This window comes from Silene latifolia, chromosome 9, assembly GCF_048544455.1.
Source record: "Silene latifolia isolate original U9 population chromosome 9, ASM4854445v1, whole genome shotgun sequence".
Lineage (NCBI taxonomy): Eukaryota > Viridiplantae > Streptophyta > Magnoliopsida > Caryophyllales > Caryophyllaceae > Silene > Silene latifolia.
The window spans coordinates 5664620-5736708 of record NC_133534.1 but is presented as its reverse complement, the minus strand read 5'-3'; the positions used below and the strand labels follow the sequence as shown (position 1 = coordinate 5736708).

General features: G+C 36.9%; 4 protein-coding genes across 12 annotated transcripts; 2 read left to right on the top strand and 2 right to left on the bottom strand.

The window, feature by feature from the left end:
- Positions 1-19679: 19679 nt before the first annotated feature.
- On the bottom strand, positions 19680-23353 carry LOC141602371 (uncharacterized). The gene is made up of 5 exons (XM_074422668.1): positions 22871-23353; positions 21612-21669; positions 21253-21336; positions 20983-21124; positions 19680-20125 (listed from the first exon to the last, which is right to left on the bottom strand). The coding sequence occupies exons 1-5, from the start codon at positions 23268-23270 to the stop codon at positions 19847-19849; spliced, it is 963 nt and encodes a 320-aa protein (XP_074278769.1). The 5' UTR covers positions 23271-23353; the 3' UTR covers positions 19680-19846.
- Positions 23354-26917: 3564 nt separating this feature from the next.
- On the top strand, positions 26918-31759 carry LOC141598860 (uncharacterized). 4 transcript variants are annotated; one of them, XR_012523647.1, is made up of 5 exons: positions 26918-27329; positions 27777-28325; positions 28801-30867; positions 31558-31628; positions 31726-31759. XR_012523647.1 is itself a non-coding variant. In XM_074418674.1 (5 exons), the coding sequence occupies exons 2-5, from the start codon at positions 27893-27895 to the stop codon at positions 31561-31563; spliced, it is 2373 nt and encodes a 790-aa protein (XP_074274775.1). In that variant the 5' UTR covers positions 26945-27329; positions 27777-27892; the 3' UTR covers positions 31564-31759. The 4 variants fall into 4 exon arrangements, 1 of the variants encoding a protein (XP_074274775.1); XR_012523648.1 differs by having other exon boundaries at positions 26945-27329; positions 28801-30629; positions 30726-30867; positions 31558-31759; XM_074418674.1 differs by having other exon boundaries at positions 26945-27329; positions 28801-30629; positions 30763-30867; positions 31558-31759.
- A 2187-nt stretch (positions 31760-33946) lies between these two features.
- Positions 33947-38983, top strand: LOC141598859 (putative U-box domain-containing protein 42). Its single transcript, XM_074418672.1, has 4 exons — positions 33947-34280; positions 35044-36372; positions 36685-36994; positions 37297-38983. Exons 1-4 carry the CDS (start codon positions 34251-34253, stop codon positions 38880-38882), a joined length of 3255 nt encoding a protein of 1084 aa, XP_074274773.1. The 5' UTR covers positions 33947-34250; the 3' UTR covers positions 38883-38983.
- Positions 38984-39452: 469 nt separating this feature from the next.
- LOC141598857 (transcription factor bHLH49-like) lies at positions 39453-44421 on the bottom strand. 6 transcript variants are annotated; one of them, XM_074418667.1, is made up of 10 exons: positions 44182-44421; positions 43283-43419; positions 42265-43177; positions 41684-41902; positions 41540-41605; positions 41383-41451; positions 40883-40954; positions 40591-40782; positions 40039-40126; positions 39453-39928 (listed from the first exon to the last, which is right to left on the bottom strand). In XM_074418667.1, exons 3-10 carry the CDS (start codon positions 43081-43083, stop codon positions 39891-39893), a joined length of 1563 nt encoding a protein of 520 aa, XP_074274768.1. In that variant the 5' UTR covers positions 43084-43177; positions 43283-43419; positions 44182-44421; the 3' UTR covers positions 39453-39890. The 6 variants fall into 6 exon arrangements, with proteins under 6 accessions (XP_074274768.1, XP_074274771.1, XP_074274769.1 ...); XM_074418670.1 differs by having other exon boundaries at positions 44203-44414; XM_074418668.1 differs by lacking the exon at positions 43283-43419 and having other exon boundaries at positions 44182-44414.
- Between the last annotated feature and the right edge of the window lie 27668 nt (positions 44422-72089).

The following is a 72089-nucleotide window of genomic DNA, read 5'->3' as shown; positions in this document are numbered from 1 at the left end:
ATTGGACTGTAATTTTAACAGGCAAAAGTGTGATTGCAAAAGACAATTTCTCGAGTTTTCAAAATGTAATTCTAATAGAAACAAGTATAATTGTAAGAAAGAAAAGTGTAATTTTAACAACCAAAGGGTTGATTGTAACAGAAAAACTGGAACTTTATAAACTATAATTGTAATAGTAGAAAGTATAATTCTAACAGGCAAAAGTGTAATTATAACTACGGAAAGTCTAATTTTAAGAAATATATAATTTGAACAAATATATGGGTTACTTTAAGTTGTTATGAAAACAATTGATAATTATTACGCTATTGTCAGATAATATTGAGCACAATGGAAAACAAAAGCCGAACGAAGAAGAATTTTGCAAAGATGTTGAAGCTAAGTTCACCCCGTATGTTGGTCAGGAATTCCTGGAAATAGAGGAAGCAGTGACATTTTATAGAATTTATGCTGTTGCTTGTGGTTTTGATGTGCGTAAGTACACAACTAAGAGATGGCGTGGAGGCGAGATCAAATCTAAACTGTTGGTTTGCAACCGGGAGGGGTTCAAACAGAAGGGACAATTGGAGTGTAGTGGCGGCCAGGACTCAGGTAGGAGACACAAAGTCAGGCGTGTTGGTTGCAAAGCGAGGATTAGGCTGTTCTTGATGAAGGGGGAATTACGAATTGACAGATTCCACAGTGGGCACAACCATGAACTCGTATCAGCCAGAGATAGAGAGTTCCAAAAGTTGGCATGCAACATAACAGACTATCACAAAATGATAATCCTTTATAATTCAAGGGTGAGTTCATTAAAATTACACTTGTCTTGATTGAAATTACACTTGTTTATGTTATAATTTCACAGTAATTTGTTAGAATTACACTTTTGTCAACTAAAATGACACTTCTTGCGTCTACAATTACATATTTTCTTGTTAAAAGAACACTTTTATTTTTTTGAACTTATACATTTGTATCTGTTTTCTCTATCAAAGAAGAGATAGAGAGTTTCAAAAGTTGTCATGCAACATAACAGACTATCACAAAATGATAATCCTTTATAATTCAAGGCTGAGTTGATTGGAATTACACTTTTCTTGATTAAAATTACACTTTATTTTGTTAGAATTACACTTTTGTCATCTAAAATTACACTTTTTGCGTCTACAATTACATTTTCTATTGTTAAAACAACAATTTTCTTTTTTTGAACTGATATATTTGTATCTCTGTTTTAATTATGTTTTTGATGAATGATATCTGTAAATCTAAAAGATTGTCATTAATCAACAACAAGATAGGAGCTACGAAGACGTACAAAATTCTGAAGGAACATGTTAATGGGTTTGAAAACATCGGTGCTAGTTTGAATTCTTTTAAGAACTTTCACAGGGATGTGAAATGCTACATTCATGAACGGGACGGTCAGATGTTCGTGGACCACTTTAAGGAATTGGCTGTGACTAGACCAGGTTCTTCTTTGACTATGATGTTGATTCTGACGGTAGCCTTAGTAAAGCTATATGGGCGGACGGGATCGCTAGAAGGAACTACTCGCTTTTGGGGATGCGGTGTCATTCGATCCGACGTATTCCACCAATAAGTATGACATGTCATTCACACCTTTCACGGGGGTTGATAATCATAAACGGTCAGTCACTTTCCGTGGAGCGCTTGTTGCTCATGAAGATGCAGACTCGTTTAAATGGGTGTTCACCCGTTTCCTGGGTGCGATGGGTGGCAAAGAGCCTAAGTACATTATCACCGATCGGGATCTTTGGTATTCTTAAAGCGGTGCCATTGGTGTTCAAGACAGCGCGCCACCGCTATTGTATGTGGCATATCATGAACAAGGTTCCAAGCAAGTATGGAATGGCGAGAGATGATTATTCAGTGTTTCTAAAGAAATTGAATGCCATAATCTGGGATGAAGACATTGAACCGGCAGAGTTCGATGCAAAATGGGAAGAAATTGGCGGGGAACACAATGTTAATAACATTGATCGTTCCAAGAAATGTTCGCTAAAAGGAGGCAGTGGGTTATGGCTCATTGTAGGGACCTAGATATGGGAGGTGTTATGAGGACAACCCAAAGATCAGAGAGCGAAAATAGTTTTTTTAAGAGATTTGAGAGTAAGTCGAACATTAGTTGAGTTTACGATGCGTTTTGACAACAGCGATGGACCAAAGAAAGACACACACAAAGCAGTTGACAACCGTAATGCATACGCTTTCCCGAAATATCAACTCATCTAGCTATTGAAGTGCACGGGGCGGAAGTGTACAGTCATAAAGTATTCGAGGAATTTAAAGAAGAGGCCAAGTGGTCAATTGGTACTTGTAAAAGTAGAGGATTCACCGAGTGTGGCTCTTTAGAAGTGACCACATGTAAGAGATGCAAGCGGGGAGAGAAATTATGAGGTCACATACGCCTGGTATCATTCTCAGTAGCATTTGTTTACTAAAATTATACTTTTATCCGTTAAAATTATACTTTTGTTGATTAGATTTACACCTAGGGTTGTTAGAATTATACGTTGGGTTGTTAAAATAATACGTTGGGTTGCTACGATTATACTTTAATCGTTAGAATAACACTTTTATTGATTAGTATTACACTTTGGGTAGTTAAAATTACAAATTGATTAAAGTTATACTTTTATCCGTTAGAATCACAATTTTATTGTTTAAAATGCTACTTTTTGTGTTTTACTACAGTCACACTTTCGTCTGACTGATTTAACTAACCGATTACTTTATAATGTTGAACTAGATACACTGAAAGCCACTTGTAGCTGCAGAATGCTTGAGAGGAAAGGCATCATTTGCCGGCATGTCATATGGATTTACTCATCAAACGGAGTGAAGATTATTCCAGAAGAATGTATTGTTAAAAGATGGTGTAAAGATGCAAGGTTGTCTAAAATGTTCGATAGTAATGGTGAAGCAACTGAGGACATTGATATAATAGATGGAAAACAGATTGCGATGTCAGTAATGTGGTCGGAGATTCATCAGACAGTTGGGTTGCTCATGGGCAAATTGAAGAATGATGTCGAGAACTTCTCGTGTCTAATTAGACAGTTTAAGGAGAAACTCTCACCATTAGGATCACCATTGAATAAACGTCAACAGTTGGAGAAAATTCTTGGATGTTCTCCTACTGAGGAGATAACCATTTTGCCGCCCAAGAAATCCAAGAACAAAGGGAGCGGAAAGAGAATGTTGTCGAAGAAGGAAAAAGCAGTTGCTTTGGCAAGGAAGCCAAAACGTATGTGTAAAAACTGCAAGCGATTAGCTAACCATGACAAAAGGAACTGCCCTAACCCATTCGCAGAGCACCCGCCAGACTCGCAATCGTCAGAAACCTCGTCGGAAGAAGAAGAAGATGGAGAAGACGAAGAAGAAGGAGAAGAAGACGAAGAAGATGAAGAAGCAGCCATCTTAGAATAATCAACTTAAGACGTAATAAGTAGTGCAATTTTTTTGGGGATGTCTACACAAAATACGAGGTACAACATGATGTTTCGTATTGTGTTTAGACATCAAATCGCCAGAAGACAACTGGTCGTCGTTGGTATTACAATGTATTTTGATGAAGTTATTTAGTTAGAATTACATTTTTCTATTTTAAAGTTACACTTTTGTTATTTACTGAACACTTTTTTGCCTTAGAATGACACTTTTCTCTGCTGCAATTAGACAATTTGTTAGTTAAAATCACACTTTATTCAGTTAGAATTACAATTTTCTCTACTAAAACTACACTTTTGTAAGTGTAAATATGTTCTTCAAAGTATGCAATTTTAAGTTAAAAAATGTAACGCTTGACTATCATGACAAATTATGTTCTTCAAAGTACACATTATTATCGCAACATCTTTCGAGATAGGTAAAACAACATTACTATCTTTTCATAAATAAAACTACTAAAATGACACTTTTGTCTTTTAAAATTACATTTATATTTTATGTAATGTAAGGTAAATCATCAACGATATGGCCTGTTAGAATTACACTTCAAAGGTTACAATTACAATTTTGTGTATTACAGTCACACTTTCTTCTGACTGATTTAGCTAACATATTACTCTATATTGTTGAAGTAGATACATTTCAAGACAGTTGTGGCTGCGTCTTGCTTGAGAGGAAAAGACATTCTTTTATAGAATGTCGTAAGATTATTTACACAAAAAATAACTGTCTACATTAAGTTTGCTAACAGCTGCAAATAGTACAAAATATGAAATAAGTGTTTACATAGCCAAGGGAATATTCCAACAAAAACAGAACTACTAAATTAAGGTTGTTATTTTTTCACATTGGGACGGGGCTGTCTACGCTTCTGTTGTAATACCTTCCACAGTTTGTCCTTCGTGCTAACAAAAGCTTTGACCTTCTCGAGCACACCTTCGCGCAAAATGTTCATGTCTGCCAGAACGAGGGTAGCTACCACCGGATCACCAAATAGTGCCGTGATTTCTTCTTCTCGAGATCTTCATGCTGAAAAGGAAGACCCTCGTATAAGAGCATCGCCATCATGGTGAAATGACCCGACTGGGTTGGTTGAGAGTTGGTGACATCCCGCCGAAAGGTATCCGGCGCAACACATAATTAGGAATTTCCCGTGCCCTAGTGTTCTTCTTTTCCTTATCCCGTGATTCTAAATAATCACTCACCGCGCTAGACCGCAAATGTACATAATTACCCTATAAAAACTGATTGAACAAAAAAGATAGCATTCGAAGAAAGCGATCGAAAATAACTTACAATTAAACGCGCCGCTTTGCCAAATCGCGACTTCTTCAAGTCGAGAATGCCTTTGCCCGTCCAAAGAAGTCGATCGTATTTGATTTGTGATTGATACAAACGCATGCAAAATGGTCGTTAATGCGAACGGACAAATAGCAAGTCTGTTTTCAAGTTAACGGTGCGGTCGTTGTCGACGATGAAGGTGTCCCGGATCCGTACAGTCGTCATAGTTGCTTTGTCGATTGTGTGCCTGGTTGCTCAAACGTCCCGAGCATACGCAATAAGAAATCCTTGAAAAGGCAATAGTGAACATGAGTACTGTGTTTACATTGTCACCCAAAATTACACTATTGTCCCTTAAAATTACACTTCGATTTAGAATGACACTTTTGTGGATTAAAAGAACTAAAGTGAAACATTCACATTAAAACGCTGTAACTAAGAAAAGTGACATTCTAAGCAACAAAGGTGTAATACAAGTGGACATAAATATTATGCAATGATAAATGGAATTACCATGTGACGTATACCAAAGAATGACATCCTCATTTGGTCGCCATATTCCTCCTTCTCCAAATGGTTCATCAAAATCGACCAAAGACTCGATCACATCTAACGACATCGAGTTTTCAGCATCAAGGACATAATGTCTTTTCTCCGAAGCATTGCGTGACGGTGTACCGGATCACTGTTCACCGCACTCCGTAATATTAAAGAAGTCGTTAATTAAAGTTAAATAAATGTCATCAACAATTTGAGTATCCTTGAATAAAGAAGGCGTTAATTAAGCCAGCGTGATGACCGTTCATCATAAGTGTGGTCATCTAACAAGCAATAGTCGGCTACATGCTTCCTCCTCGCTTTTAATATCCTTGATTAACGCCTGATTGCCCCGGAGCATCTTCGACACCACATTTGTGTTCAGACCACCTCTACCACGATCGAGAGAGCACCAACCCGTCCCCCTTTCCACGGGGATGGCTCTTGACGGCTGATAGCGCTTGACCAGATGGAATGCGCATGGCAACCGGCGTCACCTCCAGAACGGGCTTTTCAAATTCATTCTGCGAGCACGTTTTGTGGACTCCGGCCCTATGTCATCATCTGTTTTCCTCTTAACAAAGATTCAACTTTCTTGTCAACGGATGTCCAAAGCAATGCGTTTTGAAAAAACCAACCCTGGTCGATATCTTCTCGATCATCGTTAATGTCACGAGAGGACGAGTGTTGCGCAATCTCAAGACGGTACAAACTCATAGCATCCTCTTTCCCGAGGTCACATTGAAAAGGGCTTCCGCGGTAGAACATCATATGTAGCATCATGAAAACACCACAAATCATTTCTCGAATACCCTTGACCTTGCCAAATGAACTCAATGTTGACAATCTTGAACCCGCCGACCTTTGCCCCTTAGACAGCTTTTTAGACACCAAATACTTCCCCATTATATTTGCCTGGACACAAAAAACTTAGTTGAGTTAACGTAGTACGACCCACTACAATTCGTTGACTTTTAAGATATCAAAGAAAAGAAAAGTGTGATTGTAGCAAAGACAAAGTGTTATTTTAACTAACATAAGTGTGATTGTAGCAGAGGAAAATGTAATTCTAACAAAATAAAGGGTCAAAAGTGGGATTTGTAGCAGAATAAAGTGTTATTTTAGCTTACAAAAGTGTAATTCTAACAAAATACAAAGTGTTATTTTAACAGATCACATTGTAATTTTAGCAAAGAAAAGTGTGATTTTAGCTGAGAAAAGTGTAATTCTAACAAGATAAAGTGTTATTTTAACATACTACATTGTAATTTTAGCAAAGAAAAGTGTAATTCTAACAAAAGGGTAATCAAAAGTGGGATTTCTCCAACCAAAAATGGATAAACTGTAATTTTAACAAAGAAAGAGTAATTGTAGATATCGGCCACTTACGGAAATACGCGCTATCCCTCCGTAAGGGAGCGTTTCTATTGGGTCATCGTACTTGCGGTTGTCGAGGTAGTCAATCTGCTTCGGTGAGAAAGTTGATGTACACGCAATTGTAGTGATCACCGTCGCGGATAAAACGGGAGAAAGATCTGCACCATGTGTTGCTAAGATCAGAACAATTAAAACTTAAAAACCATTAGACAAGATTACATGTTTTGTTACCTACCATGTCCGTATCAAGCGGAATGGTGCACGACACATTTCAGCCCATGAATCCCAAACCACCAAAAATGTCTTCGTCTTTGTTCAACACTTTCCCAAGCTTTTGAGCGTCCCAAATCATAATTGCAGGGACCGTAATTTGAAAAGTGTTAAATGCGTGAATGATAATTAAAAGAACTATTTTATACAAATAAAGTGAACCTTTAACCAAAAAAAGTGTTAGAATTAACTCAGAAGGGAGATGTTAAAAGTATAATTTAAACAATCAAAAGTGTAATTCTAACGGCAAAAAGTATCATTTTAACGGACAAATGTGCAATTTTAACATACAAAACCAACGTTTTAACTTTAAAAAGTATAATTCTAACGGACAAATGTGTAATTTTAACACACAAAGGTAACATTTTAACTTACAGTGTGACTTAGTCCAAAGAAAGAACGGGATATGTCCGAAGGTTTCATGATGTGGTTGAGTAGCAAGCACCAACCATCAATAACACTGGTCATGATTTGCTGCCCAGGGTTCAAAGTTGCAATATCTTCCCGGGTAATGAAATACCACTCGCTGAATTGGACCAATTGTTCCCTACAACGAAAAATGAAATTAGCCAACAAATATATATATAATTAGCAATGTTAAGAGGCTCTTGTAAAGAATAATACACTTACAACTCGTTAAACACGCCTGATCGATTGAACGCATAGTCAATCACATATTTCCCCTTCATCGAACATTGGCACTAGGAGCTCCCCGATCAATGCTAGGTTTTTCGTCGCAAAGCACAAATCAGGATTAGGTGCCCCACAATCAAGAGAACATCCAAGGTTCTCATTGACGTGATCCATGCATGGTAAGGGCTCACTCGAGTGAAGTAAAAAGGATGGTAGCTCGATCACTGTGAGGGACGTGACGGGACCGGATAGGAATGTCAACGTTCTCTCGCCTCGAAGAACGTCGGTGATACCTCTCTTCTCTCGATAGTCCTTCCGAAGACTTCCTAAGAACATCCTCAATCGCCGCATCTGTAATAAAAATAGTGTTATTTCATCATCGGTAAGTAAGTGTAATCGTAGCGAGAAAGAAAGTATAATTCAAAGAGACAAAATTATAATTCAAACAAAATTGAGTGTTATTTTATCACAAATAAGTGTAATTTTAACTACAAATAGTCTAATTCTAGAAGACAAAAGTGTAATTGTAAGCTACAAAAGTATATTTTTAACTTAAAAAAGTGTAGTTTTTAGTAGAGAAAATTGTAATTCTAACTGAATAAAGTGTGATTTTAACTAACAAATTGTCTAATTGCAGAGAAAAAGTGTCATTCTAAGGCAAAAAAGTGTTACTGTAAATAACAAAAGTGTAACTTTAAGATAGAAAAATGTAATTCTAACTAAATAACTTCATCCACGGCATTACCTCCGTGATCCTTCAGTGCAGCCCCATCCACTACCTTCTCTACCGCTGTCTGAGAACTTATATCCAAATTTGGCTCCTCATTATTCCAACCCTCCTCATTTACAAATCGGCAGACAGATATTGGGTGCTCCTCGATAAATAAGCGTTTACTTCCGCAGAAGAATATACAAAGGCTTGTCCATTCTACGTCCATAAATTCCTTTGCCTCGCAACGCATATACATATTCAGTCGCTCGTTTTCCTTTAACACCCGCTCGTCGGTGGTTTCGCCTCCGCCGTTTCCCCGCACCCTCTGATAATGTTGTTCGGCTGCGCGCTCGCATCGCATATCTCAAAGAGAGAGAACATCAACCGAGTGGCAGGGGGAACTTCGAGTTCGAACTTCCGCCAAAGCATTATCCGCCTTCTCGCCTCCCCGATCGTGCCCTCTAAATTCCAAAGATTTAGAGTCCACTTGTACAAAGATCGTGTAGTGTTGCGAAAACCACAATTGAACTTGAACATTGGAGACTAGGTTCAAGATTACCCTTCCCAATCTTGTCATCATCCTTTTCCGCCTCGGCGTTCGTAGCTTCACTCACATACACACCCGCTCCCGTAGCGTCGGAGGCCACATTCACCAATTCTCTTACGTCTCCAATTCCTTGGTCTTCTCGTCAGCGACCTTTCACTCGGCGGTCCGCGTTTCAATAATATCCGCAAACAAATCAGCTTGAGTGACGGGTGGAACAGCGTCGGTGGGCCCATCGTCCTCATTTTTTTTGTCCGCTATCTCATTATCCCGCCACATGCCCGTCGAGATCCATCGTCCGCTCTTCTACGGCCTCATTTTTTTTGTCGCTATCTCATTATCCCCGCCACATGCACGCCCGGATCCATCGTCTCGCTTCTTCTTCCTTTGCGGTACCGCAGATTCGCATAGAACTTCTTCTCACCTCATCAAGCTCTTCTTTTGAATATATACCTTCCGAACTTCCTGGTCAAATTTTGGTGGTTCTTTAACAGCCACCGTTTCCATCCGCCTTTCCTCCTTCTCGTATATAACGGAAATCTCACGAGTACTACCAACATCCACGTCGGTGTCCTTATCGTACTCGTCTCTCGTGACCGATGTCCGTAAATTCAGGGAGCCGTAATATATGCACGGCCTCCATTATCTCATTGTGTAGACACCTCCAAAGTGCTTTCTCACTAGCCGCATCATCCGAAACAATTGACGCGCCACCGGCCTTCACGGTCTCTACCAAGATCTGCAATCACCTCTTTCTCATTATCGGATCCATCATCCTCCATATCATCACCGTCCTCCTCATCGCCAACATTATCAACATCCTCGTCATCTCCCTCGTCCTCATCGCCATTGTCCTCCTCTTCATCATCGCACCAACATGCCGCTCGTACCGTCGTCATCTACCTCATCATTCCGATCATCGATCACCTGGACTTTGTTGCGAGTATCAGTGTGCGATTTCACGAAACGATTTATTCGTTCACCATCTCCTGCATTTCCACATAATCCTTCATCCTTTGGCTTTGAAAGAATGATTGCGTGCATTGTGTAGCGACAGGGTCACTAGGATGGTTCATCCCTCCCGTTAACCTTTTGAGCGTCATGGTCGCATCTGCATACCATAAATAGAAGACATTAGCATTCCTTTGCATCTTCAAGTAAAGCTCATGCACATCCTACATTAAAATACAGATAATTGGACAATTGTTCAGTCAAAAGTGTTCATTAAAAAGTATAATTTTAACCTTAACAACTGTAATTCTAAGGTCCAAAAGTATAATTCCAACGGACGAAAGTGTAATTGTATGCTACAACAAGAAAATATTAACTTTAAAAAGTATTATTGTAACGGACAAAAGTGTAATTGTAACATACAAAAGTATAATTTTAACTGTAAAAAGTATAATTTTAACTGACAACCTTGTATAATTTTAACTTTAAAAAGTATTTTTTTAACGGACAAAAGTGTAATTGTAACATACAAAAGTATAATATTAATTTTAAAAAGTATTATTTTAACGGACAAAAGTGTAATTGTAACATACTACACTATAATTTTAACTTTAAAAAGTATAATTTTTACTGACAACCTTGTAATTTAAGCAATTACTGATTAATATCGCAATTACAATTGTAGTGTAATTGTAGTGAAAGAAAAAGTATCTTTAAAACATTAAAATAGCACTTACATCTACAGCCCGAGCTTTCAACTCCTCGTCATCATCAACACCGGAAAAGGAGTTCAATCTCGATGAACTTCTTCCTGTCTGAAGTTGAAGTCACTTGTAATGCCGTATCCCTAACCACATTTCCAATGGCCAACACTTGGCTGTTATCAGGCACCCCACCAATGCTTAACAGTTCTTTTTGTAGGCACCGAGGATACTTAACCACGGACCAAGTTAGCCGACCCAAACGGCTCTTGTCAAGCTCACCATGTAGTCTCCCGTCGAAAGCGTCCTGCACGGTCCCAAAGTGCTTAATGAGGGGCAGGGTGTGGCGACAACTCTCACCACGGAAATCGAAACGTTGAAAGTACGTAATCATTAAGAAGGGATACACCCCAAGAAATACCGTTTATTTTCACCAAGATTCCATCTCGCAGCCTTCACCAAATTTTCCAAAGACATAAGAACACCAATCGTGCTCGCGTAATCGATTCCACATCTTCAACAGACTCTCAAAAGCTTGAAGTCAACCCCACCGTATGACGTTGGAGTTAGGAATGATGACATTGCGAGCGGAACAAACATTTCCTGCAGAATGCGGACCTCCTTTTTGTATTTTTTTAAAATATCTTGGAAGACAATTCCTAAATTAATGCCTTCATTAACCCCTTTTATGTTGTACGCTTTTCGCCATTTATCTTTCAATTGCTTGTTCTCCGGCGCTTGAGAATCCTTTTGGCGGCCCGTAGGTACTAGATCAAGAGTTTTAGGACCAAGTGGTAACATAAAACAATCATACACGTCATGCTTGGTGACCATGAACTCCTTATCCTTGGCCCGAAAAATATACGATTCATCACCGAATGCTTTCGAAAATCTTTAACGTACCCCATCGGATATGTTTTGAGCTTAAGCTCCGTAATACCACCGAAACCAATCCTCCGTACCGCATCTCGCCGTGCATCATTGAGCTTTTCAAGGAGCTCAACCACCGCTTTCGGCGCACTTGACAACCACCTTTGCTATTTTCTTCGTGTCTCTGTTTCATTTGGTTTGGCTGGTTTGGCAACAACAAGCTCTTTACTCGACTTAACAGCACCTTTGCTTTTTTGGACTTGCTCGATTTACCCTCATTTCCACCTGACATCTGTTAACATTACTCAAAATTCATTGTTAAATACAAAAAAATTTAAGACAAAAAGAAAATTTAAAATTGTAGCAAAGATAAAGTGTAATTATAGCAAATGCACAAGTGTAATTCTAATAAAATAAATGGTTATTTTAACAGGAAATGAAAACTATCAAAAAAAGAAAAGTGTGATTGTAGCAAAAGACAAAGTGTTATTTTAACTAACAAAAGTGTAATAGTAGTCAGTAATTCTAACAAAATAAAGGGTTATTTTAACAGCAAATGCTGACATTTTAACAGAAAAAGTTTGATTTTAGTCATCAAAAGTCTAATTGTAGCAAAGATATAAAGTTTAACTATAGCAAATACAAGTGTAATTCTAATAAAATAAATGGTTATTTTAACAGGAAAGAAAACTATCAAAGAAAAGAAAAGTGTGATTGTAGCAAAGACAAAGTGTTATTTTAACTAACAAAAGTGTAATAGTAGCAGAGGAAAGTGTAATTCTAACAAAATAAAGGGTTATTTTAACAGTAACAATGTGACATTTTAACAGAAAAAGTTTGATTTTAGTCATGTCAAAGTCTAATTGTAGCAAAGATAAAGTGTAACTATAGCAGCCACAAGTGTAATTCTAATAAAATAAATGGTTATTTTAACAGGGAAAAAAACTATCAAAGAAAAGAAAAGTGTGATTGTAGCACCACAAAGTGTTATTTTAACTAACATAAGTGTAATTGTAGCAGAGGAAAGTGTAATTCTAACAAAATAAAGGGTTATTTTAACAGTAACAAAGTGACATTTTAACGAAAAAAGTGTGATTTTAGTGATAAAAGTCTAATTGTAGCAAAGATAAAGTGTTATTTTAGCAACAAAAGTGTGATTCTAACAAAGGGTCAAAAGTGGGATTTGTAGCAGAATAAAGTGTTATTTTAGCTTACAAAATTGTAATTCTAACAAAATACAAAAGTTATTTTAACAGACTACATTGTAATTTTAGCAAAGAAAAGTGTGATTTGAGCTGAGAAAAGTGTAATTCTAACAAGATAAAGTGTTATTTTAGCAAAGAAAAGTGTGATAGCAGAAGCCGAAAGTGTTATTTTAGCATCAAAAGTGTAATTCTAACAAAAGGGTAATCAAAAGTGGGATTTCTCCAACAAAAGTAGGATTTCTCCAAAAAATATGACTAATCTTAATGAATATGAACATATATACTCAAAACGTTGATCAAATAGAAGAAACCAAAAACAGTGATCAAATAGAACAGTACATCAACAATGGTGACAAAGTACTGTGATCAAATACAGTCCAATAGCATAACAATGTCCAATAAATTAAAAAAAAGTCTAAATAAATGAAGAGAACAAATAATAAAACTGTAAAAACCCTGAAAAAAATCATAAAACTATAAAAACCCCAAAAAAAATTACCTTCTGAAGTGATTGAATGGACGACAATGGCAGTTTGCAAGTGAGCAAAGAAAATGGAGAAAAAAACGATAATAAGGTAGCAAAAAAACGATAAATTTGGGGGATTTTTAGAGCGCTTTTAAATCTTGAAATGAATGTGGTTTAATTTGGGGCAAATGTTTTGGGGGAAAATTAATTTTGAATAATTAAGAGATGGAAAGTGGGGAAGTTTTAGGACGTGTGTGTGTGTGATGTTTTGATTGACAACCTGCATGCATGCTAATACCCACCCTATGAGTGGTAGGAGGAGAGAGGTAATTATTTTAGCCATTAGAATAATATTATTAGTTGCTTTTTACTTTTAATCTAAGCCATTCAATAACATGATCTAAGGGATGACAATAGAACTCATGGACTCAAGTGTAAGACATGGACTTAGATGATCTTATTACTATATATATATATATATATATATATATATATATATATATATATATATATATATATATATATATATATATATATATATATATATATATATATATATATATATATATATATATATATATATAGTGTGAAGTTCTTCTAAGTCCACCATATGCCTTTGAGTCCCTTAGTCCTTCTAAGGGCCTTAGGATGAAGGGGATGAAGGGAGGAGATTGCATCTCAATGAAGGGCTAGAAATGAATCTAGCTAATCTTCCTCCCTAATCATTCCTAATCTCTTCCTCATTCTAATTTTATTATTATCATTCATTCACTCATCTCTCTTTCATTCATTCCAAAAAAAAAACAACATCTCTCTTCCTCTCATCACCAGACCAAAAAAACCCAAAAAAATTCCCATCAAAATAAAAAACCCAAAAAATAACCCATTTTCTCTAAAATCACAAATCAAAATAAATTCAAAACCCCCACCCCCCACGACCCTAACCCGACACAAACACCCCACCACCCACACCCCACCCGACACAAACACCCCACCTCCCACCCCCTACGACCCTAACCCACCGCACCAGATCCTCACTGCAACCCCTCCTTCCTCCGGCCGACATCAACAACCAGCCACCACATCCTCCCACAACCACCACATCCTCCCACAACCACCACCACCACAACCTCCTCTCTCTCCTTCCACCCAAAACGACCCACGACTACAACCGACACAACCGACCCACGACCACAACCCGCCTCCACTCACGAACTCCCTTCTCCTCTCCCCTACGCCGCCTCCGCCGCACACCCCGACACCTCTACAACAAATTGTTTTTTATCTTGTTTTGGTTTTCATTTCAACTTGTTTTCATTTCAATTTGTTGAAAACCTGAAATGAACAAATATTTTAATAGATCTGTTTTTTTTAGTAGATTTGTTTTCAACTAATATTTGTAGTGATGTTTTGGTTTTCACTTTCAACAAACAGATCTACTAAAATAGATGTGTTGAAATGAAAACAATTTATTAACTAATAGATTTCAATTTGTTATTTCATCAATTTCAACTTGTTTTGGTTTCACTGCAACTTGTTGAAATGAAAACAATCTATTTCATCACTTTCTTTTTCTTTTCCCTTCCCGTCGTTCTCGCTTATTTCCTTTTTTTTTTTTTTTTTTTTTTTTTTTTTTTTTTTTTTCAAATTTGGTTGTTTGTATTTTGGGTGTGTTTGTTTTTCAGATCTAGTTAATTTTTTTTTTTAATTCGTCTTATTATATATTTTTCAGATGGGTAATTTTTTTTGCTAGATTTCATTGTTATTATTTCGGTTTTTTTCATTGTTATTATTAAAACCGTTTAGATCTTGTTTTGGTTAAAATTACACTTTTTTTTGGTTAAAATTACACTTTTTTCTATTACAATTATACTTTTTCTTGTTGGAATTACACTTTTTCTTGTTACAATTACACTTTTTCCCAAAATTACACTTTTTCTTGTTAGAATTACACTTTTTCTTGTCACAATTACACTTTTTCTTCTTACAATTACACTTTTTTTTGTTACAATTACACTTTTTATGTTAAAATTACACTCAATTCTGTTACAATTACACTTTTTTCTATTAAAATTACACTTTTTCTTGTTGGGATTACACTTTTTCTTGTTACAATTACACTTTTTCCTGTTAAAATTCCACTTTTTCTTGTTGGAATTACACTTTTTTCTTGTTACAATTACACTTTTTCCTGTTAAAATTACACTTTTTCTTGTTGGAATTACATTTTTTTCCTTTAAAATTACACCTTTCTACTTTAAAATTACACCTTTTCCGGTTAAAATTACACTTTTTCCTGTTAAAATTACACTTATCTCTATTAATGACTAAAGTTACACTCTTGGACTAAAGTTGGACTAACTAATTTGGACTATTTGGACAATTTGGACTAACTAATTTGGACAATATGGAATAACTAATTTGGACATTTTGGACAATATGGACTAACTAATTTGGACTATTTGGACTATTTGGACGAACTAATGGAGTTTACGACTAAATTGAATACAATATGTACAACTAAATTTGGACTAAAATTTAGAGTAAAATTACAAAATTAGAACTAAAGTTACACAATTCATTTATTTTGAGTCATTTAGATTGTGCAATTCCAATCATTGTCCACTAAATTTTAACTTAGTAAATTGATAGTGTGTGTATCTTTTATCATTTTATGAGTGTAATTTTAGTCCAAAAAAGTGTAATTTTAGTCTACAAATGTGTAATTTTAGTCTACAAATGTGTAACTTTAATCCACAAATGTATAAATTTAGTCTACAAAAGTGTAATTTTTGTCCACGGAAGTGTAATTTTAGTCCATAAAAGTGTAATTTTAGTCTACAAATGTGTAACTTTAATCCACAAATGTATAAATTTAGTCTACAAAAGTGTAATTTTAGTCCATGGAAGTGTAATTTTAGTCCATAAAAGTGTAATTTTAATCCAAATGTATAACTATAGTCCAAATTTGTGTATCTTTAGTCCAAATTGTGTAATTTTAGTCCAAATTTGTGTAATTTTAGTCCAAATTTCTGTAACTTCATTCCAAATTGTTCTAACTTTAGTCCAAAAGCGTAACTTTAGTCATGGAGAAGATAACTTTAGTAGAGATAAATGTAACTTTAATGAAGACAAGTGTAATTTTAAAGGAAAAAAGTGTAATTTTAACGAAAAAAGTGTAATTTTAACGGAAGAAAGTATACTTTTAACAAAGAAAAACTGTGATTTTAACCAAAAAAAAGTGTAATTTTAACGGAAAAAGTGTAATTTTAACGGAAAAAAGTGTAATTTTAACCGATAAAGTAATTTTAATAGATCCTAAATCACACAATACCAAAAGAAAATTTTAAATACGAAATTTGGCAAATATATATAACAAGACGGATATTAACAAAGTGATATCAACAAGAAAAAAGTAAAAAATGAGATTTCATAACTAATAGATTTAGTACTATAATTTTAACCGGAAAAAAAAGTGTAATTTTAACACAAAGTGTATTTTAACGGAAAAAAGTGTATTTTTAACAAGGAAAAAACTGTGATTTTAACCAAAAAAAGTGTAATTTTAACGGAAAAAAGTGTAATTTTAACGGAAAAAAGTGTAATTTTAACGAAAAAAAGTGTAATTTTTAACCAATAAAATAATTTTAATAGATCCTAAATCACACAATACCAAAAGAAAATTTTAAATACGAAATTTGGCAATTATAAAAAAAAAGACCAAAACATCAAAATTGAAAAAAAAAAAACGGGTCATTGCTCTATATTAGTAGATCTAAGATTAAAATAAAAAAAATCTCACAAATTTAAAACAATATAATATAGCAAGACGATATAAGGAGAAAAAAAACCAAAAAATAAAAAAAAGAATACCCAAACATCAAGTTTAAAAAAAAAAAAAAAAAAAAAAAAAAAAAAATTGACGCCGGGGAGGCGGCGGCGACGGCGGTGGTGGTGGCGGCGGCGGCGGCGATTGGCGACTGTGGTGGTTTCCGGTGTGTGGTGGTAGGTGGATGGTGAATGAGGAAAAGATGAGTAAATGATTTATTTGGATTTTTTGGGTTTTTTATTTGTTTGGTTTTTTGGGTTTTTTTTTTTCTTGGTTTTTTTGGAGAGAATATGGAGAAGTGAGATATAGAGAGAGAATGAGGAGATGTGATAATGAGTTGGTGAATGAAAGATGAGGAGGATTAATGTAGTTAATGAGAAAATTAGAGGAAGATGGACAAATTAGAGCATTAACCTTAATTTTTTTGTTCTCATCTAAGCCCTCCATTTCCAAGATCCAAAGGCTCACAGTGAGACTTATGGACTCAAATGTAAGAGGTGGACTTAGATGATCTTATTACTATATATATATATATATATATATATATATATATATATATATATATATATATAACTAGTTTTAAACCCGTGCAGAAAATGCACGGGTCGTAATTAATAACATGCGTTATCAATTTATCATTGTATATAAGAGCACTTAAATGAGTATGATTATCCTTGACTTTGTTTATTAACATCGCAAAACAAACAGCGATGAGAATATATTCAAGCAAAATATAAGTTTTTTTTTGTCAACGGTAAAGATAAAAGCAAAATATAAGTATATGTTTTTAAATGAATTTTAAATTCATGATCAATTAAATTGGTTAAAAGTATCTAGTGAATATAACATAATTTTAATACATTTAAACTGATATAAAGAACAAAGAAAAACCTTATATCGAGGGCCGACAGAAGTGAAAATAACTATATATAATCTCGACATGTTAAAATAAATTAAATGTACATCTATAAATTATACTCCTATAATATTTAGATCAACAATCCTAATGTGTCTAAATTGTAATTAGGCCGACATTTTCAGTTATTTAAATGCATATATGACTAAAATATGAGTTCAAAACTATTATTCCCTCCGACCGAATCATTTGTAATCTGTTTTTATTTTAAGTATATTATTCATTCGTTATCTATTTCCATATCAGGTAAATAACTTTTCACAAAATGACAAATATGCCCCTTATACAAATTATAGAATAGTATGACATCATACTGTAAAACGGTCTATTTTTATTAGAAAACTTTTTATTTAATGCTAATAAATAATTTGTATTTTTAGACAATAAAATCGTCTTATCGGCAAAACCGCTTCACAAAAACTACCATATTCCATATTATTCACTACTATCGTATGCTCTATTATTCCTCCGTATTACCTACCTATAAATTCTGATTTTGACATATAAACGGATAAACCTACCAAAACTTAAAAGCTAAACAAATTATACATAACCAAAAATATATTTTAAGTAATTAACCATACCCGGCCACCTCCTCACTCATTTTACCCCCTCGTCGCATTTCATGTGGGTCTCTACCCCTATCTTAAAGTTCCGCCGCACTCCTCATCGGTCACCTCTTATATTTTTAAGCTCATTTAAACCAATCTTTGTTCATCATCATCTTTCTCCTTTTGTGATCCTACCCATTCTCAAGTATCACCTTCACACTTTTCACCTTTTATTCTGATCTCTATCGGGTCTCCACCCTAACAGAAAAAATAAAGATAAATTTTCCTCTAATTTTTCGCCTATCGACAATTTACATCAATATACATATTCTTTAATCTTTAATGCCTTTTAGATTCGAATTTAATAAATTTAATGTCAATATTGAGTTAATTGAGAGTATAAGTAGAAGAAATTCATGTAAATATGATCCAAAAATTATACTCTGGGTTCTTTTATTCGCTTGGTCTATTTCAAAATACATATTTTTTTTCGATTTTTAAAATTTTGTCAATATGTTTTTTCCAAGATTTTTTCAGATCTAATATGCTTCTTATTTGACAATTTCTTATTTATTATAATTTAGTATATTCATTAAAGTGTTTTTTTTATGTTTCTTTTAGAGGATTATTCGTAAATATTTTTTTTTTTTGCTTTTTTTCTCCGAAAATTTCCACTTCTACATTAATTGTTACTCGTATTTTTTTCATTTTAAAAGATTTATCAATATTTTTTTCGAAAACCTTCAAATATACAGTTTTTAAAAAATTCAGTAGTATAATTATAATTATTATGGTGATTTAATTTTTTTAAATAGGTCGATGTATTCCCAATGATTAGATTTATTTCCGCAAAATAATTATACACATAATATTTTTAGATAGCTGGTATTTTTTTTATTAAGATATTATTTTTTAAGGAATTTATATTTATTTACTATACTCCGTACTTCTTTTTTAAACATCATTTTCTTTGAACATGAAACTATTTTTTTTATGTAACAATTGACTTGTTGAAATTAAAAGTCAAGATGATTATTTAAAGTGGGTTGGAGAGTGATAACGGATTTACAATTATTATCACTAATTATTGAATTTGAATAATTAAGAATTGACAATTGAATAAGAATAGAGTAAAAATTTATTAGAGAGGAGAGAGGGTAATTAAATGAGAAGTAAAACATGGGGGGGCCATACAAAGTCAATTTTATGAATTTTATCGGCCAATCAGAAGCCTTTAAAGAACCTAGCTTTTATACTAGGTAGATAACAAAGTGCGCTTATTTCGTCAACTTTTTTATATTAACCATTTCAAATTTCTAGTAAATCATTTCGTATATATAAAAAGAAACAAAACAAAAGAAAAAAAATATATATTCGTTTGCGTATAAATAAACACGAGTTTGTATATATCTCTTCTCTCAAATATACTATAATACAAATATATGCATGTAAATAATACTTCCCCGTCTCAATCATGTATTTATCTTTAATTAAAGTAAACACATAATTAAGACGGGGAATGTAAAAACAATAAACAAATAAATTTATACATGTCTCCAAGGATTTTCAGCAAGACTAACACACTCATTATATCTAAAACAATCAATAAGATGATCAATTGTCATGCCAGCTGCTTGAACAAATGATTGTAATATCACCGGTCCAACTAGCCTGAACCCTCTTCTTATTAAATCTTTGCTTATTAATTCAGCTTTTGGACTTCTTAATGGCACATTTCTTGGATATTTGTATTTGTTAATTATCGGTTTAAAGTCGAAATATCTCCATATATAGCTGCTAAATGATCCATACTCCTTCATTACCTGTCATTTTTGTATATGTTAGGGAGTATTTAGACGAGTAATTAGAAAATCTGTCTACAATCGATGGGTAGCTATTTAAATATTTGAAAATTTGCTTTAACTTTAACCATTGGGACATTTTGGACACGTGAATCGAAGTGTCTAGGTTGTGTATTTAGTATTAGAGAATATTAGTATTCGGAATTATAATTAGTTATAAATATTCTCTAATATTTAGTAAAAAAAAAGATATTGAATATCGGTCTCTAAGTCTACTATATTTGATTTTTCCACTTTAGATAATGAGATACGATGAACTAGGTAAATTAGTTAGGTACATTGATTAACTATGCCAGTAAAAGACGAGTTTAAAATCCAGATCATGAATATCATCAGTGAAGTGATTATGTTTAGTCTAGCTGACTTTATTTGTGTCGAAACATGATATCATGATTGATACTCCGTATATAATACTCTGTAATATTTATAGGTTTAAAATTAAAACCTAGATAATCCCCTATTTACTAAAAGAATATGAAAAGTTTTAAGTTTTCCCGCCTAAACCACATTTTCTATTTTGATAAAAATCTGTTATTTACTTTCCTATTTTGATATAACCCCTTATTAAAAATTTATCTCTAAGATTTTTGTGATAAAAAGTTAGTTCTTACTAAATTGTAACTAAATGATATGCTAATAAAAAAAATTATAAACAATTTCATTAATTTTGTTTATAAATATATATTTCTATGACATTACTCAATTTTTTGAATAGTTTTATAGTTAAATTTTTTCTTTTAAAAATAAAAATTCTATAAATACCGCGCAATATTGCGCAAGATCTAAACTAGTTACGGAGTACTTGATTAGAAAGTTACCTTAATTATTCCTTTAGCGTTGTCGACAATACACCTTGCTCTACACTCTGCAAGTCCAAGTTCTTTATTTGATGTTATTTCACAAATTTCTTTCTCTCCAAGTTGTGCTACAAAGTTGACATCAAAACCACCGAAAGCATCTCTAAACCATGCACAACGTTAAAAGTTAAAATGTAAAAATTACGATTTGTTTTGAGGTTATTTTAATCAAAGGTAAATAAATATTGAATCGTAGAGAGTAAATAATATGCATGAAAGTTGAGTGCTTACCTCAAATGGCATCTTCTTTTAAGAATTTCAGTCCAATTATAATCCATCAACATACCAGAGATTGAGAGCAACTCAAATAATTGACTGTTTAACAAAATTGGTCGTCCATACATATCATAGTTAGGAATCGCGATGGCGCGAGGGAGAGAGGATACTGATTCAACAAGAAATTTTAAAATTGCTACGTAATTTTTGTTTTAAATTTTTGAAATTGTCGTTTCTGATATATTTAATTTCATTGTGATTAATTAGAAACAAGAGAAATTTATACATAGTTGCTTGTATAAGGTGGATTTATATAGTACGGACTACAGAGTATGTAACAAACACTAATATTTATATATGAAGTCGATGCTTACTTGTCATCATACACCGGTACTCCCCATTGTTGGTCGTGGAAGGATACATATCCTTTGTCTGTCCATTTTTCATCAAACAAAAAAAAAATTATTCCGTATTAATTAGTCTTCATATAAAATTAATTAAGAAGAGTATGCATTCTCTTATGCTATGTTTCAAGAAAAAATGATTACTTGTAGAGTTGTAGTAATATCAATAGAACTTGTAGAGTAGTAATGATTATGTGAACTTGTTGCTCTTATAACACGTAACGATAATATTTTGTGGTTTAGGATTTTGATAAGAGTCAAACAATGACTATAACTCTATAAGGTCTATTTTGGTGTATACCATTAGCGAGTGTAGTCCAGATTCGAGCAGGATAAAACAATTAGAGCGATAAAATAATTATAATTAGGCCAGGTCTATGACAACGTGTTATTCAACTTTTCATCGTTATTATAATATTGAAGCGAGTCACAAGAACAATTTAATTAATTGGTGAACACGTAGGATACAATATGCCATGTCAACTTTCTCCCATATACACATAGATTGATCTAATATGTGTATACTCCTCGTCTTAATTACGTGTTTACCTTTTTTTTTTTTGAGATTTTTTTATCAAACGTAAACAAATGATTACAGGGACACGAGAAAGTAGATACTATTCCCATCAGTTTCATATTGGTTTCGCACCATGACAATTTTAAGCAATATAATGTTCCCATATACAGGGGTGTCTAAGGCCACGAGCAACCACGGGCGGCGGAACCGGGCCTCCGCTTTTGCCAACCCCAAATTTACAAGCTTTATTGATAAAATTTAACACAAAACTCGAGATATAGTATATGTGCATTCATATTTGGGGCCTCATATTTTTGTGGTGCACCGGGCCTCCATTTACTTTAAGACGCTCCTGCCCATATATTTCTCATGGTACGTATGCTCAAAACACAACTTTTGTTTTAATTCGTAAATGAAATTACCTACGTCAAATTAATATATATACTCGTATTATAATAATATAACTACGAAAATGAACAAGCATAGAACAAGGAATGGAAATCTAGATGATATAAATAGTTATAGTTGGTTTCCATGACTTTAGTAATATTTGTATAAAAAAATAAATCATAACAATAATTAGTACCCCTTCAATTCCGTTGAATTATTTGTTTATGTTTGACTAAAATATTTTCATATAATAAAGAATAAAAAACATAAACAAATGAATTGAATGGTACGAAATGAGTAATAATAAACTTAAACTACTTACCACTAGTTTTGGTAATCCAATGACATCTCTTAACCTCTTCACCATCACAACCCTTAGGACTATCCACCACGACGGTGACCGTCACCACCTCCACCGGAGCCAACTCTTTTCTTCTAGGAGTAGTCTTAATAGCGCGAAGCGTATCAAGAGACCCCGATATCTTATGATCCAAGGAAGATGACTTATCGGTCAAGGAAGAATCAGTTGAGGTTTGTGACAAAGATAATGGTGAAATTGAAAGCAATGATTTACTCCTATGAATTGTACCTAAGGGATACACTTTCTTCAAATTTCTTGACAAATTATTATTATTATTATTTTGTTGTGTTTTTTCTTTGTCTTTAAACACTTTACTACTCTTTTCTACAACTTGTTTTCTTACACTTATTACTCGTGACATATTTTGTTATTTTTGTAGCACAAATTATTAATATAAATTATAATTAAAGATAAAAATGGACATCTAGGGCATAAAATGAAAAAAAAAAAATAGAATACTAAAATAAATAAATAAATAAATAAATTAGATGATATAAATTAGATTTATGGATATAAATAAATTAGGAAATTAGATATGTTAGTGGATATATGGATTGGTAGATGGAAAAAGGAGGGATTATTTGAGATTTTATGGTACCTTGAGTAGGGATCTTTAAAGGGAAAAAGTTTGGTTGGTGAAGTGTGAGTTTCATTATAGCCTTTGATAACTATTTTTCCTCTTTAGTTCTTTATTCCCAAGCAAAAACAAAAAAAAGTAGTTGTGAGATATCTATAATAGTCTAATCTAGATATATAGATTAGGTGACCTTTAGGTTGAATATAAGAAATAAACATTAGGAAGTATAATGTTTTAAGTCTTGTTTAAGTCCGGTGTAAAAAGTTGAATAATTTTTCAGTAAGATCGCCTTATAATGAAAGTATTGTAAGACATACTCACTAATAATAAAAGAAAAATGATTTAGAAAAAAGAAAAACAAAATTAACCATCTTTCGATTGTGTGATAAGTCGTTTTACAATAATATTATCATGATCATGAGACTTCTCTAAGATAATTAGTGTTGTTCGTTCTTACAACAATATTGTATCATACTATCATACAACAATTGCATTTAAATTTGTAGGTATCTCGCAGATGTACTACCTGATATATTTGATGAACAGACGATTCTTAAGATGGAGATATTTGTTTAACATTTGAAGTACTACCCTTTTAAATAGATAAGACAAACATTGTTATTTTGTAGATTATTGTTTTTGTACTCATCTATCTAAATAAGTAATATCCAGTTTACCTATAAATCAGATATCTCCATCTTAAACAAGATTTTGTGTTTAGCGAGTTATTACTACGTAAGTTTTAATGATATTAGTATTATATAATGTTTCAATCATTAAAAATGGTCCCAAACCAATTGTAATCAAATATAATTAAGATGAATTATTAGGGAAGCCAAATGATTAAGCTTAGATCACGCACTACTTAAAATAGACCTAGGTTTTAATTTCTTCATCTACTAATAATAATAATAAGCATGATTCATGTCATTTGCTTACAGCTAGTATGTCGTTGGTTCCACTATGCTTATGATATAGCCATCTTGTACGACATTTTGCCTATAAAATTCGAAATAAAACGACACTAGTAGTGTCGGGTTTTTTTTGTGCTTTGGATGATGGTAACGTTAGAACAACATCATTAACCTAAAATATTTCTTTTGTAATCAAGAGGTTTTGGACTAAAAGGATTCTCTAATGTATTGTCTCTAGGTTGATCCTAAAGTCAGCGACTTTATCGACCTCATGTGTTCTGATAATTAATAATCACAGACAATTTTTTTCCAAGATATGAGATTTTATGAATATTCCAAGAAATTTATCAAATGTTACAAGTCATGGTTATTATGCAAAGATTATATATCAGGATAAAAAAAATAGGGTTTTAATTTTCTACATGGTACCCTTATATTTTGTCAAATTTTACATGGTATCCATCACTTTTTAAAAATATTGCCGATACACCTAAACTTAATGAAAACATCTTAAAATACCCAAAATGCTTTAATCCTCCTCATCATTTAAATGTTTAGTTTATGCATTTTTGATTGATTTTTTTACCAAGAGGTACCACGTAGAATTCAAAAAAAATTCAAGAGTACCACGTAGAAAAATCCCAAAAAATAACTATTTTAAAAAGAAGTCCGAGTAACAAATATATGAGAATTCAATAGTAAAATTCATTTTTATGGTTTTAAACTAAAAAAATAAAAATTTATATTATTTGTTGGTTGGACATTGGCGGATTTAGAGGGCTAATAGGGGTACTCATCCTCGTTGACCAATAAAATTTTTGAAAGTTAAAATTAAAATTACTGTTTTTTTTTAAAAAAAAAAAAATTACGTGATGTTATTACTCGCCCTCTCCCAACCCCGCTGAAAATTTTCGCCCTTAACTATAAATCTTAACTCCGCTACTAGTTTGAGTTATACAAAACACACCTTAACAAGTTCCAAAATTCCAAAAAATTACATTAATTAATTATTAGGAAACGTAAGCATAAGTTGGTGCTTCATTGACAAGGAGCAAATGAGGTGAGCTACTTCATTCGTATCTCAAAGATGAAACATACGTTTTTGATTGAATATTTCAAACCATCTTTCACATCCGCACCTGCCTACATACAAAATCGGAAGACGAGAAGTAGTTATTAGGAGTGGAGATTCTCTGCCTCACTTTTATGTCCTATTACCTTTATCTTACGACACATCATCCATCAGATCATAAAAATGGTAAGAATTTCTACATGAAATGGACAGAAAATCTGCTCTAAGTTATTAGATACATCACCTATTTTTCTAACGCCATCTGATGATCAATCACCAAGTCATACTAAGAAAAATCAAAGCAAGACAAAGGAATATGACAACCAAATTAGAATCTCTCTATTTTTTGATATCAATCGTTATGCATCTAGGATTATAAACAACCACACACAATACTCCACTTTCATTATTACGTAATGAGATGTATAGTAGTGTATGTATACTCCGTATCATAGAGTCGAGACATCTCCATAAATAAGATAATATTATGACATTATTGCTAATTTAATATATTTTTTAGTATCTTGTGCCTTAGCAAACCATGATGTTCCATCACGTAAAAGAAAATATAATCCATCAAAACTTAGATGCAGGGCCGTCCCTGAGTTCTCGGGGGTCCTGTGCGATACTTAATAATGAGGCCCTCCATCCTAGGCTAGTATTGTTCCAACTTTTGATGCGTCAATATTTTCGTCTCAATCAAAAAAATGGTGGAATATTTTCCATGACTTCATTAGTTGTTCTTCAGTTTCACTTCAAGAATAAATTAATTAACTATCAACACATTAACTTTATAAATATAAAATAAGATCGCTTTATTTTTGTCTCATACCATTTATTTACCTATTATATTTTGGGGTGTCTTAGTCAATTTGATCTTCCATATTCAATTTAGTCCAACAAATATACAAAAATATCGTAGAAGCAACTTTTTTACTAAAATATTAGGGTTTTTTTGTCAAAAACTACCTTATATTTATGGGTATTTGTAAAAAGACTATCTTATATTATTTTTCTTGCTTTCGACTACCTTTGTTTTATCTTTTTTTTTGGTAAAAAAACCACCTATTCAGAGGATCCGGCAAGATTTGGTCAATTTGGCGACATTAACCTATCTCACAGGACTCTTTTAACATCAAACAACAATGACCAATTGCGTCCAAACTCCATTTTAGCTTCAGATAAGCAAGATTTATGTTTTCATATTTCAATAATAACCACAAACATATACTAAAGTTAAATGTAACTACATCATGACTTTCCCATATCGGGCATTCGCAAGATTAAAGCATATAGGATAATATATGATCTTTATCAAAAATAATGTTTAAGATCATAAAGTAAAATTTACCACTTTGAGCTAAAATCAAATTTATTTCTCAAAATGTCGTCTATGCCGAATTCAAAAACCCTTATAAATCCAAACATAACACACATGCACCATTATGACGCGAGTATCTAGCATTGTATTCTTCTCCAAGAAACATATCATTTTCAATAAAATACTCCGTATAAATTAACCTGTGTTTTATGTAAATACCCATATTAATTCGTAGGTGAATATCATTTTAAGAAATAAATTTGATTCCTACAAAAATTAGTACTTCTCTTCAATTGATAAACCCTGCAAATCTTTGAAAATACCGCGAAAACAACGGTCCATAAACCCTAACATTTCGTCCCCATGTTCATCTTCTCCCCTCTTCCTCTAAAACCCTAGAATTTCATCAATTCAATTAATCTAATCTAATCTTCAAAATCCATGTAACAAACCCTAGAATCCAATTTCTTATGTTAATCGACGCCCAAATCCTCTTCTTTCGCTCTATCATTGACGGCAATCGCCTCCAAATTCTGGTAAATTCTCAACTTTTCTCTTCTTCTTTTATCAATTTGAATTTTCAGATTAAATTTTATAATAGCGTTCATTTATCAGTTGAAATCTTTGGTACTTAATTTTTTTTGTGTCTGATTAATGTTCTTTGATTGATTAGCTCTGCGTTTAACCTGAATCCCCGATTAAACCCTAATTAACGATTTTGAATTGATTTAATTCTCTGATTTTAGGTAAATTTAGTTGATTTTGATATTAATTTGTTAGTAAGGATATCGCCGCCAGTGTTGGTTTTAGAATTTATAGCTACATGTTAGTGACGATGATGTATTGTTGGATAGTCTTGGATTTTTGTTGAATCCGTGTCCGCTTAGACGTTATGTCGCTGTGTAATGACGACTAGTGGCGAGGATGAACTTTATGGAATGATCATTTTGATATGTTTGCATTTTATTGATCTTATGGTGCAGCCCCCCTCCTGTAATTTTCTGTCGGCAACTGCATAACCCCGACCCTGAAGCTCCAATATGCTCACTCCGTTTCATGAAAAACACCTTGAACCCTAAAAAGGACTACCTGAATTTCCATGCTCTGTAGTCTTCGTCAATGGAGACATTACCATCGTCTTGCTCACCCATTGTCTAAGCTCACTGGTTCCGTCCCAGTTGCCTCAGTATTCTACGAGGAGCGTCCCCCTCTAGTAACTGTTTCTGCTCCAGTCGACACAGCTAGTGAAATTCTGTACGGATTAAGAAGATATGGCACACATCAATTTCTTTCAGGGAGCTATTTCCATCATTCAATTGCTTGGAAATTGGATGTGAATACAGTTGATGAAGTGGTAGAGCGTCTGAAGTTCGAATGGCCGGAGTTAGCGGTTGGGTTTTATGGGATCCTGAAGAGGGATCATGGGTTTCGACATTCCATAAAATGTGGGTTTATAGTTGCTCATGTTTTAGCCCGATTGCACCGGGTTAATGACTTGCGGGAGATCATCATGGGGATTATTCACGAGGAAGGTCTGCAATTTTTATTATTTGACTTGCTAAATTTATTAGTTTTAAAAATTTTCATGGTTAGGAGCTGGGTGCTTAAGAACCTAAGCCCCACCTTATTGTCTTTAGAGGATTGTTTCGTTGTTGAAATAATTCTCATGTACATTTATTCAGTTTTCTTATATGTAGCATAGTTGTAAGTGTATGCACATTTGGCAAATCAAGAATTGAAGTACTCTGTAGTTGATAAGCACTTTATTTGAAAACTAATGTATTTTTGAATATAATATATCAAATAATTATTATTGAAAAGGAGAATGGTAAAATCTTGCAAAACCAAAAGACTAGTCAAGTATTCTCTAGAACATTCTTGGTGTTTTGTGAGACTTATATGTAGTGTTGACGAGGGTTGGTTATAAGTGTGTTGTTTTGATGTTAGACTTCAAATATTGTAATGATTGTTACATGACTTTTCATGGACCATTTGTGATTTGATTAGGTTTGGGTTCAGCACCTTTCCTATCTGAGGTTCTTGGAAAAAGCTTCTCAGGTTGGGATACACATAGTTTGGTTTGGGATATGTTGGCATTCTGTTATTCAAGATTAGAGATGCTGAGTGATGCTTTTGTTGTTTTAGCAACAATGAAAGATCTAAATATGCAACCATCAGTGTTCACCTACAATAGTTTGCTGCAAAACTTAAAGAACACTGCCCTTATATGGGATATTTATGATGAGTTAAAAGTTAGAGGGGTCACAGAGAGCAGATATACAAACCCTATTATTATAGATGGTCTATGCAAGCAATCAATGCTTCACGAGGCTGTAAAATTTTGGCAGGAGACTAAAAAAGGCGGAGCTTGTATTGTTTCATTCAACACCATTATGTCAGCTCTTTGTGGAGCTGGTTTTGTTGATGTCGCAAAGTCGTTCTTTAGCATGATGCTAAAACAAGGACTTATTCCCGATACTTACAGCTATAATATCCTTATTCATGGACTTTGCATGGTTGGATCGATGGAAGAGGCTCTTCAATGTGCAGATAACATGGAGAAGTATGGAGTTGAACAAGATATTGTTACTTACAATACTCTTGTCAAAGGGTTTCATTTACTTGGTTTGGAAGGAGCAACTGACCAAGTTGTTCGTAAAATGTTGTTGAAAGGTTTGAACCCCAATACAAGAACTTACAACATATTATTGTGTGGTTATTGCCAGACAGGGAAACTTGAGGACGCAATACGATTGATCCATGAGATGATAACAAAAGGTTTACCATTAAATATAATTTCCTATAGTGTTTTGCTTAGTTGTTTATGTAAGATGGGGCAACTTGATAAGGCAATGACTTTGCTTGATGATATGGAAACCACGGGAGTAAAACCAGATGTGATTTTCTACTCTATTCTTATTCATGGTCTCTGCAAGATAAGGGAAGTAGAAAAGGCTATACAATTATGTTATGACATGTACAAACGAAGCATGTTCCCCAGCTCTTTCACACATGGGTCTATCCTTTCGGGTTTATTTGATGATGGGATGGTGGCAGAGGCAAGGATGTATTTTGATACTCTGTCAAATTGTAATTTCCGTGTGCATATTGTTTTGTACAATATAATGATTAACGGGTATGTGAAGTCTGGTTGTATTGGATATGCTGTACAGTTATACCAGCAAATAGTGGAAAGGGGAATGAACCCAAGTATAGTCACTTTCAATTCTTTGATGTATGGGTTTTGCAGAAGCAAAAAGCTTTTCATGGCTAGAAGGTTGCTCGAAACAATTAAAACTTATGGACTTGTACCAAATTCAGTGACTTACACCACCCTTATGAATGGGTACTATGATTATGGGGATAAATCTGCCGTGGTTGAACTGTTTCGGGAGATGGTGGCAGCAAAGGTGAGCCCAACTCATGTGACATACACTGTCTTAATCAAAGTTCTTTGCAGCCAAGAGAGGTGGGAAGAAGCTTTTAAAGTACTTGAGAATATGTATGTCAAGGGTTTGAAACCTGATCAAGTCACTTACAATACCATCATTCAGGGCCTTTGCAAAGCACGGAATCCGAAAAGGGCATTTCAATTGCATAATGAGATGTTACTTCATGGCGTTCAACCAAGCCTTGTCACTTATGATATTCTCATGAATGGCCTTTGTGTATATGGTGACCTAAGGGATGCAGACAAATTATTGTGCGCTCTAGAAAATCAGCAAATTAATTTGACAAAAGCTGTATACACTACTCTAATAAAAGCACATTGTGTCAAGGGTGATATAAGTACAGCAATTTCTACCTTTCACTGCATGTTGCAGAAGGGCTTTGAGGTATCCATCAAAGATTTTAGTGCTATCATCAATAGACTTTGCAAAAGGAACTCACTTGAGGGGGCTAAAATTTTCCTCTCTGTGATGTTGTCAAAGGGACTTTCACCTGACAGGAAACTTTGCAATGTGCTAGTCAAGGCCTTTTTTGAATGATGTCTATGGGAAGATATTTGTGCTCAATTCCATTTCAAAGCTGCGACTGATGATGCAAGTCCACCCCATTACCCCAAGACTCCAGGTATGTATGGGTCGTCATATGTGCACTTAAATATTTATGTTATGGCTAATGATTACAAAACTGGTTAGAAATCTCTGAATTCTAAAAAGATTCTATCACGTTTCGCTTTGAGTTCTCCATCTTCTTTAGAAAACTACAGAACAGAAGGAACAACTTCTTTAATGCGAGTGCCTACTTTTGTAGTACTTGTATTTTGAGCCCCAAAGATCATAATGCTTGGCATCTGCATTCCGTTTTTAAAAGCTAGGCTGATTTCTGACATAGATCAGTCAGTCACTTTGAATAGTAACTAGCCTGTGATAACAGGAGCAATGTTATCTATCTTCTCTTTTCAACGGTCTCTCCAACCTTCTCCGTTCACAATTACATAAAATACCATATTTTTTTCTTGTTCCACGTGACATCCAATTAAGCAAAATATACACTAGTTTATATAGTTGCAAGAGGAGAAGGTTCGAAAGAGAGTAGATAGCATTACTCGTGATACCAGTTAAACCACTTCTCCAAATTTAGTACCAGTAATTTTCTGCGAATAATGGTTTTCCTTCTAAGTTGCTTTTCTTCCACGATAACATGTATTATAATGGGTACTCGCATATTGATTTATTTATATTGGAAGTTATATACGGAGTATCATTAGTATGATGCTAATGAAGGTAATTTATCCTCTTTTTTTTTTTTTTGCTGCAGCCTTAAAAAATTGCTCAAGTTCCAGATGAGCGTGGGAGTTGTTGCTCAAACGATTTTACTACTTACAACGTGTAAGTTATACTCTCTGACCTTCAGTTGTCGAATGTTGTTATTAAGAGTTAAGACCATGACTTTGAACATTATGTACATACGCTTTGTTTCAATCAGGTTCAAGAATTCAAATTTATTGAAATGTTCAAAATAACTGACACAGTAAGAAGGTTCTGTGAATTAATATGAATTAATACAAAATCAGGACTTGCACATAAGTCTGTAATGGTTGTCAGTGACGTGATTTTGAGTGCAACAAAAATGCTTATTAAATGAATACGTTGAAGATGGAGACTATATCGAACCCCTAGGTATCATACTCGTCTATATCAATTGTATTTCTTGTAACCAAAAAAAAAAAAAAATCAATTGTATTTCTTGGTGCTTATGTGTTGGTTTCATTGGGGAGGGGGTTGCTTTGATCACTGTTGCTTTTAGGAAATCGCTAGGGTAACAGTTCTTCAACTGGAAAAATATCAGATTTTGCTGCTGGGGCTGCAATTAAGGTAAGAAGTATCAGATTTTGCTTTGTTTTCCGGACAAATTCCCATATGAGATGGTCTCACAATAATGTTATCGTGAAACCTTAGTTTGAGAAGGCACAAGGCGCACTGAGTCGATGGGGTCTCAAGGGGCTGAGGCGCAAGGCGCAAGCCTTTTGCACACGAGGTGCACTGATTTTTCAAAAGAACATCCATATTTTACAATCGAATTTTGTGCGAGAATAGTCCTTTTTTTTTTTTTTTTTAAAGAGGGCTAACATGTTTTAAAAGTGAAAATTAAGGATAAGGGGGGAGAAAAGAACGGTAAAATAAAAGAATTTTGAAAAAAATATGGAATTGCACACTAATGCGCTTTGGGTGCGCCTCACTAGTTGCACCTTTTGCACTCCATGCGCCTCAGAGCATCTCCATCTGATGCGATCTGGTTGGTTGGCGCCTCACTGCGCCTAGGCGCACCTCAGGCGCGCTTTTTTAAAACTAAGCGTGAAACTAAACATGAACATTGGAAACGAGTGTGATTGATGGTCTCATGATATATTAGTGTAAAACCAACCCATTTAATTTTGAAACCATACACATCTATATATATCTACCCACTAATGGTTAAAAAAGTGAAATAAAGTATCTTAGATGTGATAATCTTATTGTGAGACCGTCATATGAGAAATTGTGTATTTTGAGTTAGTGGGTTTAGTATCTGGGTGGAGACGTGGGGTTTACATTTTACAATCAAAAGGATCGGTCTCACATCGTATTAAATGAGGTGAGGGTTTCATTGTAAGCACAAATGCACATTTCAATAGCCAAAAACCATCGTTGAACTGGTCTAAGAGACCTGATAGTGGGCATAATGGTTATGTAATATCAGTTGGTCTCCCTTAAGACGGCCATATCCGTCTTAAGTGTAAAATGGGTCAAATGCTACTTCATATAACAAGAGTTTGTCATTCCCTAGCCATTTTGCTTTTTGACTCATCCATCTATTCGACCTGTTTTATTGTTTAAGACAGATTGAATATGTCCATCGTAAATAGATATTTGTGATATATTGCATATTTATCCTTGTTATGGGAGCAGGTAAAGTACAAAAACAAAACCCACCTATGAGGTCTCTTGCTTTAACTGCAATAAATCCATATTTTAATTTCCCATCACAGTGCCAATTAGAAATAACGATGGGACTATCATGACAACGTAGGATGTCTATGTAATCATTAAATAAATGCCTAAAAAGTCAAAACACTGTTATAGGAGACTGATTTGCATAAATAATACTTGTGATTCAATAACGATCCTTTTATATATAAAAATACTCGTTTATTGATAGTAATAAATTCGTGTTTAACCAATAAAAGAACCGCTCACAACGTGAGACTGTCTTATTTTATAATCTGTACTCTGCAACATTACAGACAGAGGAGGTATATGGAGCAGGGGGTGGTAGACAGTACCATGGTATTGAATCTTGGATTAAGACTTGATATTAGAATCGTTTTTTTAGTCTGATCTCGGTCCTAGCTGGTATAAAATATCACCGTAAATCTGGTTGAGATAAGTCGGTAACCAACCTATAACATTGATATCTCGGCTGTGATGCAGTTTCGCAGTCGATATTTACCACAATGGACTTTGCTCCGAACCCCAAAATATTCAGAAAATATAAAAATTCACTACTTGTGTTTGTGTAGCTGTAAGAGCGATATTTGTGTAGCTGACAAAAGTAGTATCAGGTACAAATTTTTGTGACCGCTTCTCACCTCATTGTACCATTTTGCTATCTTGGCTCCGTCCTTAGACTGTTAATAACTCCAATCAACACCTAACAGTTCACAAAAGAGTGCTTGTTCAGAAGCCAAACAAGAAAACTGTCAGTAGACAGAAACAAACATTGTCAAAGTAACACATTCACTTCAGCATGGACAAGACTGAGTCAAGTTTCTTATGAGAAAAGTTAATTAAGTAGTTCAGGTTAGATTAAAAAACATTATAGAGGAAGTTTATGTAAAAAAGGCTGGAAAGCAACAAGATTTTACTAATTCAAACACATCCCTTTGCGTGACTCTCTTAAAAACCCTCCCATAAAAGTAGCAAGTAGCATTTGAAAAGACAAATCAGCAACACATCAGAGGAGCTACGGCCATGTCGACGACCATCTCTGATCAAGCTGAGGTATGTTCTCTTTCTAACACCTTTTAACTTTGGCCATCAGGTGGTACCCAGTCTCAGACTCTCAGTACCACCTTCTCTCAGCCCTTATGCACGGTCCATCACTTTAATGGACCCGACATGTATGTGACAAGGTGGTACCGAGACTACTAATAGGTTGACTATAATTTTGCTTAATTTTGTCTCGTATATCAGAAAATTACCCTGTGAAACAAGAGCTCGTACTCTTGTACATATCTGGAAACAACCTATCTGTGTTGCTAATTGGACTCTCCTAGTCTGCAAATTGTGGAAGCCTTGAGGCATTGTGGTAATGTGACAACATTAGCTCATCGCTTCAAAGACTTTCATTTTATTAAAATATTCCTCACAAAGAAGAAGGGGAGCCTTGGCACACCGGTTAAGGTGTTGCTTTGTGACCGTGAGGTCACGGGTTCAAGTCCTTGGAGCGGCCTCTTGCCAAAATGGCAAGGGAAGGCTTGCCCCAATTACACCCTTGTGGTGGGACCCTTCCCCGGACCCTCGCCTAGCGGGGACGCCATCGTGCACCGGGCTGCCCTTTTATTCCTCACAAAGAATTAAAGATTCAAAGAGCCTATTCAGTCAGAGGGAGTATCAGTTAAGGGTAGTGAGTCATTTGCCTCTTGAAAGTGGAACAAATTATATAAACAAATTTGCACAAATATTATATTAACCTAATCTTTAATTTAGATGAGGGTAGAAAGTATGTAACATTCAATGTAACTTCTTACTTTCATGTCCACAGTTTAATGGAGATATGAACATTGCGGTTAGTACAGTGAAATCAGTCCTGAGTTCTCTTTCACAAATCATGGCATCTGTTGAAAGTGCAAAGTTAGAAAGCAACATCATCCATGAAATTGGAAGTTATTACTACCGTGTTTCGTTGGCACTTAAGGAGCTAGCTGATAACAACTCGGACAGTGTAATCAAGTTACAGCAGTATTTATCTGAGAGTGAGGACCTGGCCAAAGGCATCCTGGGAGATCTGCAACAAAGTGGACAGAATATTTCCGATCACGACCTGAAAACATTGATAAACCAGCTACAAGGAATAATTAATCATATGGGTGAAGCGTTGGCTTTAATACCAGTGTCAGCATTCAATGACGAAAAATTTGCAGAAGCTGCAATCTCCTCCCTCTCAGAGGACATGAGAAGATGTAACTTTGATACCCTTCAAGTTGCAGAATCCAACCCAGACAGCCTGCAAAAAAACCCGTCACATAAAGAAGATCACCCAGAAGACCAGTACATATCAGTAGAAGATCTCTACTCTATCAGCAGAAATGATGAAGCCCTTGGGACTGCAAGACAAAGAAGTGAAAGACAGGAGACAAGGATAAGTAGCACATTAGCTGGAAGTATGACAACAGTTCAACAGAACCCGTCACGTGTAGAGGATCATCCCGAAGTTGAGTCTGTATCAATAGAAGAAGATCTCTATACTATCAGCACAATAGTCTGCACAGAAAATTCTCATGTAATAGACGCTCTACAAATTGAGGAAGCCTTAAGAGCCAGAAGACAAAGAAGCCAAAGACAGAAGACAAAATTAAGTAGCAGATTGAAAGGGAGTATGACCATAGCGGCTCAACATGCGGAGCCTCTATATCAGAGTTTCTGCTGTCCACTGACGAAAAAGATCATGGAAGACCCAGTAACCATACAAAGTGGAGTAACCTATGAAAGAAAAGCAATCACAGATTATTTTGACGATTTTAGAGATTCTAGCGACGTCAATTGCCCAGTTACAAGAGAGAAGCTTCAAAGCAGAGCTATGAGTCCCAATATTGCTTTAAGAAACATAATTCAGGAGTGGAGAGACAGAAATGACAGTGCACAACTCAAAGTCATTCGCGCAGCTTTCTCGATAGGAAGTACAGATGATATGATCCTTGAAGCATTACAGGAATTGCAGAGCATCTGCCAAAGAAGTCCCAAAATTATAAAAGAAGTGCATAATATAGGAATAATACCATTGCTTGTCAGGGTCCTGGAGTCGAAAGACAGGAATGTGAGATGCATGGCAATTGAGATGATACGAGAACTGGCTATGGAACATGAGGGAAAGGTATACATTTCCACCATTTCTATGGTTCAGACACTGAATTATCTCAAGATCAGTTTTCATAAATGAATTTTTAAAACCGATAAATATATTTTTGTGCATAAGGCGTGGTTTCTATGTTAAAAAATATGTTAGATCATTGATTTAAAACAAAAAAAAAATCTGTAAAAAATTCACTGGGACACTGGAAACAAACTTTTCTAGGTCCGCCACCACCACCACCACCACCACCACAAAAGAGATTTATCTGAATGTTTGTCCAAGATATTAAAACAGTAGAATATCTTACCAGTTGAAGTATAATTATATATGCAGGAGTTAATTGGGAGAACACCAGCCATTGCGTCAGTGGTTCGACAACTATCCAGCGGCTACAAACCTATTAGGCATGCAGCATTGTTATTACTAATTGAGCTATCCAAATCTAGATCACTCACAGAGAAGATAGGTAGTGTCAGAGGGGGAATCTTGATCTTGGTCCAAACCAAATACAACAGATCTCTAGACACTTTTGCTTCAGAAGCAGCAGATCAAGTTTTAAAAAATTTGGAGCAGTGCCCTAACAATGTCAAATTGATGGCAGAAAACGGATTCTTAGAACCACTGCTAAATAATTTAATTGAAGGTAAGTTCTAAAACCCTCTCTAAATTTAGTCACGTGAAGTGATACTGATGTTGTTTCCGTTTCCATGATGCCCAAGATTAACTAGTCTTGGTTGATATGATTGAATAAAGCGAAATGGTCACCAAACGGCTCTCATTTCGGTCACCTGGAAACAAGTCAAACAAGTGCTCATGTTGTTAGCACAGGGCAAAGGCTACATAAATCAGACCTACCCACCCGCCATTTGGTGGAGCCCTTGAGTCGCTTGGATAATGTTTATAGTTGTAAAGTGATGTTGACAATCGAAAAATTATTTTGAGCAGGAAATTTGGGCCGGAAGTTGCAGATGGTGAACTACCTTGGTGAAATAACACTTGAAGAAGACAGCAAGCCTCATGTGATAGAACGGACGTCCCCTATACTCATTCAAATGCTAGATAACGAAAATGGTTTGACACGGAAGGCTGTTTTCAAAGCCTTCGCACAAACATCCTCGAATCCGGCCTGTGGAAAGACATTAGTAGAAGCTGGAATTGTCAGAATCATTGTTGACGAGTTGTTTACCCAGAAATTGCTGAGTGAACAAACTGACTCACTAAAAGAAGCTTCAACAGTACTGGTAAACATCCTTGAATCTGGAGTCGAGCTTGAGAATTTAATGATAAATAGTAAAAGGCATACCATGGCTTCAGGTTATGTGGTCTTCAACATCATGAACATCATTAAAAACTCCAAATCAGATGATTTGAAACTGAATCTTGTAAGGATTCTCTATCAAATTGCAAAGTCCACCAAATCAGCAGCTCCAGTTGTGTCTGCTGTCAAGGAAAGTGAATCAAGTTACACATTAGTTGAACTGCTCAACAGCCCGAGTGATGAAATGGCAGTTTCAGCACTTAAACTCCTTACTTTACTTTCATCTCACATCGGGCATTTACTTATCGAGAAAATATGCAAAACAAATGCGCAACCTGAGGGGCTTGTTCAAAGCCTTTTGGACCCCGGTCAGATTACAGAGAGGCAAGCTCTATCAGTCTGTTTGCTGGCTAAACTTCCTCACGAGAACGTCACACTCAATGCGGCATTGGCTAGTAAGAACACCGTTCCTGGAATATTGCATTCAATATTTGAAATACGAAGAGCTACAAGACAAAACAGATATTCACGCATGTACTTGGAAGGGCTGGTGGGTATACTAGTAAGATTTACAGCAACATTGTATGATTCTCAAATTCTATTTCTGGCAATAAATCAGAACTTCACCAGGGAGTTCACTGACTTGCTTACAGAAACATCAGTTGAGGAAGTTCAAAGGTTAGCGGCAACTGGACTAGAGAAACTCTCGGCACAATCAATTCATCTATCCAATCAACCTCGGTTGGAGAGAAAGATGTCAGTGCACCAGTACCTTCCAGGTATATTAGCGTGCGGGGCACCAAGGAAAACTCAGACAAAACTTTGTTTAGCTCATAAAGGTGTATGCTCTGAGCAAAATACATTTTGCTTGATTGAAGCAAATGCTGTTGAAAGGCTCTTACTATGCTTGGAAAATCCCAATGTAGAGGTTGCTCAAGCTGCATTATCAGCATTATCGACATTAGTAGACGATAAGGTTGACATAAACCAGAGTGTGAGCATGCTTATTGAGCTCAATGCCATACAGCAGATAATGAAAGCTCTGAAGTACCACAAGGATAAAAGTCTGTGGCATAAAGCACTTTGGGTGTTAGAAAAGTTCTTAATGAAAGGTGGACAAAGGTCTCTTTCGATTTTGTCACAGGATAAGTTGTTTTATGTCTCAGTGGTGACTGCTTTCCATCATGGAGATACATACACGAAGCAGATTGCAGAAAAGATACTCACACACCTTGAGCAAATGCCTAGTTTCACAAACACCTTTACTATGTAAGTTTGCGAAATTGTGATTGTTGATGCTGTTATGTAGTGTGCATATAGTAATCCTAGGTACAAACTGAGAAATGATGAACGTTTGTATGGAATTCACGGCATTTGGCCTGGATGTTTGACCACCCCTATATCAGACCATTAGTCAACGACAAATACTCTACCGTGTTTGCTTGGAATTTATTACTTTTTTTTTGTTTGCACCATCCGGTTTAGTCCATATTCGAGTCGGAGTAAGACTACAAGTGCAGCAAAACTCTCTCATGAGGTCTAACCCGACTACATCCCCAAGACTCGAACTCCAGACCACTAGGAGTTACCATTGATCAAAGTGCTCATTAGACATTGTCATTTACTCATATGATAACTCATTTCTAGAAATATGCATCATTCAATTTTTACTTTAGCTCGAGTCGGATACTAACCACAAGATAATACATGCCCTTCTTCAAAGTTTTACACCAATTGTGTTACCACGGAATCGAACACAAAACCAATAAGATCAAATTGGTTTAATTGTAAGTTTGTAACACACCTTCTCAAGACCGAATAATTATAATTAGAAATCGTGTTCAAATAAAAGGTCCGAAATTTAGAATTTTTATCTATATCATCAATTTCAGCCATCCTAGAATTACAATTATACTCTAGATCAAGAATCACCAAAAATACAAGAAAAAAGAGGACTGAATTACATTTGATTACACAATTTAATGAAAACAAAGTGCACTGATCTCTATCCCTTCCATCATTGCAAATCAAGACCATATCAATAACAAAACCTGGGATAGAAGACCGTAGGCGGAGCTAACCCTTCGACATCTTCTGCTCCTTCAAATGGCTTCTTCTTTAATGTACATGGCTCTAAAGGTCGAAAATTAGTTACGACTATACAACAGCCTGCACCCAAGGTGCGAACTTCAAACATTATGATGTTTGTTTGATCTGTTGAAATCCCGCGGATGTTTGTATCTAATGAAAGTAGATGGAATGCTGCTTGGTCATACACTAGTTAAGGTTCGGCTTTCATAGGTCCTTGATCTGCAGAACCTAAAAACATAATGGGAAATGGTATTCAGGCAAACCGTCTAATCATCGCGACAAGAACTCCGGGGATACTTTCAAAAAGAAAAAGAAGGGGAAATCGTAAAAGGTCTTACAGTTTTTTTCTTGGTTGTCTACGGGAGCATTGGCAATGAAGCCCATCTGCACAACATTGTCAAACTCGTCTTCCCATGCATTTGGTAGCTGTAGGATCACCAATTGAAAACTCGTGATCAGGAGATTGTGGAGGAACAAAAATATAAATGGGTTTCGAATCAAAATTCTGAAAAATCACGAGGGGGCGTGTAGAAAGAAGGAACTAAGATGAAACTTTTACGATCGGACTCAGACTGCTAGACAGCTTACTGTGATAGTTCCAATTTAAACCAAAATGGTCACTTGCAGTTGTCAAATGATCACTAATGATACGAAAGAATGACCAAGTAAAATTGTTATCGCCGATGTTAAATTGGTCATCAGAAGTTATGAAAAATGTTAACAGACTAGAAGGATTATGTGTGGGTCACAATAATTTACGAGTAAAATTGTCTCGTGATAATCTTATCATTTTGGCTACCTCGTATGAGATTTTGTGGTTACCAAAAGCCTGAGGGAAACTAATGATAGCTGAAGAAAACATAACATGTGGACTGTGGGAGTATAATTACCTGATGAGTGGGTTCTTTGTACCCTCCCATGTTTGTCAAATGTGAAGTAATAGTTCTTCTCAGCAATTCCGAACAGTTTCCAACGCCAGGAAGGCCTGGCTGTAAAATGGGCGGTTGACTGAGATGAAGTGGAGGATAAGCCATTGGCATACTTGGAGAAATTCCGATACTAGATCGGGATGGAAATTTGTGCTGTGAGAAACAGTCAAGCCAGCGTTAAACAACTAGCATATACGTATGCACTTTTTTGTCAGGCAATGAGCGAGCAACTGAGACAGTCAATGACACTCACATCTTTCGCAAGAAGCTGCTCTATGTTGAAGTCTACTCGAGGATTAACTGTTGCAAGCTTCATAGACAAAAACTGTAGAATACAGAGTCACAAGAAGAGAATCAGGTATGATACAAGCACAAATGTAAGATGGCCGATATGTTTTCATCTCATGATTAGTCGAAACACAGAGGAAATTCAGACTGCAAGAAAATAATGTGGAATAAGGACGTTAATTATTTTACGAGACCATCTCACTGAGAGTGAGAACAGGCTAATTACTCATAAATAACTGAAGAATGTTAATAGTAATAAGGATTTAAGCTGGTCTTATACTGAAACGGTCTCGTACAAGACTTACTGGGTTACGGACATGCAAGTGTTGGTTTTCCTACCGATAGGTACAGTTTATACACTTTATACTACTCCGTACACATATAAAGCAAAGACATAACAGAACAGAACAGAAACGATTGAAAGTAACAGCACTAACAGACCAGCTACGACAGACTATTCAGTACCTCAACCTGGCGTTGTAATGATTGTACATAATTAATGATTTCATCTAACATGACGGCTTTTCCGGTAACCTGCAAAAACAGTTGATTTAATTAGAAACTATGAATGACTGTAAACCAGCATTTTACTGATACAGTGATACTAGAACCAGATATCAACCTTATTGCAACCAGGTACCAGGTCTTGGAGAAACTTCATCCTCTCACTGATCTTTTCCCTTCTGACCTATCAATCACAGACATAATAATCAATTATTATGATGGAGAATAATCTCCCACTTACATAATCATAAAGGATAATTACCCTTTCTGCTAGACTGTGACTGTTAGTGGCCTGCCCTCTTCGCGCTCGTACATGTATGTAATCATCCTTTGGAGGATCAGAATTTTGAGAATTCTGTTTTTCATTTGTCTTATTGCCAGTTGGTGCTGAATTGTGTTCTCCCTTCGAAATTTCGGAAACTTTCATTCCCGCTGCACCAGATTGCTGCTGATTTCCATTAGTGTGCTCAGACTCCGCATCCTAAGGTGAAAAAAATCACGCAGTATTTAGATCAATGAACAATGACTATCATCAGCAACAACATTGCCAAAGTGCCTCAAAGACTCCCGTCAATGGCAAGGAAAGAAGATCGTATGTAAGCACTCTTAGTCTCTTACATGTTTGCTAACTTACAGAGATTGTCATAATGAAATTGTGCCAAGAATTCATTGAATGACTGTAATTTCACTGTAAAGAGAAATGCAGTCAAAACTATTTTGCTTTATTTCATCCTAACGTTGAACCAAAGAACAGTCCGTCTTTGGCTCCATTAAAAACAGAAGTAAATGAATGATGACCATCAGAAGTGAAAAAATAAAAACACAGAAAGTCTTATAAACTACCTGGTTAACCCTTTTCCTTTTCTTTGCTCCAAGCCCTTGAAATGAAGAAGGTTCCGCATCTTCTCGAGTGCCACCACGACTTGGTTCCGGTTCATCAGTCTCATTTCCAGAGACTGAAACACCTTGCTTCGCTTCTCTGTGACTCCTTTCCACCGTTGAATCATTTTTCTGAGGGAAACCTTTCACAGCTCCATATTCTGGAGGCAAAGAAACATCCTGGGAGGTTTTTTCTACATTTCTATCACTGTCTTGAGGCTGTCTATAAAGTAAATTTTTCATAGCATTTCCTGACAGAAGCTCTTGGAGACCTTGCGTCACTGTTCCACCTCGAAGATATGGATTCACAGACTGCTCAACGCCAAAAGGGTTGAACAATTCACCAATATGCCCCCCACTAAAACTAGAGAAACGGGCAGCGCGCTCAATGAAAGTAGAATCACCAGGATACTGAGATAAGCTATGAGTCATCATCCCTGACATGTTCGGTACAAACATGCCACCTTTGACCATGGACATTGGATCAGAAGCACTCGTGCCACCACGATGAACATTCATGTCACTATACCCCAACGATGCAGGGTTGACGGAATGTTCCCACACTGACTGACCAAAAGAATCCGCCATAGTACCCGAGGAATATGAAGGACCGACTCCATCTCCACCACCCACCATAGCATTCCCATCAGAAACTAACCCCATCGACGAATTACTCAAACTGGCATTAAATTGCCAGTGACCAGACATACCACTTTGAATGTAATCTGAAGTTTCTTCATTCCTTTTCTCTACCACTAAATTATCCTTATCAACTGTATCCATATCAGCTTCACCCTATCACAATTCAACAGCAGCTTTCCTCCTCTCTTCACCTCTGCCTAGTTATTTCAACTAAACTAAGTGATAATTCACAAACCTGAAAAATCATGAAATCGCTGAATTAAGTGACAAGACTCACCAACAATCTAAACCCAATTGTAAAGTTTGAAAATTTTCCATATAACAACAACAGTAACATTACCCTAGTGCCTCAAGGGCTCCGGCAAATTGCAAGGTTATACCTAAACAAGCAATAACAGAGATTTCCTTACTACCTCACATAAACAACACAAAGAAACCAAAGATACCCTTGCTAAACTAAGTTCACAATTCACAAACCTGAAAAATCCAACATGAAATCACACAATTAAGTGACAAGATTCCCCAATAACCAAAACCCAATTGATAAAACAACAACAGTACCCTAGTGACTCAATGGCTCCGGCAAATTGCGAGGTAAAACCGAAACAAGCAATATACACAACACAAAGATACCAACTTTGAAATCATAAAGTACTATTGTTGACTGCTATAACTGATAACTGAAAAGGGTCTACTAAAAAGCAATAAGAAGACCAACTAAAGAAGGAAGTGAGAAATGTCAGATACCCACTTCAATTAATACATTGATAGCAACATTTCATCATTAATAACACAACCTATGTACCCACTTTATCATATGCAAGTACCAAATCAAACCCCCAATATCTAATATCAATAATTATAAATTTGGTACATACATTCACACACACCATAGAATCTATTCAAACAATATGAACTTCATAAAAACACAGGTAGGCCATAAATCACTAAATCAGTCAATAGTAAATAAACACCCAGTACTCAAATTTACATACTTTCTAAATTAAAATAACGGAAAATTCACGTAATATCCTTGATTTGCCATTAAGAGAACTACGATTTGAAAAAAGAAAAATACCCAACTTAGTAACCTCAACCTAGAATCATTTTCTTTGGGTGTCAAATAAATACAATATATATGGGGAGGGGGATTAAAACCCGTAACCTATTGTCACGATACTTGCATCTAAACTAGACACCTCAACTTAGAATCATTAAAAAGGGAGGAATAAAAGATACCCAATTGAGAATATGGCCTACATTTGATACTCAGACCACCATTGAAGCTTTTCACTGAGTTTTTTAATGGATTTGAAATCTTTTTTTGGTAAATTAAGTTTGAAATTAGTTGAATATTAACATGAAGTATACATGTTTGATGATTGCAGAAGTTAGTAAAAAAAAGTGGTCCAAAAATGAGAGAATAGTTGAAGTTAGATGGGTCAAAAGAGAGAGAGGGTGAAAAGTGAAAAAGGTTAGTATAGCAGTAGTAAAAAGGAAAAATGGTTGATTTTTATACCCACGCTTGTATTGTTAAGAGAGCTTTTGATGATTAGCAAGTTAGTTTAAATTTGTTAATTAAGTAAAATTTTAAAGATTTAACCAACATTGTTTGGGTAAGATCCCACATTTAACCATGGTCAACGAGGGAAACAAGTAGAAATCTGACTATAACAATCAAAGGAATCTAATATACACAAGTTGGTGTAGAGACGGGGTGAGTAGTTTACGTTTGCTTCATTTTGTGAGGGAAAATAAAACAAGTGTAAATTATTGACCAAAACGAAGGGCGTAGTATTATTTATTTTTGTATTAAATGAGCTACAAGAGTAGAAATGTAGAATGGTAGGGGGGTATTACTTCAAATTACCGAGCCTTAATAAACTCGTTCATTTTAGTAGTCATTATATAAGTTGAAATAAGTTACATTCATTTTCGTGTGATATAATTTTTTTTTTGTCAACTGTTAAAATAAATAACATCTTTTATGATTATGCTAACCTCATTAGTGAATATCATTAAACTAGATACAACAACAATATACACTAAGTTGAAATTCACACTGAGTAGTCAATATTGTTCCCGAGAGCAGATTCTCTGTCTCATTTCATAGCTCATTTTATGTCTCATTACTTCTCCTAATGACACATTAGCACTTTAAGATATAAAGTTACCATTTTTATTATTTTAAGTGGGATGTGTCAAGATCTTAAGGAGATAAGACATAAGATGTGGCATAAAAGCGGGACAAGTGATCTTTACTGTTCCCATATAACACTGCTACAGTCGCCAATTTGGCGACAGAAAAAAAAACTCGGGCGACCAATGCCCGTCGCCAATTTGGCGACTATACCTTTTTATCCAAAAATCCGTATGAAATCCTAGGCGACCGAATCAATTTGGCGATCGAAAAATGATCATAAATTTGGCGACCAACACCCGTCGCCAATTTGGCGACCAAAAACGGTCGCTAATAGCCTGTTAATTTTTTTTTGCCAGATTCTTCACCCCGTCCCTCATTCATTCTATCATCAACAAAAAAAAAAAAAAAAAATCGCCAAGAAACCCGACGACCCGACGCCACCACCAACTACAACGACCACCGGACGCCATCACTCGCCGCCGCCATCCGCACACCACATCACCACATCACTACCGACCCTTTGTTTTTCTTTTTAATAAAGGTTTGTTTTCGACTCAAATTGATTTAATTACTTCAATCCTTCATATTTTGTTTAAGTTGTGATGCTTATTTAGTATGTAGTTGTCTTAGCTTTTAATTTAATAGTCTTCTAATTTAATTAGTCTCATTAATTATCATGTTTGAGTAACAATTTCCTTGTTTTTTTTTCCGGAAGACCAAGAAGAATAAGGGCAAGGTACCCACGATTGTTGATCTCTTTGTTGACACTCACGCAAAGAAGACAAGCAAGGGCAAGTTGATCTTCGTGAAGGAAAAAGATCAACAGTTATATGTAAGTGTCAAAAAATATTATTTCTTAGCTTTTTAAAGTATATGTTTTATCAATTTTTAGATAAGTAACCTCTAACCATTAATGTTTTATCAATTTTTTAGGAACAATTCCTTGTCCGTAGGAAGAACAACCCGGAAATTGATGACAATGAGCTATGGTTTGATCTTGTTGAGGGGTTCCAAAGAGGAGATGTGTATGGAGCCTGGGTCGGAAAGGAGATTTTCTACCCTCCTACAAGAAGAAGAGGGTCAATTTCCTCCCAACAACAACCTTATACCCCAAGTGTCGTAAGTGTGCTCCAAGCTCAATTAGCCGCCGGGAGAGGCCAGAATGCCGAGAGGGAGAGGCGGGATGCCGAGAGAGATGAAGAAATTCGGAGGATGAAGGAGGAAATGGACCGGGATGAACTCCTTCTTCGCCAATTGCAACACCGGGTGGCGCCGCAACCAAAGGATCCTAGAGATCCTAATTATGGAGGTGGTAGTGGAGCGGGAGCAAGTTTCCCTGTTATGTAGTTTTTTAGAGAACATGTTATTCCCGGATAATGTTAGATGACCAAAACTCGTAGAACTCGTAGTTGTGTGTATGGAACATGATTTTCTTTATCAAGTTTGGTTGTGTTGGCTTCCCATGTGTTCTCTGCTGGAAGTGTTGGTTTATTTGCAGGTTTTTACGTATTTGGCTAGGTCAAAAACGATTTTTACGCTAAAAAAAATGTAAATTTGGCGACGGATACTGGGCATTTGGCGACGGGAAACCGTCGCTAAGTTTCTGATCATGAATTAATTTTAGGGACATTGGCGACGGGAAACAGTGCATTTGGCGACGGAAATCAGTCGCCAAAATGGCGACCAAAAACAGTCGCCAAAATGGCGACCAAAAACCGTCGCCAATCGTGAAGAAATGGAGGTGACGTGGCTTGAAAAAACGCGACTGATGACAGTCGCTAAATTGGCGACGCAACACCGTCGCCAATTTTGGCGACGAGTTTCTGTCGCCCGCTTTAAAAAAATCCAGTCCCCAAATTGGCGACGAAGTCCTGTCGCCAAAAGCGACTAAACCTAGCTACGAAGTGCGGGCGACGGGCCTTAGTCGCTTTATTGTTAATGGCGACTGTTCTCAATCGCCTTATATGGTCGCCAATTACCTTATTTGTTGTAGTATACATGTTTGATGATTGCAGAAGTTAGTAAAAAAAAGTGGTCCAAAAATGAGACAATAGTTGAAGTTAGATGGGTCAAAAGAGAGAGAGGGTGAAAAGTGAAAAAGGTTAGTATAGTAGTAGTAAAAAAGAAAAATGGTTGATTTTTATACCCACGCTTGTATTGTTAAGAGAGCTTTTGATGATTAGCAAGTTAGTTTAAATTTGTTAATTTTAAGTAAAATTTTAAAGATTTAACCAACATTGTTTGGGTAAGATCCCACATTTAACCATGGTCAACGAGGGAAACAAGTAGAAATCTGACTATAACAATCAAAGGAATCTAATATACACAAGTTGGTGTAGAGACGGGGTGAGTAGTTTACGTTTGCTTCATTTTGTGAGGGAAAATAAAACAAGTGTAAATTATTGACCAAAACGAAGGGCGTAGTATTATTTATTTTTGTATTAAATGAGCTACAAGAGTAGAAATGTAGAATGGTAGGGGGGTATTACTTCAAATTACCGAGCCTTAATAAACTCGTTCATTTTAGTAGTCATTATATAAGTTGAAATAAGTTACATTCATTTTCGTGTGATATAATTTTTTTTTTGTCAACTGTTAAAATAAATAACATCTTTTATGATTATGCTAACCTCATTAGTGAATATCATGAAACTAGATACAACAACAATATACACTAAGTTGAAATTCACACTGAGTAGTCAATATTGTTCCCGAGAGCAGATTCTTTGTCTCATTTCATAGCTCATTTTATGTCTCATTACTTCTCCTAATGACACATTAGCACTTTAAGATATAAAGTTACCATTTTTATTATTTTAAGTGGGATGTGTCAAGATCTTAAGGAGATAAGACATAAGATGTGGCATAAAAGCGGGACAAGTGATTTTTACTGTTCCCATATAACACTGCTACACCATTATTTAACTTTAGGAATGTTTTAAGTCCATACTAATTCTGATGTTATACAACTAATTTCCAAGTTATTAAAATATCTCTTGGTAAACACATCTAAGAACATGGTAATCACACAAATTATATACTCTCTCCATTCAACAAGTTTGTTTTTTCACGTTTGGCAGCGCGTGTTTTACGCGATAAATATCTTTAATTACGTATTTGCAAAAATTATAAAAGTTAGATATTCTTAATGTACTCCTAAAGACGAATCAAATAATATCCCATATGAATATATTTTCACTTATGTATCGAAAGAAAATCGACATTGAATGTTCACTCGTAAATAGTGTACAAAAGAGAAACTTGTAACGTGGAGTTTGATGAAAGGAGTAGTTACATAGCGTTTTTTTAGTTGGCTACATAGAAAAAATACCCAAATTCTTATTTGTTACGGTCATAAACTTGTGACGGGTCAATATTACCCACTTGAGTAGGTAAAGACAAATACTTTGTGATTTCCCTAGACTTATCTTATCTATACAAATGGAAAATTCTTAATCTGTCATAAGTTTATAATAGATATAACCGTCACAAAAGAGACTTATGGAAAAAATAACACAAAAAGCACCAAATTTTTGGTATTTTTTTAGAAGGAAAAAATCACAAAAGATTTGGTTTAAAAGCATGTAAGTACGATACGATACTCCTACAGTCCTACAATCATTGGTATACTCTCTTTCTTTATTCCAATGTCATTATCAGTTGGGCATTGGGACTTGAAGTCACGCAGGCCAAAGACTTTGATTAACAATCATATCAATCAATACTATAAACTTGTTTGGTTCGCATACGAACTCAATTTATGTGGGAAGTTCCAGTTATCGGGGGCTAGGTAAGTGATTTCCTACATTGTATAGGAAATGAAGTTTCATAGGAACTTTAACTTCCCATGAATTGGGTAACCAAACAAGACCTATATATTAATTCCAGAAATCAAGGGACTTCAATGCAATTAAATAAATCTATACAAACTAATTATAATATATAGTTTTTAATCATAGCACTGTGTGATGAACCTGAATAAAGGACTTCAATGTAAATATTATATAGTTTTGGTTGAAGTATAAATTTAGAAAATTCCTCGGGTCAGATAATGAGCATTAATACATTTGACGTAATTTTATTATTTGACGTAATTTTCCATCTCGCAATGACCCAATAGATTTGTACCAAGAAAACACAGAAAAAAACAGGTAAACCAATAAATGATGGAGAAAATATTATTATTTGACGTAATTTTCCATCTTTCACTCCAAATTATTTGGTTCATCGACCACCTAAGACATTTGAATTTACTATCATTTCATTTATTACCATGACGGAGCTATGTTGAACTTTGACGTAAATTGAAATATATTTGGGAATAAATTAGTATCTCTGACACATTGTGAAGCCTTACATTGAAAATTTTCGTCTTAAAGGTTCCCAAAATTTCAAAGAAAAAATGAGTAACATACATACCCAGGATTTTAATTCTTCAAGCTAAACGTTGTCTTAATTGTCTTTTGATAGTCCAAACTTTGTAATACCATGTACTATTTTATATTGGACATTTCGCCTTAAAATTTCCAAGGTTTTCGAGACAAATGGTCTTTATATTAAAAGTTTTGACATTATGTTTCATTCTTGAGTCAAACATGATCAGAGTTGGATGATAGTTAAAGATATTGCATATTGTTTAATTAGGATTTGATGTTGCATTATTCCACAAGAATTTCAATTTTGAAGAGATTTGTGATTAAGCAAGTTTTTGGTTTGGTTAAATACAAAGGAAATTGTAACACCCCGGTTTATGAAGGAGCCTTTAGCAAGACGTTCCCTAATAAACCGGACTGTTACCATCTCGGTTTCCCGAGGTAGTGAATAACAAGGTACAACGACACCAAAGTACTTTAAATTAAAACTTAACGATTACATGTTTATTACAAATTATCCAACCAAACTTAAGATAAATAAATACAACTCGCAGCGGAAAATAAATTAAGTGATAAAATTCTTCTATGTGGTCTAGACTTCTAGGTAGATTGGCCAAGTCCTCACGCATCCCATAGCTCCCAAGTCGATTAATCTTTAGTACACCACAAATCTGCTCCCATTATGGTTCATCACAAGTGTTCACGAATACACAGGGTCAACCACGAGGTTGAGTAGGGAAAACAATGAAACAACAAAAATATGCTATGCATGCTCCTCCGTCACCTCCATCTCCACCTCAACTCATATATCATAACTCATTTCTCATAACTCATATCTCATAACTCATAACCCGGACAACCCAGCCATACCGATCCCCGGTAGACTATATACATCGACCGTAGCCGATCTGCCAGCTCGCAGCTGAGGACACCAGGGCAAGTCCTGCAGAACCCGCCTGGGCCTTATCACAACCTCATCATCACCACACCATATCTCATCATCATCCTCCACCTCCAATGCATATGAAATGCTCAACAGTAATCAATGCAACTTAATATGTATACCAATGAATGAAATCATGCCAGCTATCAAAATGATGAGATAACATAGTCAACACGAATGCATTCGACCACCACACTCAAAGATAAGAAACATAACATAATCACAACCACGAACAAGTCAACGATCACAGCTTGGTCACTTAAACACAACAATCAACACAATTTAACAACACCGGTAAGTCAAGTGTATTTCCCTACCTCAGAACTGCAGTCAAATAGTCGGAATCTCGGTGATAATCCACAATAATTCGCCCTCTGAAAGATAATGAAATGATAACCAATTACTTAACTATTCCCGTTCCCAAAATAGAAGTTACTAAAAATAGAATTTCTTAAAATGGAAACTTTCCCGATATAGTAACTTTTCTCTTTTAACAAACCCGACTCAAAACCCGTCTCTAATTATTTTAAATAACTCAGGGATTAAATTAAATAAATTATTTAAAGGACTCGGGAATAAAATTAAATACGAATATGATACATAAAAGATTAAACGAATTAGACGATTTAGAAAACCCGAATCAAACATAAAACAACTCACAACCCAACTTAAACCCGTCTTTAATTATTTTAAAAGACTCGGAAACAAATTAATTAAATAAGGATACGATAACTTAAATAATAAGGACACAAAACAAACCCGCTAAATAACACGCCCCAACCACGGTTTCCAGCCCATTTCCGACTCCACACGCCACCCAACCACCGTGACAACCACCACCGTGTCCCCCACTTCGACCCACCACCAACCACCGACCCCAAGGTGGTCGATCGCCACGGCGAGTTGAACCAGGGTCGTCATTTGGCTCAGTTCACCGCCAAGCCTCACCAAGCACCCCTTTTTCCCGACGCACCACCACCGCACCCATCACTCATCCCCTGCCAAACCACCACCTACCTACTCGCCGTCAGCCCACAACCACAGACACCGTGGCACCACCATTTCGACCTCCCCCGAGTCCACGGTGATGCCACCCCAACCTAACCATCTAAAACACCTTAAAACCGCTGCTTAAACCCGATTACCACCCCCATGTCGATGCCGCCTTGCACAGCCACAACCACCACCCATAACCACCCTAACCACCACCACAACACTCGTCACCAACCACCCTACTCCCTTACCCTGGTAACAACCACCATCAACACCCCTATAAGACACGAAACAACCACCAATAACTCGACAGAAAACTGAAAACAGAGGAAAGGGGTTGACTCTTACCTGTTTCCGCCACCACAACCGCCACCAGGGCCACCCACGGCCGTCGACAACGCCCCTATCTCTTCCTTGCTTCGCTGACAACACCCACGGCCACTCTCTCTCCCTCTCTATGCGCGAAATCAGATGTTTTGGTGTTGGTGAAGGAGGGAGGCGGGTTGAGGTGTTGCTAGGGTAAAATTAGGTTAAAACTTAGGTTAGAGAAAGATGTTGGGTGTTGGGTTAATTGGGTTAAACATGATATTGGGTAAACCCAAATGGGTCGAGGGTAAATGGTTTAGCTCACGTCTCGAATACCATATAAATCCGTCTCAGATAACTTATGCAACAACTCGATTTTACGATATCAACACGACTAAACAATTAACTCGACTCAACTATTATCCCGACATAATTGGTAATATAAAAAAAAATACATAATAATTAATATATAAAAATATCCGTTTACTCGATTATATAAAATACGGGGTATTACAGTCTTCCCCCCTTAAAATGAACTTCGTCCCGAAGTTCGCTCCCGTACTCAAACCTCAGAAGGGTACACTATATCGTACATACGGACGTCACGCATTTCTAACACAGTTAACACACACTTTTGACACATCAATTAAACATAACATACCTAAATGTTACATTCTGCCCTCCTAAAAATAAACTTCGTCCCGAAGTTTAACTCATTTTCACTTAACCCAACTAACTACAACTAATAACTACCTGAGAACACAAATGCATAACAACTAAATAATCGTCTGAGAACACCGTCGTCTTCCATCTAAATTCCGATCTCGAACTCAAGTAACTCAATAACCATGATCACACTGGACCGTAAACACAACTCGGCACAAAGGCCCCACAACTCATAACTCAATACCAGTAGTTTGACTTATATTCCCCTTTTTCACCTCAACCAACTAACAGAAGTATGAATAAAACGTATAGAACTCATTTGCATAGATACCCCACAACGATACCCCACAACGAAACATCTACTTGGTCAAAACTACCATCTACAAACAAGTGCAACATAAACATTAAGATTTTACAATCCTACCCGACTAGAAACATGGTTACGTCCTCGTAACCTCTTTTCAATTTTCATATACCTATACAACAAAATCATTATCAACCACATGTGACAGGAAAGAATACATGATAAGAGATTGCGCATCAACATTAAGGTCGAAACGAGGTTTTATTAAGGAATTAACTGATTGTCAACAAGTAGCATTTATTACTAGCTCATGCTTAACTTAAAACACAACCTCAAACTAAAACAACAAGAAAGGAACCAAGGTTTACACGGTTTCACCACTAAACAAGTTTGATGATCAATTATAGACTATGAACGAGCGAGAGCAAAATCAACAAAACAATTTAAGAACTTCTCACATTTGTAAACATACCACAGAAATAGATCTACCACTATTATCTATCACAATCACAGGATCTTATTGACACGTCCATTCAACCCTTTATTCACTCATTGGTTTAGGTCACGAATTAGGTCGATGAATTTAAGCAATCACCAACATACCCATAATTCATACTTTAAATTATAAAAAAATTATTTGCACGATATCAATTCTGAAAACATGTTTCTCAATAAAAGTAACTACATATGACCTATGACAACGACAACATTACTTCCATATCACACCTATGTTTCACATTTTAGCAACCATATCATTCAATTGTGTCCAGCAACTTGGTAGAATTCATTCTCAGCAAAACAAGAGATATTGTATAAATAGTTTAAACATATACATTTGCCATCATATACTTTGTAGAACACTAGCTATGATAAAAGATTAGCAACTTGAACAACTTCTCTGATTTGCATGATTGAATAATTAGGCAACTCGTAGGCTCAATTAAATGTAACTATAATGACTATCATTTAAACCCATGCATATCATGTGAATCATCAAAAGAGTTATCCCCTTATAATTGCCAACATAGTTATCATGACAATTTTTATTTTAATATAATTGATAGTAACGATTCGAGAATATAAATATGCCAACTGTCGTGTTATATCAAACAGTTTCCTTTATAACGAACATATTCAATAAGAAATAACAACACTGTTTATTATCATGTTATAGGTTTAGGTTCAACTGAAATACTTTATGGCAATGAAAGTACTAAGCATAACTAGAGGCGCACAAATTCGCATAGAAGACATTGGAACTCAGATGACACCCTACACGTGTGAACATTTAGACACAATTATTATTATTATTCATGCGTGTATATTAGAACGATCAATTAACTTTTAACACCACCAACTTACCAAGATATGACAATATAGTTTTATATTTATATATATACCCGACCACTATGCAAATAGGATGAACATACTAGAGATATTACAACATGCCAAACATACATAAAATATGCAACAACCGGACTCTTTTAAAATATTTCACCCTTGATTAAGAGTCAATTTAAGCTATCCAATTTACTCACGCTATCATGCCAACAATGTTATCAACTAGACTTTAAGTTTATCGCCTGTTAAGATACATAACTACTGAACATGCGTGCTACTATCATCATATAAAACATTATAAGATCACATTAATAAGGCTCATGATATAACCAAACAATTATATGAAAACTCATATAGTACGCACATTTTACAAGTCATGATTCACGTTGTAACTTTCAAAAATCACAAATAAAGCACAAGGATTTCATTTTTAAAGCATTTTACAACTCAGTTGTTCCAAATAAGTATGTGACGGCAATTGGTTCGAAACTTGGGTCAGTTTGCAAAACGTACCATTTAATATAGAAACATCAAGAATTTTCGTGGCTTAACAATTTGAAAACATATGCGAATCTTCTGATCGATGGAGTTGGAATTATGCAAAAATTATCAATACAATTTAAATGAGGATTTTTACAAAATCATTGGTCAAAACTTCACTGCACAGGAACTCCCTGACCACAGCCCACTAAAATATTTATTACTCCTAATCCGTATATCATATAAGCATGAAACCAACGCCAAATGAACACTAACTCACGAGGCTATATCTCACAAAATTTTCATCCATAGGGGATTAACAGAAAAGAAATGACAGCAAGATCAATTAGGGAGTAAAATCAAACAAACGTGTTTCAGCACTAGGTCATTCATCTACTATGTTCCAAGCTCTTACAACCACACTATCGGTACTAACTCATCCTAACTTAAATCTCACACTGTATACCTTCGTAACATCTACCCCATAGAATCCTGTTGCATCTCGATCTACTCCTTAAATCTAATCACGATTGCTATAACTAGAAACATGCAATTCAATAGTGTTTCTTATTACTATCACAAGACTATACTAGCATGGCTTTGGGATCACATAACCGCATATCACTAGACATAATAGTACTATCAGCACATCATTCAACATCCACCTAGGTAAATATCATAATTTCGTAATCATTTTCACGCTCACGATTACCACATTCCAACACTTCATTGATTATCAATCTGAACACGAAGATTTATTTCTCATTTCCACAACATCATATGATCACATCATCATTCATACAAAATACGTACCTTAACGTTGTCCTGTAGTATGGCTAGAACATATGGGTCTCAAGGTATACATCAACCCGCTTATATCCAAGGTTTTCCTTCTAACTACCCCATTCACTCGTTTTCTCTTGGGTTGCCTGGTTCAAAACTGAGAGGGCAAAAGAGCACGCATTAAGGGCGCCTTCTTAACCGCACTGTGAGCTCCTAGCAGTTTATTCCCAGGGGTTCATTTTATTTAGACACATCCTACGTTCATTAGGTTCATTGGTTTAGGCCTGAGGATCGTTCGCTCTGATACCACTTTGTAACACCCCGGTTTATGAAGGAGCCTTTAGCAAGACGTTCCCTAATAAACCGGACTGTTACCATCTCGGTTTCCCGAGGTAGTGAATAACAAGGTACAACGACACCAAAGTACTTTAAATTAAAACTTAATGATTACATGTTTATTACAAATTATCCAACCAAACTTAAGATAAATAAATACAACTCGCAGCGGAAAATAAATTAAGTGATAAAATTCTTCTATGTGGTCTAGACTTCTAGGTAGATTGGCCAAGTCCTCACGCATCCCATAGCTCCCAAGTCGATTAATCTTTAGTACCTGTCAAATCTGCTCCCCATTATGGTTCATCACAGGTGTTCACGAATACACAGGGTCAACCACGAGGTTGAGTAGGGAAAACAATGAAACAACAAAAATATGCTATGCATGCTCCTCCGTCACCTCCATCTCCACCTCAACTCATATATCATAACTCATTTCTCATAACTCATATCTCATAACTCATAACCCGGACAACCCACCATACCGATCCCCTAGACTATATACATCGACCGTAGCCGATCCGCACCAAGCAACAGGACACCAGGGCAAGTCTGCAGAACCCGCCCGCCTTATCACAAACTCATCATCACCACACCATATCTCATCATCATCCTCCACCTCCAATGCATATGAAATGCTCAACAGTAATCAATGCAACTTAATATGTATACCAATGAATGAAATCATGCCAGCTATCAAAATGATGAGATAACATAGTCAACACGAATGATTCGATCCACCACACTCCAAAGATAAGAAACATAACATAATCACAACCACGAACAAGTCAACGATCACAGCTTGGTCACTTAAACACAACAATCAACACAATTTAACAACACCTAAGTCAAGTGTATTTCCCTACCTCGAATCTGATCAAATAGTCGGAATCTCGGTGATAATCCACAATAATTCGCCCTCTGAAAGATAATGAAATGATAACCAATTACTTAACTATTCCCGTTCCCAAAATAGAAGTTACTAAAAATAGAATTTCTTAAAATGGAAACTTTCCCGATATAGTAACTTTTCTCTTTTAACAAACCCGACTCAAAACCCGTCTCTAATTATTTTAAATAACTCAGGGATTAAATTAAATAAATTATTTAAAGGACTCGGGAATAAAATTAAATACGAATATGATACATAAAAGATTAAACGAATTAGACGATTTAGAAAACCCGAATCAAACATAAAACAACTCACAACCCAACTTAAACCCGTCTTTAATTATTTTAAAAGACTCGGAAACAAATTAATTAAATAAGGATACGATAACTTAAATAATAAGGACACAAAACAAACCCGCTAAATAACACGCCCAACCACGGTTTCCCCCATTTCCGACTCCACACGCCACCCAACCACCGTGACAACCACCAGCCGTGTCCCCCACTTCGACCCACCACCAACCACCGACCCCAAGGTGGTCGATCGCCACGGCGAGTTGAACCAGGGCCGTCATTTGGCCTGGTTCACCGCCAAGCCTCACCAAGCACCCCTTTTTCCCGACGCACCACCACCGCACCCATCACTCATCCCCTGCCAAACCACCACCTACCTACTCGCCGTCAGCCCACAACCACAGACACCGTGGCACCACCATTTCGACCTCCCCCGAGTCCACGGTGATGCCACCCCAACCTAACCATCTAAAACACCTTAAAACCGCTGCTTAAACCCGATTACCACCCCCATGTCGATGCCGCCTTGCACAGCCACAACCACCACCCATAACCACCCTAACCACCACCACAACACTCGTCACCAACCACCCTACTCCCTTACCCTGGTAACAACCACCATCAACACCCCTATAAGACACGAAACAACCACCAATAACTCGACAGAAAACTGAAAACAGAGGAAAGGGGTTGACTCTTACCTGTTTCCGCCACCACAACCGCCACCAGGGCCACCCACGGCCGTCGACAACAGTCCCTATCTCTTCCTTGCTTCGCTGACAACACCCACGGCCACTCTCTCTCCCTCTCTATGCGCGAAATCAGATGTTTTGGTGTTGGTGAAGGAGGGAGGCGGGTTGAGGTGTTGCTAGGGTAAAATTAGGTTAAAACTTAGGTTAGAGAAAGATGTTGGGTGTTGGGTTAATTGGGTTAAACATGATATTGGGTAAACCCAAATGGGTCGAGGGTAAATGGTTTAGCTCACGTCTCGAATACCATATAAATCCGTCTCAGATAACTTATGCAACAACTCGATTTTACGATATCAACACGACTAAACAATTAACTCGACTCAACTATTATCCCGACATAATTGGTAATATAAAAAAAATACATAATAATTAATATATAAAAATATCCGTTTACTCGATTATATAAAATACGGGGTATTACAGTCTTCCCCCCTTAAAATGAACTTCGTCCCGAAGTTCGCTCCCGTACTCAAACCTCAGAAGGGTACACTATATCGTACATACGGACGTCACGCATTTCTAACACGGTTAACACACACTTTTGACACATCAATTAAACATAACGATACGAAATGTTACATTCTGGCCTCCTAAAAATAAACTTCGTCCCGAAGTTTAACTCATTTTCACTTAACCCAACTAACTACAACTAATAACTACCTGAGAACACAAATGCATAACAACTAAATAATCGTCTGAGAACACCGTCGTCTTCCATCTAAATTCCGATCTCGAACTCAAGTAACTCAATAACCATGATCACACTGGACCGTAAACACAACTCGGCACAAAGGCCCCACAACTCATAACTCAATACCAGTAGTTTGACTTATATTCCCCTTTTTCACCTCAACCAACTAACAGAAGTATGAATAAAACGTATAGAACTCATTTGCATAGATACCCCACAACGATACCCCACAACGAAACATCTACTTGGTCAAAACTACCATCTACAAACAAGTGCAACATAAACATTAAGATTTTACAATCCTACCCGACTAGAAACATGGTTACGTCCTCGTAACCTCTTTTCAATTTTCATATACCTATACAAAAAAATCATTATCAACCACATGTGACAGGAAAGAATACATGATAAGAGATTGCGCATCAACATTAAGGTCGAAACGAGGTTTTATTAAGGAATTAACTGATTGTCAACAAGTAGCATTTATTACTAGCTCATGCTTAACTTAAAACACAACCTCAAACTAAAACAACAAGAAAGGAACCAAGGTTTACACGGTTTCACCACTAAACAAGTTTGATGATCAATTATAGACTATGAACGAGCGAGAGCAAAATCAACAAAACAATTTAAGAACTTCTCACATTTGTAAACATACCACAGAAATAGATCTACCACTATTATCTATCACAATCACAGGATCTTATTGACACGTCCATTCAACCCTTTATTCACTCATTGGTTTAGGTCACGAATTAGGTCGATGAATTTAAGCAATCACCAACATACCCATAATTCATACTTTAAATTATAAAAAAATTGTTTGCACGATATCAATTCTGAAAACATGTTTCTCAATAAAAGTAACTACATATGACCTATGACAACGACAACATTACTTCCATATCACACCTATGTTTCACATTTTAGCAACCATATCATTCAATTGTGTCCAGCAACTTGGTAGAATTCATTCTCAGCAAAACAAGAGATATTGTATAAATAGTTTAAACATATACATTTGCCATCATATACTTTGTAGAACACTAGCTATGATAAAAGATTAGCAACTTGAACAACTTCTCTGATTTGCATGATTGAATAATTAGGCAACTCGTAAAGCATTAATAACGAGCATTAAACGAGCATTAAACTAGTAACCATCATACCTTAGTTAGTGCCATTTAAGCAAATGATGTAAAGCATTCCGTCTTGAGGATTTTTCTTCGCCTTGTGACTATAATTCTCTATGGGAGGGATGGCCCTAGCAAACTAAACTCGACCGAGGTTTTGCCTTTGAGCTCTTACCTAAATCCTTAAATCTGGAACACTTCAATTTGATCCGATCGCGAGGTCGTACCGGACCAGGATTCTTTTTTCCTTTGAGCTCTTACCCAAATATCCTCCAGGAGGTGCCATGATGCGATAAACAACCATTCGTCAAACCTCGGAAAATCGTGAAAAAAAATTTATACTCGTTATTTGGGCTGAAATTAAATAGGGTAATTCCTGGACTGGCCCCGAACAAGTGGTAGAAAAACCGGGTTAAAAATAAACGTGGTCCGCTACGACCTCCCGAACGTGTATTAATCTATTTTTCACGATTATCCAAGGTTATACGAATGCTGGTTTATCGCATACCGATTCCCCCAAATGTCCTTCGTTGGTCCTCAAATTTTGTGTGACCGCTTTATCTGACCATAGAAACCTTCAATTTGATTTCCGAAATTTTTTGTTCCGAAACTCTGAAATCTCGAAAACCATGTCTCACTTCAATTTTATCTGTTCGGGAGGTCAAACCAGACCACGTTTCTTTTTATCTCGGTTTTTCTACCAATTATTCGAGGTCGGTATGCCATGAACCAGCATTCGTCGAACCTCGGATAATCGTGAAAAATGTATTAATGATCGTTTAATGCTCGTTATTTGGGGCTGAATCGAATAGGTGAACTCCTGCAATTATCTCGGACGCGTGATTGAAAAACAGGGAGAAAAAAAACTGGGTCCGGTACGACCTCCCGAACGGTTCAAATTGAAGTGTATAATACACGGTTTTTCGGGATTCCAGGGTCCCGAAACAAAATTCTCCAGAAATCACATAGAAAGTTCCTCGGGTCAGATAAAGCGGCCACGCAAAATTTGATTAACAAAGGAAGATATTTGGGGGTGCCGGTATGCCATAAATCAGCATTCGTCGAACCTCGGATAATCGTGAAAAATGTATTAATGCTCGTTTAATGCTCGTTATTTGAGGCTGAATCGAATAGGTTAACTCCTGAAATGACCTCGGACGCGTGATTGAAAAATAGGGAGAAAAAGAAACTGGGTCCGGTACGACCTCCCGAACGGCTCAAATTGAAGTGTATAATACACGGTCTTTGAGGATTCCAGGATCCCGGAACAAAATTCTCCGGAAATCACATAGAAAGTTCCTCGGGTCAGATAAAGCGGCCACGCAAAATTTGAGTAGCAACGGAAGATATTTGGGGGTGCCGGTATGCCATAAACCAGCATTCGTCGAACCTCGGATAATCGTGAAAATGTATTAATGCTAGTTTAATGCTCGTTATTTGAAGCTGAATCGAATAGCCTAACTCCTGAAATTACCTCGGACGCGTGATTGAAAAATCGGGAGAAAACGAAACTGGGTCCGATACGACCCCCCCCCAAGGCTCAAATTGAAGCGAATTCACGGTTTTTCGGGATTCCATGGTCCCAGAACAAAATTCTCCAGAAATCACAAAGAAAGTTCCTCGAGTCAGATAAAGCGGCCATGCAAAATTTTAGTAGAAACGGAAGACATTTTGGGTTGCCGGTATACCATAAACCAGCATTCGCCGAACCACGGATAATTTTGAAAAATGTATTAATGCTCGTTTAATACACGTTATTTGAGGCTGAATCGAATAGCCTAACTCTTGAAATGACCTCGGACGCGTGATTGAAAAACAGGGAGAAAAAAAAAACTGGGTCCGGTACGACCTCCCGAACGGCTCAAAGTGAAGTGAATACACGGTTTTTCGGGATTCCAGGGTCCCACAAAAAATTCTCCAGAAATCACAAAGAAAGTTCCTCAGGTCAGATAAAGCGGCCACACAAAATTTAATTAGCAACGGAAGAAATTTGGGGGTGCCGGTATGCCATAAACCAGAATTCGCCGAACCTCGGATAATCGTGAAAAATCTATTAATGCTCGTTTAATGCTCGTATAATCGTGAAAACTATATTAATGCTCGTTTAATCGTGAAAACTATATTAATGCTCGTTATTTGATGCTGAATCGAATAGCCTAACTCCTGAAATGACCTCGGACGCGTGATTGAAAAACAGGGAGAAAAAGAAACTGGGTCCGGTACGACCTCCCGAACGGCTCAAATTGAAGTTAATACATGGTTTTTTGGGATTCCAGGGTCCTGGAACTAAATTCTCCAGAAATCACAAAGAAAGTTCCTCGGGTCAGTTAAAACGGCCACACAAAATTTGAGTAGCAACGGAAGACATTTGGGAGTGCCGGTATGCCATAAATCAGCATTCGTCGAACTTCGGATAATCGTGAAAAATGTATTAATGCTCGTTTAATGCTCGTTATTTGAGGCTGAATCGAATTTGTTAACTCCTGAAATGACCTCGGACGCGTGATTGAAAAACAGGTAGAAAAAGAAACTGGGTCCGGTACGACCTCCTGAACGGCTCAAATTGAAGTGTATAATATACGGTTATTCGGGATTCCAGGGTCCTGGAACAAAATTCTCCGGAAATCACATAGAAACTTTCTTGGGTCAGATAAAGCGGCCAAGCAAAATTTGAGTAGCAACGGAAGATATTTGGGGATGCCGGTATGCCATAAACCCGCATTCGTCGAACCTCGGATAATCGTGAAAAATGTATTAATGCTCGTTATTTGAGCCTGAATCGAATAACTTAACTCCTGAAATGATCTCGGACGCGTGATTGAAAAACAGGGAGAAAAAGAAACTGGGTCCAGTACGACCTCCCGAATGGCTCAAATTGAAGTGTATAATACACGGTTTTTCAGGATTCCAGGGTCCCGGAATAAAATTCTCCGGAAATCCCATAGAAAGTATCTCGGGTCAGATAAAGCGGCCACACAAAATTTGAGTAGCAACGGAAGATATTTGGGGCTGCCGGTATGCCATAAACCAGCATTCCTCGAATCTCGGATAATCGTGATAAATGTATTAATGCTCGTTATTTTAGGCTGAATCAAATAGCCTAACTCCTGAAATGACCTCGAACGCGTGATTGAAATGACATCAGACGCGAGATTGAAAAACAGGGAGAAAAAAAAACTAAGTCCGGTACGACCTCCAGAACGGCTTAAATTGAAGTTTATAATACACGGTTTTTCGGGATTCCAGGATCCCGGAACAAAATTCCCCGGAAATCACATAGAAACTTCCTCGGGTCAGATAAAGCGGCCACGCAAAATTTGAGTAGCAACGGAAGATATTTGGGGGTGCCGGTATGCCATAAACCAGCATTCGTCGAACCTCGGATAATCGTGAAAAATGTATTAATGCTCGTTATTTGAGGCTGAATCGAATAGGTTAACTCCTGAAATGACCTCGGACGCGTGATTGAAAAATAGGGAGAAAAAGAAACTGGGTCCGGTACGACCTCCCGAACGGCTCAAATTGAAGTGTATAATACACGGTTTTTTAGGATTCCAGGATCCCGGAACAAAATTCTCCGGAAATCACATAGAAAGTTCCTCAGGCCAGAAAAAGCAGCCACGCAAAAATTGAGTAGCAACGGAAGATATTTGAGGGTGCCGGTATGCCATAAACCAGCATTCGTCGAACCTCGGATAATCGTGAAAAATGTATTAATGTTCGTTTAATGCTCGTTATTTGGGGCTGAATCGAATAGGTTAACTCGTGAAATTAACTCGGACGCGTGATTGAAAAACAGGGAGAAAAAGAAACTGGGTCCGGTACGACCTCCCGAACGGTTCAAATTGAAGTGTATAATACACGGTTTTTCGGGATTCCAGGATCCCGGAACAAAATTCTCCGGAAATCACATAAAAAGTTCCTCGGCTCAGATAAAACGGCCACGCAAAATTTGAGTAGCAACGTAAGATATTTGGGCGTGCCGGTATGCCATAAATCAGCATTCGTCGAACCTCGGATAATCGTGAAAAATGTATTAATGCTCGTTATTTGAGGCTGAATCGAATAGGTTAACTCCTGAAATGACCTCGGATGCGTGATTGAAAAACAGGGAGAAAAAGAAACTGGGTCCGGTACGACCTCCCGAACGGCTAAAATTGAAGTGTATAATACACGGTTTTTCGGGATTCCAGCGTCCCGGAACAAAATTCTGCGAAAATCATAAAGAAAGTTCCTCGGGTCAGATAAAGCGGCCACACAAATTTGAGTAGCAACGGAAGAAATTTGGGGGTGCCGGTATGCCATAAACCAGCATTCGTCGAACCTCGGATAATCGTGAAAAATGTATTAATGCTCGTTTAATGCTCGTTATTTGAGGCTGAATGGAATAGGTTAACTCCTGAAATGACCTCAGACGTGTAATTGAAAAACAGGGAGAAAAAGAAACTGGGACCGGTATGACCTCCCGAACTGCTCAAATTGAAGTGTATAATACACGGTCTTTGGGGATTCCAGGATCCCGGAACAAAATTCTCCGGAAATGACATAGAAAGTTCCTTGGGTCAGATAAAGCGGCCACGAAAAATTTGAGTAGCAACGGAATTTATTTGTGGGTGCCGGTATGCCATAAACCAGCATTCGTCGAACCTCGGATAATCGTGAAAAATGTATTAATGCGCGTTATTTGAGGCTGAATCGAATAGTTTAACTCCTGAAATGACCTCGGACGCGTGATTGAAAAACAGGGAGAAAATGAAACTGGGTCCGGTACGACCTCCCGAACGGCTCAAATTGAAGTGTATAATACACGGTTTTTTGGGATTCCAGGATCCCGGAACAAAATTCTCCGGAAATCACATAGAAAGTTCCTCGGGCCAGATAAAGCGCCACGCAAAAATTGAGTAGCAACGGAAGATATTTGGGGGTGCCGGTATGCCATAAACCAGCATTCGTCGAACCTCGGATAATCGTGAAAAATGTATTAATGTTCGTTTAATGCTCGTTATTTGGGGCTGAATCGAATAGGTTAACTCGTGAAAGTATCTCGGACGCGTGATTGAAAAACAGGGAGAAAAATAAACTGGGTCTGGTACGACCTCCCGAACGGTTCAAATTGAAGTGTATAATACACGGTTTTTCAGGATTCCAGGATCCCGTAACAAAATTCTCCGGAAATCACATAAAAAGTTCCTCGGGTCAGATAAAGCGGCCACGCAAAATTTGAGTAGCAACGGAAGATATTTGGGGGTGCCGGTATGCCATAAATCAGCATTCATCGAACCTCGGATAATCGTGAAAAATGTATTAATGCTCGTTATTTGGGGCTGAATCGAATAGGTTAATTCCTGAAATGATCTCGGACGCGTGATAGAAAAACAGGGAGAAAAAGAAACTGAGTCCGGTACGACCTCCCGAACGGCTCAAATTGAAGTGTATAATACACAGTTTTTCGGGATTCCAGGGTCCTTGAACAAAATTCTGCGAAAATTGTATAGAAGTTTCTCGGGTCAGATAAAGCGACCTTGCAAAATTTGAGTAGCAACGGAAGAAATTTGGGGGTGCCGGTATGCCATAAATCAGCATTCGTCGAACCTCGGATAATCGTGAAAAATGTATTAATGCTCATTTAATGCTCGTTATTTGGGCTGAATCGAATAGGTTAACTCCTGAAATGATCTTAGACGCGTGATAGAAAAACAGCGAGAAAAAGAAACTGGGTCCGGTACGACCTACCGAACGGCTCAAATTGAAGTGTATAATACACGATTTTTCGGGATTCGAGGGTCCCGTAACGAAATTCTTCTGAAATCTCCTAGAAAGTTCTTCGGTTCTAATAAAGCGGCACGCAAAATTTTAGTAGCAACGGAAGAAATTTGGGGGTGCCGGTATGCATGAACCAGCATTCGTCGAACCTCGGATAATCGTGAAAAATGTATTAATGCTCGTTTAATGCTCGTTATTTGAGGCTGATTAGAATCGGTTAAATCCTGTAATGACCTCGGACACGTGATTGAAAAACAGGGAGAAAAAGAAACTGGGTCCGGTACGACCTTCCGAACGGCTCAAATTGAAGTGTATAATACACAGTTTTTCGGGATTCCAGGGTCCCGAAACAAAATTCTCCGGAAATCACATAGAAAGTTTCTCGGGTCAGATAAAAACGGCCACGCAAAATTTGAGTAGCAACAGAAGATATATGGGGGTGTCGGTATGCCATAAACTAGCATTCGTCCAACTTCGAATAATCGTCAAAAATGTATTAATGCTCGTTTAATGCTCGTTATTTGAGGCTGAATCGAATAGGTTAACTCCTTAAATGACCTCGGACGCGTGATTGAAAAACAGGGAGAAAAAGAAACTGGGTCCAATTCGACCTTCCGAACGGCTCAAATTGAAGTTTTATAATACACGGTTTTTCGGGATTCCATGGTCCCGGAACAAAATTCTCCGGAAATCACATAGAAAGTTCCTCGGGTCAGATAATGCGGCCACGCAAAATTTAGGTAGCAACGGAAGATATTTGGGGGTGCCGGTATGCCATAAACCAGCATTCGTCCAACCTCGGATAATTGTCAAAAATGTATTAATGCTCGTTTAATGCTCGTTATTTGAGGCTGAATCGAATAGGTTAACTCATGAAATGACCTCGGATGCGTGATTGAAAAACAGGGAGAAAAAGAAACTGGGTCCGGTACGACCTCCCGAACGACTCAAATTGAAGAGTATAATACACGGTTTTTGGGGATTCCAGGGTCCCGGAACAAAATTCTCCGGAAATCACATAGAAAGTTTCTCGGGTCAGATAAAGCGGCCACGTAAAATTTGAGTAACAACGGATGACATTTAGGGGTGCCGCTATGCCATAAACCAGCATTCGTCGAATTTTGGATAATCGTGAAAAATGTATTAATCCTCGTTTAATGCTCGTTATTTGAGGCTGAATTGAATAGCCTAACTACTGAAATGACCTCGAACGGCTCAAATTGAAGTGTATTATACACGATTTGTCGGGATTCCGGAACAAAATTCTTCGGAAATCACATAAAAAGTTCCTCGGGTCAGATAAAGCGGCCACGCAAAATTTGAGTAGCAACGGAAGAAATTTGGGTATGACCGTATGCCATAAAGCAGCATTCGGCGAACCTCGTATAATCGTGAAAACTATATTAATGCTCGTTATTTGATGCTGAATCGAATAGCCTAACTCCTGGAATGACCTCGGACGCGTGATTGAAAAACAGGGAGAAAAAGAAACTGGGTCCGGTACGACCTCCTGAACGGCTCAAATTGAAGTGTATATATAATACATGGTTTTTCAGGATTCGAGGGTCCGAGAACAAAATTCTCCGAAAATCACATAAAAAGTTCCTCACGTTAGATAAAGAGGTCACACAAAATTTGATTAGCAACGGAAGACATTTGGGGGTGCCGGTATGCCATAAACCAACATTCGTCGAACCTCGGATAATCGTGAAAAATATATTAATGCTCGTTTAATGGTCGTTATTTGAGGCTGAATCGAATAGGTTAACTCCTGAAATGACCTCGGAGGCGTGATTGAAAAACAGGGAGAAAAGGAAACGGGGTCTGGTACGACCTCCCGAACGGCTCAAATTGAAGTGTATAAGACACGGTTTTTCGGGATTCCAGGGTCCCGGAACAAAAATCTTAGGAAATCACATAGAAAGTTCCTCGGGTCAGATAAAGTGGCCACGCAAATTTTGAGTAGCAACGGAAGATATTTAGGGGTGCCGGTATGCCATAAACCAGCATTCGTCCGACCTCGGATAATCGTCAAAAATGTATTAATGCTCGTTATTTGAGGCTGAATCGAATAGTTAACTCCTGAAATGAGCTCGGAGGCGTGATTGAAAAACAGGGAGAAAAAGAAATTAGGTCCCGTACGACCTCCCTAACGGCTCAAATTGAAGTGTATAATACACGGTTTTTCGGGATTCCAGGGTCCCGGAACAAAATTCTCCGGAAATCACATAGAAAGTTCCTCAGGTGAGATAAAGCGTCCACACAAAAGTTGAGTAGCAACGGAAGACATTTGAGGGTGCTGGTATGCCGTAAACCAGCATTCGTCGAACCTTAGATAATCGTGAAAAATGTATTAATGGTCTTTTAATGCTCGTTATTTGAGGGTCAATCGAATAGGTTAACTCCTTAAATGACCTCGGACGCGGGATTGAAAAACAGGGAGAAAAAGAAACTGGGTCCGGTACGACCTCTCGAACGGCTCAAATTGAAGTGTATAATACACGGTTTTTGGGGATTCGAGGGTCCCGGAACAAAGTTCTCCGGAAATCACATAGAAAGTTCCTCGGGTCAGATAAAGCGGCCTCGCAAAATTTGAGTAGCAACGGAAGACATTTGGGGGTTCCGGTATGCCATAAACCAGCATTCGTCGAACTTCGAATAATCATGAAAAATGTATTAATGCTCGTTATTTGAGGCTGAATCGAATAGGTTAAATCCTGAAATGACCTCAGACACGTGTTTGAAAAACAGGGAGAAAAAGAAACTGGGTCCAGTACGACCTCCCGAACGGCTCAAATTGAAGTGTATAATACACGATTTTTCGGGATTATAGGGTCCCGTCACGAAATTCTCCTGAAATCACATAGAAAGTTCTTCGGTTCTAATTAAGCGGCACGCAAAATTTTAGTATCAACGGAAGAAATTTGGGGGTGCCGGTATGCATGAACCAGCATTCGTCGAACCTCGGATAATCGTGAAAAATGTATTAATGATCGTTTAATGCTCGTTATTTGAGGCTGAATCGAATAGTTAACTCCCGAAATGAGCTCGGAGGCGTGATTGAAAAACAGGGAGAAAAAGAAACTGGGTCCGGTACGACCTTCCGAACGGCTCAAATTGAAGTGTATAATACACGGTTTTTCGGGATTCCAGGGTATCGGAACAAAATTCTCCGGAAATCACATAGAAAGTTCCTCGGATCAGATAAAAACGGCCACGCAAAATTTGAGTAGCAAAGGAAGACATTTGGGGGTGCCGGTATGCCATAAACCAACATTCGTCGAACCTCGGATAATCGTGAAAAATATATTAATGCTCGTTTAATGGTCGTTATTTGAGGCTGAATCGAATAGGTTAACTCCTGAAATGAAATCGGACGCGTGATTGAAAAACAGGGAGAAAAAGAAACTGGGTCCGGTACGACCTCCCGAACGGCAAAAATTGAAGTGTTTTAATACACGGTTTTTCGGGATTCCAGGGTCCCGGAACAAAATTCTCCGGAAATCACATAGAAAGTTCCTCAGGTCAGATAAAGCGGCCGTGCAAAATTTGAGTAACAACGGAAGATATATGTGGGTGCCGGTATGACATAAACCAGCATTCATCGGATCTCGGATAATCGTGAAAAATGTATTAATGCTCGTTTAATGCACGTTATTTGAGGCTGAATCAAATAGCCTAACTCCTGAAATGACCTCGGACGCGTGATTGAAAAACAGGGAGAAAAATAAACTGGGTCCGGTACGACCTCCAGAATGGCTCAAATTGAAGTGTATAATACACGGTTTTTCAGGATTCTAGGGTCCCGGAACGAAATTCTCCGGAAATCACATAGAAATTTCCTCCTTCAGATAAAGCGGCCACACAAAATTTGAGTAGCAACGGAAGATATTCGGGGTGCCGGTATGCCATAAGCCAGCATTCGTCGAACCTCGGATAATCGTGAAAAATGTATTAATGCTCGTTTAATGCTCATTATTTGAGGCTGAATCGAATAGTTTAACTCCTGAAATGACCTCGGACGCGTGATTGAAAAACAGGGAGAAAAGGAAACGGGGTCCGGTACGACCTCCCGAACGGTTCAAATTGAAGTGTATAATACACGGTTTTTCGGGATTCCAGGGTCCCGGAACAAAATTCTCCGGAACTCACATAGAAAGTTCCTCGGGTCAGATAAAAATGGCCACGCAAAATTTGAGTAGCAACAGAAGATATTTGGGGGTGCCGGTATGCCATAAACTAGCATTCGTCCAACCTCGAATAATCGTCAAAAATGTATTAATGCTCGTTTAATGCTCGTTATTTGAGGCTGAATCGAATAGGTTAACTCCTTAAATGACCTCGGACGCGTGATTGAAAAACAGGGAGAAAAAGAAACTGGGTCCAGTTCGACCTTCCGAACGGCTCAAATTGAAGTTTTTATAATACACGATTTTTCGGGATTCCATGGTCCCGGAAAAAAATTCTCCGGAAATCACATAGAAAGTTCCTCGGGTCAGATAATGCGGCCACGCAAAATTTGGGTAGCAACGGAAGATATTTGGGGGTGCCGGTATGCCATAAACCAGCATTCGTCCAACCTCCGATAATCGTCAAAAATGTATTAATGCTCGTTTAATGCTCGTTATTTGAGGCCGAATCGAATAGGTTAAATCCTTAAATGACCTCGGACGCGTGATTGAAAAACAGGGAGAAAAAGAAACTGGGTCCAGTACGACCTTCCGAACGGCTCAAATAACGAGTTTTAACACATTTTTCACGATAATCCGAGTTTCGACGAATGCTGGTTTCTGGCACACCTGCACCCCCAAATGTCTTCCGTTGATGCTCAAATTTTGCGTGGCCGCTTTATCTGACCCGATGAACTTTCTATGTGATTTCCAGAGAATTTTGTTCCGGGACCCCGGAATCCCGAAAAACCGTGTATTATACACTTCAATTTCAGCCGTTTGGAAGGTCGTACCGGACCGTGTTTCTTTTTCTTCCTGTTTTTCAATCACGCGTCCGAGCTCATTTCAGGAATTAACTTGTTCGACTTCAGCCTCAAATAACGAGCTTTAACACATTTTCACGATAATCCGAGTTTCAGCGAATGCTGGTTTGTGGCACACCGGCACCCCCAAATGTCTTCCGTTGGTGCTCAGATTTTGTGTGGCCGCTTTATCTGACCCGATGAACTTTTATGTGATTTCCGGATAATTTTGTTCCAGGACCCCGGAATCCCGAAAAACCGTGTATTATACACTTCAATTTCGGCCGTTTGGAAGGTCGTACGACCCCGCTTTTTTTCTTCCCTGTTTTTCAATCACGCGTCCGAGCTCATTTCAGAATTAACTTGTTCGACTTCAAATTCAAATAACGAGCTTTAACACATTTTTCACGATAATCCGAGTTTCAAATAATCGCCGGTTTGGGTACACCGGCACCCCCAAATGTCTTCCGTTGGTGCTCAAATTTTGCGTGGCCGCATTATCCGCCCGAGGAACTTTCTATGTGATTTCCGAGAATTTTGATCCGGACCCTAATCCCGAAAACCGTGTATTATACACTTCAATTTCAGCCGTTCGGAAGGTCGTACCGGACCCTGTTTCTTTTTCTCACTGTTTTTCAATCACGCGACCGAGCTATTTTCAGAAATTAACCTGTTCGATTTCAGCCTTAATTAAATAACGAGCTTTAACACATTTTTCACGATAATCCAAGTTTCGGCGAATGCTGGTTTGTGGAACACCGGCACCCCCAAATGTCTTCCGTTGGTGCTCAAATTTTGTGTGGCCGCTTTATTTGACCCGAGGAACTTTCTATGAGATTTCAGGAGAATTTTGTTCCGAGAGCCCGGAATCCCGAAAAACCGTGTATTATACACTTCTATTTCAGCCGTTCGGTAGGTCGTACCGGACCCTGTTTCTTTTTCTCCCTGTTTTTCAATCACGCGTCCGAGCTCATTTCAGGAATTAACCCATTCGATTTCAGCCTCAAATAACGAGCTTTAACACATTTTTCACGATAATCCGAGTTTCGGCGAATGCTCGTTTGATGTGGAACACCGGCATCCCCAAATGTCTTCCGTTGGTGCTCAAATTTTGCGTGACCGCTTTATCTGACCCGATGAACTTTCTATGTGATTTCCGGAGAATTTTGTTCCCGGACCCCGGAATCCCGAAAAACCGTGTATTTTATACAGTTCAATTTTAGCCGTTCGGAAGGTCGCACCGGACCCTGTTTCTTTTTCTCCCTGTTTTTGAATCACGCGTCCGAGCTCATTTCAGAAATTAACCTGATCGATTTCAACCTCAAATAACGAGTTTTAACACATTTTTCACAATAATCCAAGTTTCGGCGAATGCTGGTTTGTGGCACACCGGCACCCCCAAATGTCTTCCGTTGGTGTTCAAATTTTGCGTGGCCACATTATCTGACCTGAGGAACTTTCTATGTGATTTCCGGAGACTTTTGTTCCGGGACTCCGGAATCCCGAAAAAACGGGGAATAAACACTTCAATTTCAGTCGTTCGGAAGGTCGTACCGGCCTCTGTTTCTTTTTCTCCCTGTTTTTCAATCACGCGTCCGAGCTCATTTCAGGAATTAACCTGTTCGATTTCAGCCTCAAATAACGAGTTTTAACACATTTTTCACGATAATCCGAGTTTCAGCGAATGCTGGTTTGTGGCACACCGGCACCCCCAAATGTCTTCCGTTGGTGCTCAGATTTTGCGTGGCCGCTTTATTTGACCCGATGAACTTTTATGTGATTTCGGATAATTTTGTTCCAGGACCCCGGAATCCCGAAAAACCGTGTATTATACACTTCAATTTCAGCCGTTTGGAAGGTCGTACCGGACCCTGTTTCTTTTTCTTCCTGTTTTTCAATCACGCGTCCGAGCTCATTTCAGGAATTAACCTGTTCGACTTCAGCCTCAAATAACGAGCTCTAACACATTTTTCACGATAATCC

Bases quoted from the DNA above. Each gene is read 5' to 3' on its own strand.
- LOC141598857 (XM_074418667.1), bottom strand. From the start codon at position 43,083: ATGGATACAGTTGATAAGGATAATTTAGTGGTAGAGAAAAGGAATGAA. The intron at 41,452-41,539 runs GTTGATATCTGG...CTGTTTTTGCAG, and splicing joins TGGTACCTGGTTGCAATAAG to GTTACCGGAAAAGCCGTCAT. The intron at 39,929-40,038 runs GTAAGACCTTTT...TTATGTTTTTAG, and splicing joins AGACAACCAAGAAAAAAACT to GTTCTGCAGATCAAGGACCT.
- LOC141598859 (XM_074418672.1), top strand. From the start codon at position 34,251: ATGTCGACGACCATCTCTGATCAAGCTGAG. The intron at 34,281-35,043 runs GTATGTTCTCTT...TCATGTCCACAG, and splicing joins CCATCTCTGATCAAGCTGAG to TTTAATGGAGATATGAACAT. The intron at 36,373-36,684 runs GTATACATTTCC...TTATATATGCAG, and splicing joins CTATGGAACATGAGGGAAAG to GAGTTAATTGGGAGAACACC.
- LOC141598860 (XM_074418674.1), top strand. From the start codon at position 27,893: ATGCTCTGTAGTCTTCGTCAATGGAGACATTACCATCGTCTTGCTCAC. The intron at 28,326-28,800 runs GTCTGCAATTTT...TGATTTGATTAG, and splicing joins GGGGATTATTCACGAGGAAG to GTTTGGGTTCAGCACCTTTC. The intron at 30,630-30,762 runs GTATCCATCAAA...GCAATGTGCTAG, and splicing joins TGTTGCAGAAGGGCTTTGAG to TCAAGGCCTTTTTTGAATGA.
- LOC141602371 (XM_074422668.1), bottom strand. From the start codon at position 23,270: ATGTCACGAGTAATAAGTGTAAGAAAACAAGTTGTAGAAAAGAGTAGT. The intron at 21,125-21,252 runs GTAAGCACTCAA...TGCATGGTTTAG, and splicing joins AAAAGAAGATGCCATTTGAG to AGATGCTTTCGGTGGTTTTG. The intron at 20,126-20,982 runs GTAACTTTCTAA...CAAAAATGACAG, and splicing joins ACGCTAAAGGAATAATTAAG to GTAATGAAGGAGTATGGATC.